The 71,705-nt window shown below is 47.6% G+C and overlaps 3 protein-coding genes across 3 annotated transcripts; all 3 read left to right on the top strand.

Annotated features, from left to right (window-relative positions):
- Nucleotides 1-2,212: 2,212 nt before the first annotated feature.
- LOC125944312 (CRISP/Allergen/PR-1-like) lies at nt 2,213-12,792 on the top strand. The gene is made up of 2 exons (XM_049664677.1): nt 2,213-2,971; nt 12,778-12,792. The coding sequence occupies exons 1-2, from the start codon at nt 2,213-2,215 to the stop codon at nt 12,790-12,792; spliced, it is 774 nt and encodes a 257-aa protein (XP_049520634.1).
- Nucleotides 12,793-25,620: 12,828 nt separating this feature from the next.
- On the top strand, nt 25,621-29,165 carry LOC125944313 (uncharacterized). Its single transcript, XM_049664678.1, has 3 exons — nt 25,621-25,818; nt 27,722-27,889; nt 28,890-29,165. Exons 1-3 carry the CDS (start codon nt 25,621-25,623, stop codon nt 29,163-29,165), a joined length of 642 nt encoding a protein of 213 aa, XP_049520635.1.
- A 7,502-nt stretch (nt 29,166-36,667) lies between these two features.
- Nucleotides 36,668-59,313, top strand: LOC119444635 (polycystic kidney disease protein 1-like 2). The gene is made up of 10 exons (XM_049664679.1): nt 36,668-36,795; nt 39,248-39,307; nt 39,369-39,534; nt 42,069-42,434; nt 44,306-44,527; nt 51,251-51,394; nt 52,109-52,314; nt 55,575-55,806; nt 57,499-57,681; nt 58,903-59,313. Exons 1-10 carry the CDS (start codon nt 36,668-36,670, stop codon nt 59,224-59,226), a joined length of 2,031 nt encoding a protein of 676 aa, XP_049520636.1. The 3' UTR covers nt 59,227-59,313.
- The last annotated feature ends 12,392 nt before the right edge of the window (nt 59,314-71,705 follow it).

The raw sequence follows: 71,705 nt of genomic DNA on the forward strand, positions 1-71,705 counted from the left end.
AAACATGTCTTGCACAGTGTTTTTTTTTGTTTCAATTCTTTTTTTCGGTGAACAGCTTGGCTAAAGTTAGCTGGGACAACCTGTATAGGGATTGCTTGCTGGGACGTATTGCCTCTAGTCCATCGCGGCATGAGCGTTTCTTCTGCAGCCACATAAACCCACTGGAGGGCAACAACTACGAGTGAGTAGCTTCACGTACAGTCAACAACAAAATTTTATGGAACGCGATATCTGAGAAAAAGCTGAATATCTGCGCAGCTTCACAACGCAGCCTAGTATTCGCATTTACAGCCTCTACCAGAATATGTGAACAACATTGTGATGTTCGGTTTTACTGCCTACTGTTACAGGCTGCTGAGAAATTGAACGTTTTCTGAGGTCCCGTGGTCCGTAAAACTTTTGTGGTTGCCTGTACGTCAGGTGCGATTTCGCAAGGCGATGTCCTAGCGGCAGTTAGAAGCGTTAATGCTGGTGTCTATGTCGATGATAAATGAAGACGGACGTAGGGGGACTTTTTTCTCACGAAAAAAGAAGGTAGGGGTCAGACTGCACCGTAACATTTTGGCAGCTGCTAAACAGAGGAAAAGGGGGAATAAAATGGCAAGGAAAGAAAAGCGGTCATGACATATAGCAGGGAGCAACGAGGTTAAGGCACTGCCACCCGATTTTTGGCATATCCTCAGACTGCGCACCGTGCCTACGGAAACACACGTTTAGCAAACACGAACACTTCCAGGCTTCAAGTTATTTTTTGTGCCAGAACTTGTCGGTGGTCGTAAGAACTTGGCGACCGCATCGATTGGATGGGAGGAGAGCTACTTCCAGTAATCTTCGATTGTTAAAACGTTCTTAAAGGACTAGGCAGTACAAGACACCATAGTTACCTCGCCCCACACGTGCTGTATAGCTTCCGGCAGACTGTACTCCTCGTAGTAATTAAGACGTGCCCGCACACCTGTCAAGGTGCGCATAACGGTCAGTAAATGCTACAACAGTCATAACCAGGGAAGTAAGCATTTAGTGACATCGCTGTATGGCGTGCAGCACTTCGAGGACCGTACCAGTGTCCAACCCGTTAAGTCAGCGATAACGGTCTACTTAGGTGTGTCCACTATGTCACCGTAATTCTTTTCAAAGCACAGTACTCGCGATGTGCTCGACCGAGGGCATAAAACTTTAAGTTATATGGTTGACGGTCCCGAAACTGCACAATAGGTTCTGAAGAACGCCATTCTGGAGAGCTCCGAATTACTTTTTGACTAGCTGGAGTTCTTTAACGTATACCCAAAGCCCGGTACACGAGCGGCTTGCATTCCGCCCCCATCGGAATGTGGCCACCGCGGCTGGGAATCTAACCCTCGACCTGGTGCTCAGCTGCACAACGCCTTAGAGGGCGTAAAACTGAGCTAGTGATGTGAGCTGACAAAATGACTCAATCGATAATTACCGGGTGTAATCGCAAAAGGCACCACTTATCATTCGAAAAAAAAATGTGGTTCAGTTTGAAGTATTTGAAGTGGGCCACGAACGAGAACGGCGATGAAGTTTGCAGCAGCGGCTACAGAAACGTTACGAGACTTTCTAGCAGTTATTGCTAGGTTATTCAGTAGTGTGCTTGGGCTTTGTGCGCGTTGTGATAAGAAATAAGTAGAGAGAGATAACAGGGGGAGCGTGATCACCTATTGCCATTGTACGTAGGCACTAAGGTAATATATTAACATGATACGAGGCATTTGTGGAAGCTCGCGAGTATTATAGAGGAAAACGAAGCTGACGCTCACTCCTGCGTTTCTCTAAGCGTGAAACATTACAATTACCGTCTTAATTTTTCTTCTTTGAATACTTTTTATTTCATTTATTTTTCGAATTCTTTATTGCAGTCGCCCTTTATCTCTCCTTATCTAGACTGTCTTGGATGGTATGGAACTATGGATTCAGTTTGACGTCTCACTTACCCACTACTCTCGCTCTACTGGCATTTTTTTGTTTGCCCTTTTCCTCCTTTGCAATAGTTGCTGGTTTTTTGTTCCATCCTGCCGCTCAATTCTTGGGGTGTGTGTCATATAACTGGTTACGTGCAACATAATTGATGACTATCCTCATCATCAGATACATCAGTGTCATAATCATTATCCCTTACGGTTTTGCGTCCCTCCGTCTTGTGGCAATAATTGCCACTGCTTTCTCCGAGTTAGACGGAGAAGCCGAAGAAATGAAGCAGCGAAGGTTTCTCATCGTAGCATTGTGGATTGCGTCGACTGTTGCAAGAAGCGCCCAGGAGTGCAGGAGTGAGTACAAGAAGCTGCGGCCTACACACACCGCCTGTAAGCCGGCTAACAAGGAGTGCGCATTCAAGAAGAAGGGCGTCAGCGCGGCCGAGCGCCAGCTCATACTGAAGGCTCACAACGACTACAGGAGCATGGTGGCCATGGGCAAGCTCAAGGGCTTCCCTCAAGCCGCAAACATGCGGCAGCTCCACTGGAACGAGGAACTGGCCTCCGTGGCACAGGCCAAGGCCGAACAATGCACCGACGGCCGGGGAACCCTGAAACACGACTCGCCCGAAGACCGGTTCATCGCTCAATTCAATAAGACGGGACAAAACCTGGCTTTCCGGAGGAGCAATATTGCTTTCAACGGCACGGACTGGCCCACTCAGGTCAAGGCCTGGTTCGACGGGTACAGCCACTACTCGCCAAGCAACGTGAACAGATTCTCCCTTTCCTCGGAGAGCTCCGCGGGCCATTTTACCCAAGTCGTATGGGCGACGGTGCACTACGTGGGCTGTGGCTACGTCGACTACACCGTCGCCGGCGTCTCGGTGATGCCGCACATGCAGCTGTATGTCTGTAACTACGCTGGCGCCGGCAACGTCCTCACATTACCCGTGTACCAGGCCGGAGACGTCTGCTCCGCTTGCCCGAACGATACTGCGTGCATGAAGGATACAGGGCTGTGCACACTTAGTACGGTTAGTGGTGCGGCTGACAAAGGACGAGAGACGTCTTTCAAGGGTTCGCATACGCCTCACGAGGTGCCAGGCGCAACCGGAAAGCTTCCGAATAAGCCTAAACACCGTAGTGGCATGAGTGACGGAGGCTTCGCGTTTATTCGTAGAAATGGTGGGCCTAGAACACTTAGCCCGTCATGGCCCCTGGCTCCGTGTGTAATCGCTGCATCTTACGGAGCGTTTCACGGACAGCGCGCGTTGTTCACATAGATGAGAGGAAGTGGGTTATTCTGGCTGGTGTCACTTATCGTGGCACGTACGTGTATGACTTAGTATAGCGTGCATTGTGGTAACATGTATTGCTCCTTGGTGTTTTTATCGTTTTTCATAGTTGTTACGGTACCATATTGCGCAGTTGATACGGCGGCTAGTCACAATACCAAGCGAACAAATTGCCAGTAGGCGACACCGGTGCCATCACAGTGCACTGGCTGATTCTCGCAGTAAGTACAATGCGGATTGCGAAACGTTCAGGATACACACACACACACACACACACACACACACACACACACACACACACACACACACACACACACACACACACGCACACACACACACACACACACACACACACACACACACACACACACACACACACACACACACACACACACACACACACACATATATATATATATATATATATATATATATATATATATATATATATATATATATAATATATATATATACGTTTTACTGTAACGACGGCATATCAGCGAACATAAATATTGAGTACACAATGTTTTCACAATAAAAAAAGCCCCTCCAAGGACAGCCTAGGTTAGCAAGAAAAAGAGAGGACAAGGCCTCTTATACCCATACACTCAGCTGCAGAATGTAAATGTAATTGAAAAATAAGTTTATATCTGGATACACAAACTGAAAGGGTGCTTCGTAAGTATTCAGGGAAATTTTGTCACGCAGTAAAACGCCCTCAAGTATGAGAGTCACCAGAAGCAGTGATGAATAAACACAGAACCAGTCACTATAGGACAGCTGAGCTACTTGATGAAATTAACTTTCGTAGGGCGAAAAGCACCGGAATGAATTAAGTCATATATGATCGATAGAAAAGCAGACATCCGAAGAGTTAGAAGTCCAGTCAAGAGTTGGCAAATCACAACAAAACCTTGATTTTATAGATATTGTGAAGCACCAGTTGCAGCGACAGTGCTTGTAGGAGCGTTATAAAAATTAAGAAAAAGAAAAGAAAGGAACATATTACGCTAGAATTGTTCGTACAAGAAAATTTAAACCAATCCTGATGCTGGACATATCATTAGGGAAGTCGGTTAACGAATGCCAAGGAGCACTTACGAGCGAAAAAATTTGAGAATTCGGCCCCAAATCATATAACAGACTAGCCAAAACACGATGCTGAAGTATTCGGTGTTGTAGTAGTGGAGGGGATCTGAGGATTCAATTTCAATCACTTGGAAGTTTTTTCAACGGATACCTAAATTTAGGTATACGAGCGTTATTGCCTGCCCGTCCTAATTAAGATGCGGCAGCTGATACCGGGAATTGAACCCGTGGCCTCGTGAGGCTTATCAGCCGAAAGCCACAGCTAGTGAGACACCACGGCGGGTACAACAAAGGTTTGAAGACCTAAACCAGCAAAGTGCAGAGGTAGGTTAGTAGATTTTCACGTAGACGACTAAATAATTGTTATTGTTCTATAGTTTGGCAAGGCATTAAGAATATATTGCTAGTCAACCTCTTCAAGCATTGTAAAAGCATATTTATTTGCCTTATGGTACACAGATCATGGAAAGGAAACACTCAAACGAATGAATGGGAGCGCACGCGGCAGACCTTGTCAGTTATTAACGTCAGCTTACCATTAGCACGAAAAGAAATCTAAGTATACAATCAGCACGTTATAGCACTGCTACAACTAGCCTACAGAGTTCGAACTTGGATGATAGCAAGACGTTGAGAGGAAACTAAAGAAAGCTGAACGAGCGATGGGAAGCACACTGGTATATAGGCACACCCGTCATGAGACATGAAGAGGCCAGTAAAGAATAGAGAGAAAAATGGCGTAGCTATCAATATGGTTGAGATTAAGAAGCAGAAGCTGAGTTTGGCCGCTAGTGTAAGCCATAGAGCATATAACCGGCGGTAACAGATTGGGTGCTGAGGGATCTGGGAAGAGTGATGCTGTCAATGAATGCAGAGCGTTAGGCGGTCTGATGAGCTCAGAGAATTTGCAGGAACTGGATGGATTCGGCTGACGCAAGACAGGAGTAATGGGTGATCGCTGGTAGGTGGCCTTCGATCGTTATGCGCTGTACATGAAGTAGGTTTGCGATGGTGAGATGACGCTCCGGTGGTTGTATCGAGGCGAAATTTAAGCGCGTTAGAGGACACCGACGAAGCGAGTGGACGTACAGAAGCGTTTGCATGTGTACTCGCTTCATCCATGTTTTCTAATGCGGTTGAAGGTTCTAGAACATAACTTATCTACAGAGCCCAACTTTTACGCTCGTGTATTTGAATACTGGTATGACAGGCAGACTTGTATGGCTATGAATTCAGCAATATTTCGTTGAATGCTCTTTTAGCTTTTTGAATTGAAGTTTATTTTACCACATAAGTTCACTGATGTACATAAAGGGTGGGGATGGCGGGATAAAAGCTGCATACCGGCAGCTTGACTGGTCCCACCTCCCCGTGAACAATAGGCAGCAACATGCAACATATTCATTGTACATACTTGTGGCAAGATAAAAAAATACATACATACATACATACATACATACAGCAAGATCAGAAATGTATGTATGTATGTATGTATGTATGTATGTATGTATGTATGTATGTATGTATGTATGTATGTATGTATGTATGTATGTATGTATGTATGTATGTATGTATGTATGTATGTATGTATGTATGTATGTATGTATGTATGTATGTATGTATGTATGTATGTATGTATGTATGTATGTATGTACATACAGCAAGAGCAGAAATGTTTCGGCCGCGGCGGTCGCATTTCGATGGAGGCCAAATGCAAGAACGTCCGAGTGCTTGCGTTGTAGTGCACGTTAAAGAACCCCAGGTGGTCAAAATGAATGCGGAGCCCTCCACTACGGTGTGCTTCATAATCAGAACTGGTTTTGGCACGTAAAACCCCAGAAAGAAGAAGCAGAAATGTCACAACTTTAAGAGGGTAAATAATAGTTTTCAAGTGACACACAAAAAAAATTTAACATTCACAAAAGTATTTGCAAGAAGGTGTTTTTGGATACATGACGTATGTTTACATCACTTAGTTCGTACTTGTTAAGCGTTGAGGGAAGACAGTAGTAGGACAGTGTTTGAAGGCCGCAATTTGTGCGTGGGCGCGGAACTGCCCAGTGTTCAGTGTATCGATTCTGGCGAAAAGCTGGATTCTGTTGCATGCGTGCGATGTTTCTGATATGAGTAATACCCTTAATCATATCATGTTTAAAAGAACATATAAGCTGATACTCGTAAAGGTGGTCTCCTCGTAAAAATTTTAACTTCCGGAATACATCACGTGTATGTGCATTGTAAGGCAAGTCTGAAATAGCACGTAAGGCATTCTTTTGGAGTGAAACTAAATTACCTAACGATCTTTTAGTACTATTTGATCAAACGAGGTGACAATAGCGCAGGTGAGGAGCAAATAGGGCGTTATAAGTCATAAGTTTCTGCGGTATTGGTAGTAACCTCCGGCACCTGCACAACATACCTAAAACTTTACTAAGTTTATTTTGTATTCCGATCATGAGTGCTTTCAACTAGAGATAAAAAGTAGACATTAAACTTGTTCGCTAGAGCTTCATCTTTAAGAAATTCGTTTCCCACCTTAAGGTCGTTAATTGTACAGACGGCTTGCCGTGATGTGATAACCGAATTCAGCCTATTCCAAGTCTGCTTTGCATCAACGATGCCATCAAACATGGAGTAGTAATAGTAATGTTTAGCTTGTTTTCGCAGTTTAGTAAGGTTATTTCGGTATTGTTTAAACTTCTTCAACGCATCTGGGTCACGGCTGTTCACAAACGCATGGTACAGTCGATTCTTTTCTTTTATCATCTTGATTAGCTGAGAGGAAATCCATGGCTTGCTTAGGCTTTTTTGCATGCGTGTAGGGAAATTTTTTTGGGGTATATTGAGCACAAGATATTAATGAAGCGGTCGTATGCCTTATCAGGCGATGAACAGGAGAATATGGCATCTCAGCTCAGCGAGCTTATTTTGTCACGAAAGCAAGAAATAGATTGTGAAATTATTTCTCGGAAATAACTGTCTGATTTCTCTGAGCGCATTTGTTTAATTTATACAGTAGTAATTACGCAAATTCGCGAATGATCACTAGTAGTTATACTAATGGGACCATGGTGCAGTAGGTCAGCAGAATTTGTGATAAATAGATCTATCAAGGTTGCTGTGGTAGCTGTGATACGAGTTGGGGTAGTTATAACGTTTGAAAGGCAGTGCAAAAGATGTAGATTGGACAGGTGAGTTTGTTTGTTTGTGGTTGTGAGCATGTCAATATTCAGGTCACCTGCGAGTAGTAATGTGTAATTGTTATCATGAACAAACCAAAGAATTCATCTAAATATTGAAAAAAAATTGTTGATGCTATACTGTGAGGAGGTCTAATAGACAACAGTGAAAAGGAAGCTTTGGAACTTTAAAAACCTAACTTCAAAGTCTTCACAGTATCGATACCATTCATCAATACACTCATAGCTGATACTTGTTTCCACATATATGCATACACCATCACCTCTAGTTTCTCTGTTTATGTCGACCACATTATAACCGTCAATATGCACAATATCGATATCGTTGCGGTACCAAGTTTCAGTTAGCATAATGACTCAAAATTTAAAGTTAAATTCATCCAGAAAATTCCACAATTTGTCTTCTTTAGAACGGGCTGACTGTATGTTCAATTGAAGGAAACTCAGAGTCGATACATGCTGATCCGCGATAATCGTACTTAATTCAGAGGGACTAGTACACTTCGGGACCTTTTTAAAGCAATAATCCTTAGCAAAACAAGAACACTGTAGAAGGGATGAATAAACGAGTGCAACACTGATGCACTACAGACTGTAAAATATACAAGATTGATCAAAAGGGCAAGGTTAATAAATGGAACTCGTGTCTCCAACAGTTGTTTAGGGTGCAGATACATAAAGGCACTATCAGATGCATTGGCTGGGTGCATAACCACAGCGGTTCGGGAAATGTATGTGGCTCTTTGAAAAAACTCACCTTTAACTCTCCTAAAAAATATGGGAAAGACCAAGAATAGCCATCGGTTCTTCGAATGTTCTTCCGCCATTTTATCTGCGGGCACCGTGACATAAGTGGTGTCGAGTATGAACAACCTAATTCACCTTGTCCAAGTCCGCGTCACAGGCAACATGTAGGACAGATGATCTTTCAGACTTGCGCATCAGGATCTTTCGCTGTGACACTCAAACAAGCTTCCATTCTTTTTCACGCCTCAGTTGCCGAGCTTTATCCAGAAGGTGCTTATTTTAAACACAGAGGAGCTCACTGATATATATATATATATATATATCAGGCGCGTAGCCAGGGGGGGGGCTGATGGGGCTTCAGCCCCCCCCGAAATTTTTTCGTGCCGGCATACACCGCCGACCAAAACTACCACCGACGCCGCGAATAATAATAATAATAATAATAATAATAATAATAATAATAATAATAATAATAATAATAATAATAATAATAATTTATTTCCCATGAAAAGAATTACCTGGCGGGGTTCTGGATAAAAAGTTGCACGCAGGCAACTTGACTAGCCCAAAAACTCATCAAAGGCAACAGAAGGCGTCGGGCGCTCACATGTGAGTAAACAGATGGGAAGGTGTCAATTTACAAAAAAAAAATGTGTATACGAGACAGGTAGTAATACACTTTAACAATCAGAAAAACAAGTAGTCTGCATTACTAAGGAAATATTGAATTTATACATGAGCATTATAGATTACACAAAGAAAGTCTTATTATACGAAAACAGGAAGAAAATAGGAAAAAAAAAACCTAACATAGCACTATATTCAGTGCAGCATAGACTAAAGCAAATAAAGGAGGGAGAAGTCATACAGGATTGCATATGAATAAACTCATTAAACAAGAAGGATTAGTTTGACTGAAAGTAGTTGTGCAGGCTGCATAAGGACAGAAGGTCTATTTCTCGTAAGGCGAGGTTATTGAGTAAGGTCGGAAGTGTATGTCGAAGCATTTGTTGGCCATAATTCGTTCATGAGTGCGGAATGTTCCATTGTTCAGGTGTCCTAGTGTCATAGGCTGCGACATGTTCGTGTAGGCGAGCTATGTTCAATCATTCTGCATTCTCTCTACAATGTCTTTTTCACGCTCGAAAGACATTTCGGCACGAACATTGCGAACAAGGGCTGGATTTCGTGGCACCTGGGGTCACGAAACGCAAGGATCCGAGCACAAACTTTCAAGGGCTTTTCGATAGCGAGCGGGCACGTTGCGGCATCTCGCAGCAGCCGCGGAATCTACGGAGCGCATGGATTTCAATTCCGAAACTTTATGGGTGTAAAGTTCTCATAAACTTTTGACGCGAAAGGTGCACTGACATTTCCATAGGCGTGCTTTAAAAGATTTTCAATTCTGGAACTTTATGGGGTTAATGCTGTTATAAACTTGGACGAACATGCGTGCACTGGAGCCCTCGTGTCCAAGCCGTTCCAGAAATGAAAGCTCGCGCTCGCAATCTTCCACAAACACGAAAATCCTAAATATTACCGTGACTGTGAGCTAGCAGCTGATAATTTTCTCGAAACATTTTCAGGACGCGTGCCCAATGTGATCGATCAGCTGGACCAGGGCAGGCAAAGTAAAATTTGAGAAAACAGGAGAAAGGAAATGGCCTATTATTGAGTAAATTCTTTTTGCGGGCTACAAGGTCTGGCTCTCGTTGGCCACAGGGACAGTGGCCCTATGAATTTAAGCATAGGCCCCGCTAAAAGTACAAGTATTTTCAAAGCGCTTCTCCGCATGCGAGCTGATTGTGGAAATACATATCTGAAGAACCATTTGGAAAGTTGCCCCAGTAATGCCTCGTATTTAAGCCCAGATGCACAAAACCAAATTATAGAAGTTTGTGGCGAAATTATCAAAGAAAGCCTAGTTGCAAAAGCAGGCTGCTTGTCCATACTTCCTGTCGAAACGACGGACATCGCCGGAATCGAACAGTCTACTGTTTGTGCAAGGTACCTAAACAGTAAACAAGGATGCCAACGACATCGAGGGAGTGTTTTAGGTTTTATCACCGGAATAGATGCCCTCTACCTTTGCGACTGCAGGTTCTGTGTAAATGTGTACAAACTGTTCCAGATTCTAGTCACCCTTCCAGTGACCACTGCCAGTGCAGAGAGAATATTTTTTAACAAGAGTTTACTAAACAACTACTTGCGCTCTACAGTGTATGTGGAACGCATGGTTAGGCTGGTGCTTCTATACACCCACAGAGACGTCGGCATCAACGTGTCCGAAGTCATTGACCGCTTCGCTCAACTTCCCCGCCGAGAGAAGTTTGTCCTTTAGATAGCGAAGCAGCAAAAATCAATGCAAGTAAAAACTCTGTTCCTTCAGGTCCATAAGCTCGTAATTATGAAAACGTATGACTGTTCGTTAGCTTTTAAAACCGCAGAAATTTTATCCTTTTATTCTAGCAGTTAGCATCATGGTCAAAATTATCATGCCAATACGAAAATTACGAGGACATCAATAACCAATTTTGACCGACCTTGCTCATTGAAAGCCCGGTCCACGCGGCGTTTGCCAAAAACACACTCGGATATTAGGTAGTAACTTGCCGCATCATCTGTGGCTTTCGTTTGTCCTTTTCTGTCCGTTTTACCTACCTGCTTTTATTTCTTTTTTTAAACGAAGCAAAACCCTCCTTTAATTTTGGGTGCAGAATAATTGATGCCGCTGTGCAGGCAGTTAAATTACACATTTTCGTACTGATTTTTGCATTATTACTCTCTTATTCTACCTGTATGGTGCTGTCGCGACCACTGCATGACCCGAGTACATATCACGATTTCTGCGATCATTGTTTTGTTCTTGCCTAGATCATCTGTCTTTCTGTGCGCAAGTTTCTGTGCGTATCTCTGACTCCGCAACGTGCTTATTTGTCTTGTTTGACGCACAATATACAGTGACGTTTGCTTAAATACGCAGATTTATTGGAGACTTAGACGTCTAAGTCTCCAATAAATCTGCGTATTTAAGCAGATACGTACGTATATTTAAATATCTTGTTGCGAGGTGTTGTGTATACAAGCAGTGAACTTTGTTTCCAGCGACTCTTTTTTGCCCTTTAGCGAGTTGTATCTTCGCATTTGTATATTCCATTCTATCTTCGCATTTCTAATGTATATTTTGCAGAACTCCTACTTTTATGCGACTGCCACAGATACGATGATGAGAGGATTGCCCTTCGGACGGCTTTAGGGCACTTAGACGACAGGCCATTTACGGAGGAAAAGATCTTGGGCGCGTGGCCTCGTGCGTCTGCTATGTGCAGGGCTACAAAGGCGCTGCTGTGTTTTTTGAAGTGCACAAACCTGTATGACCGCCTTTGACGAAACTCCGCGATGAACGCTTAACTGTAAATATGCAACGTGTGAACTGTGAACTTCTCTCTTCCTTCTCTTTCAATCCCTTCTCCCCCTTCCCCCGTGCAGGGTAGCCTACCGGGCTCAGCATAGTTAACCTCCCTGCCTTTCCCTTATGACTTCTCTCTCTCTCCTACTTTTTATTTGTATTCACAGTTGCGAGTATAATCTCGGTGTAACTACAATACACGACCGGTAACAGCTGCTCCTGCGCAATCTATTGCAACTGGGGACAGCGTCATTGAGGTTTTTTCCTGGCCGTTGCATATGTGCAAAAATGTAAACAAGGTTCTTGAATGACGAAGATTCATCAAAATATTTGTCCTCAACTTATTCATTTCATGGCCTTTACGTTCTTCATATCAGCTGTATACACTGCTTTGCTGGTTTCGAACTGATATAGTTCTAATGTCCGTGTGATATTTTTTTTTCCTTATTAAATAAAAAAAAAACACGGCCGCATTGATATCAGTTATTTCTGCCAGAATTTTTAGGACATACGAATATATTCTTTTGTGAAAAAATGCATATTTTACTTGACAGTGCGTAGCGTTCAATAATTCATTTGCAGCATCTTATATACTATATGGCATTGGCAATGCAGTTATTATTCATGTATTTGATCCCTCGACAATTTCTATGAGGAGGAGGCCGCGCTGCAACCTGAGCCCCCCCCGAACAAAATTTCTGGCTACGCCACTGATATATATATATATATATATATAGGATTAGTCTCTTCAAAGCCCAGGGTACTAGTAGTTAACTTGGTGTTTCGCGCAGCAGAGAGTACTCTGTCTCGTGCAGACTTAGTCGAAAACTTTATGATAAGATTTGGTTTGTTCTTGTCTTGAGAAGGGAACACGATGTACTACATCAATTTCGTTGTCGGTGACACTTGTGTCTATACATGTGGCAATCTGTCCAACGTTTTTTTTAATTTTTTCAGATATTCAGTTGCGACTAACGGTAGTACTTTAACCTCGAAGTTCACGTTCCTGCTGTTTTGCTGCAGCTCAAATATTTCTTTCCTTGCTTCCTTCAGATCGTTATTTAGTTGCCCATTTTCTCTTTTACATCGCTCATTTTCAGCCTCCACTGCAGTGAGCTCGCGACGGAACGCATCAACTTCTTTGTTGAATTGTTCAAAGCCATCATTCATAAAGCCAAAGGAGTCACGAATGGGTCCAAGTTCACTGCGAACATCTGCACTTGAGTTAGCAACACCACCGACGACATATCTCGTGTCAGTCGCAAACGCCTCAAGCTTAGCTGTCAGGTCTACCAACACTTTAGTGACTTCATTAATAGCACCTGGCTGGCTATCAGCAAGAGACTTCGCGACACCGCGCCGGCTTCCACTGCCTGAAGCTTCCATACCTTAATTAAAGGTTGCACTGATATAGCATATACGACACTCTAATGAACGGTAATCACAAGGTTAAAGCAGTACAACACTCGTGGCAGCAACAGCGACGACAGGAGAGGAGCTATAACTACAGCACAAAATAAGAAATGCCACCAACGTGTAAACATCCAGACAAGTTGATTAAATGACGTGCGTACATCGTTAAGCAGAAGCGCCGATCTGTAGTTATTAATAATGAACCTCGATGCGCGGGCGTTGTAAAATGAGACCTCGCCGAGCATACCGAATAGCGTGGCATTCCGTCTTGACATTTTCTCCCTCTCGGCTTTGATTCTACGTGAATTTATTGCGCACTCACGCTCTCGACGGCGCTGCTACTGCGATCGGATGACTACGCCGGCGAACTGGGCTTTGTATCCCACACATGGACTATGACAGACGCATGACCACGGAGTCACGATGAAGACATTCACGTCGTCGCATTTTGCGCAACCAGTGACACGGAACGTGTGTATTCATGGGCCCTTCAAATCAGACGAAGTTTGACAACGGCGCAAGAATGGCAGTGCGAGAGGGTTCACTGTTCGGCAGGCAAAGGGCCAGGTGCCGAACTCGCCACATGCTGTGGTGACGTGCATGAAGGTGTCATTAGTGACCCAATATAAATGAGAAAGCGCTCGTTAGACGGTGCTCGCAGCAAGGAACGCGCAGGTAGCTGAAGAAACCATCGACTGCCGTACAGCGTACATCGCTCAGCGGTATCATGAATAAGGCTGGGATGCTGGCGTTTCTGGTGGTGTCGGTGCTGCTTACTGCATCATGTTCGCGTGAGTAACTAAAATTATGTGCGGTCATCTGGACTGGCACTGCTTTTTGCAATGGAGATACAATTTTCTGGTGGGCAACGTAACGGATTACGTAATCAGTAAATACTCCGAAAAATTAATTACATTGCATCACAACGTAATCCAACGTGATGCATTACGTTGCATCACAATTTATTCGTTGATTAGTATGACATTTATGTCCACTTCAGGGCGATGATGTCTCTCACAGCGATCTCCAATACACTGTTCTTGCGTCAGTCGGCTCAATTTGAGGTCTTCAAATTTCCTTTTTTTTCTTCACACGACCTAATTTTCTGCCGTCTTCTACTGCGCTTCCTTTCTCTTGGCACCCATCCTGTAATAGACCCCTATTTACCTGCTTTACGCATTACATGGCCAGGCCGACTCCAGTTCTTCCTTTTGGTGTCAACAAGGATATCGGCTACACCCGTTTGCTCTCTAATCCATACCGCCGCGCATCTGTTTCTTGGCTATCATTTTTTATTGCAGTGCTCGCTGCAGGTATCTCAGCTTCGTCTCAAGTTTCTTTGCAAAACCTCCAAATTTCAAGCTCCACATCCACAGGCTACCGTTGGCACAATGCACTGATTGTTGGCTTTTTAAGGAAACAAACAATACATTGTGCCATATGCGCCCCAACCCGTTCTTATTTGTCTGCAAGAAGCGGAGAGAGAGAGAGAGAGAGAAAGAGAGAGAGGAAGCACAGGGAGCTTAGCCAGATGCACGGTTCCAACATCGGCTTGTAGCTGTTTAATAGTACGGATGTGGAGCTGTTCGATGTTCACCTACCAGCTCGCCCAACTTTCTGTTCTGAGGAAGTTTTCAGCATGCTACCTTGCACGTGGGAGAGAGAAAAAAAATGGTTTAGGAAGAATGGCGGAGGAGACACACATACACACGCACAAAGAAAATAACGAGGAAGTATACTATAGGCGTTCGATGAGCCCGGGGTTCGCAAAAGAGCATTATATTGCTTTCGTGACCTTCCTACAGTGTGATCGATCACTTCTATCACACTTACAGAAAGGGGGTTTCTTAAAACTAACTTCGGAGTGCATCTGCGCGTCGCTCATATGATGACCCCCTGAAAGGTCACGAGGCTCTTTTCCCAAGGGGGCAACTACGGCCCTTTTGTGAAACAATTTTTACGGTGTATGCGTTACTTTCAAAGCGAGAGTCGGAATCATATACCTCCAGACGGTCGACTCATCACGACAGAGGCCCGTCGTCCAATTTGATGAGCACAGCGGTGAGTTAGCGTCTGTGCACGCAAAACTGCGGGCACTAAAACAGAATGTGACTGATAGTTTCATTTTCACCGCAGTGGTCACAAGCTGCAGTGTCGGTCAGCCCTATGTCGAAAGCCTAGGTTTCAGTGAACGCTACGCCCAACCATAGTCCGCGTGAAATGGTCGCGTTATTTGTTTGCCAATTTCCTGCTATAGTATACGGATCATTTGTGACTATTTGACCGAAATAAGTTTACCCTTCCACACCTGTGAAAGGGTGACTACTAACTACAAATTCTAGTTATTTTGTCACTCTATTGTATATTACCTACGTGTTCCGAATCCTCCACTCTACCCCAAGACTTTGCCGTTTAAGGGTTCCAATAATATGTCGCAAGTCATATCCAGTATTCCTAAACAGGAAAATGCCACCGGCAAACCATCGGTTGCTCAGGTATTTCTCGTTAGCCCTTCTAATACATGTTGTTGTTGTTGTTGTTGTTGTTGTTGTTGTTGTTGTTGTTGTTGTTGTTGTTGTTGTTGTTGTTGTTGTTGTTGTTGTTGTTGTTGTTGTTGTTGTTGTTGTTGTTGTTGTTGTTGTTCTTCTTCTTGTTGTTGTTGTTGTTGTCAGTAAAAATAAAATAAAGTGCGCAGGAGTGCAACAAAAGCAGAACAAACTTGCGTAAATGAAGCAGTGCTGAACGTGGCATTATTGTTGAACTTCATTATACAAAGGCATACCGTGCTTAGAGCATGCGGTTAAGGGTTAGTATATTTTTGTTCGTGCAACTCATCGCCAGACGCACCCGCCGCGTTGACTCAGTGGCGATGGCGTTCTGTTGCTGAGCTCGAGATCGTGGGTTCGAGCCACAGCTCCACTCTGGTGGAGCCGGAATGCAAAAAAAATAAAAAAAATACCTGTGCACTTAGGTGCAGGATAAAGCGATTAGTCCGAGGCCCCCACTACGCCGTTCCTCGTAGCTACAGATGTGCTTCGCCTTAAACCTCGTTATTTGATTCTGATTGTCAGACGCAAAAGAACGGAGAATCGCATTTGCGTTGCACATGTATTCGTGTAGCGCGCTGCATGAGCACACGTGGTCGGTGCGTGTTTTCTGCTGTTTCAGATGCCAAGTGTACGAGACTCGTGCCCGCAGCGTTGGTGAGTCAAAATTGTAAAACGCCCTTGTTCCAGCTACAAGTGTCGATAATGCATCACTCCATGTCCATCAGTTACACGAGTGCCTTGTATCTTTGAGGCATGGTGGGTAGAACAGGGGGCCCTATAAAGTAAAGCTATTTCAAAATTTTCGATTTCAATTCTGCAATCAGCCCACCACGATTGGTCGAAACATTTTCGGACCACTCCCTACTTCGCCTGTCTGTCACGCGACGTCACGAAAACCGCGCTAGCTACCCATCTGATATAACGTGTACACACTGATTAAACCGCAAAAAAGAAATAAAATTATTCCTGAATCGATGCCTTTTGCACCATTAGCCCTATATGCTATTGGTACAATGTTTTCGGGCTGCGCCCACTTCGCCTGTCTGTCACGCGACCTCGCAAAACCGCGAAAACTCACTGCGTCAAAGTGACGCGTGTACGCGAAAAAACTGCATTAATATGCCGAACAAAACTGCAAAATTTTCTGAATAGCCACAGACTGCCACGTTCTGAAAGGAATAGAAGATGGCTGCCCGCCGATCGCTCAGGCCTTCGCTACTCGCAGCTGCCGGTGAGCATGTATTTATTTGCGCATGATAAACCTTTTTGCGTGGCAGTAAAACGTTATCAAGCCCTTTCGGCATGCATACGACATCGCTCTGCCAACTCTTCCTTGCTGAGGATCCGTTTTAGCGGCATTCTTATCCTACCAGTGCACGCCGCCGCGATTTTCGACCAGCCACTGCAAGTTAAGTAAGGCGAAGCGGACCAATCGGAGAAGCCTTCTTCGTGCAGTTATCTATTTTGACTGTGCTGGCTCGGCCCTATCGAAACCCTCTCCACTGGAGCGTGCTCCTTGCCTCTTGTCAGCCAATTAGATAACAAACACCTCTCTATGCAGGCAATGTTATTGCTTTTGAAAGCGAACAAAGGTGACCTCCTATAAACGAGGAGAGTGTTTGGGTTGTTCAGAACTTCAGACAACACTGCGGGTCACCGCCCGATGCTTTCGTCGGTGGTTAAGTAAATTTGACGTCTGGAGATTGGAATAAAAACAATTTTGGAATAGCTTTACGTTATAGCGCCCCAGACTTCAAATCTTTTCCAATTCCCCCCCCCCCCCCCCCCCCAAAAAAAAAAAAAAAAAAATTAAAGCACCTAACATGAATAGAATACCAGTCCTGATTTCAGCGTGCATTAACTCCTTAGCAGTGGCATGACGACTGCAATAACAAATTCTGCTATCTCGACAGCAGCCATGGAGCCTCTCGTGCATCGGAATTCGAAGGTTGCGTGAAAGACGATGGCAGATGTTGAACAAGAGCAGTACTGAGAGCACAGAAGTCATGGCTTCACTATTTATAAAAAAGAAAGCAAAAAGAAACCCTGATAACTATTGTGCAGGAGTTCACGATATGATAAGATTTCAGATAAACGTCTGCGTTTTGTACAGCAATGATTTCTGTGAACTGACCATTTTCTGTTAAGTGTTTCGTTTGAACGAGCTTGTCTGCGCGGTAACGTTATTGCTTTGTTTGCTGGCTCTTGATGCGCAGACCCGGATTAAAGGTCGCCAGAGGCATTGCGTCTACACCTGCAGGAGCCTACGCCTGAGACAGGAGAGAGAGCCCGACGGAACTCGGTGCTGGGTGAGTAAATTCTCCTTGCGCACACAGGCACACAACTTCATGGAAGTGTGCCTAAGTTCTTACATAGCTTTTGAAGTTGATGAGGCTTTGTGCTTCTGCCCTTTACGATATTCTGCAAAACACGCGCTTTAGTTGTTGCCTAATTGAAATGCCACCCACACTTGTGTACTGGGCTGTTGTTCTCACAGTGTTTGAAAGTCTTATGACCATTTGATTTTAGAATGGAGTTATAGAGGAATGACAAAGGGCACAAAAAATTTACTACTACTTCAGGGAGGTAAGGCAGTCAAGTCCCGCAGTTCAGCCTATCGCTGACGGCGTTCTTCAGCTCTGCTCTGACGAAATCCGCCAGGTACCAGTGCACATGAACATTTCCCGCCTGAGTGACTACACGTGCTTAGTCGTGGATTACAGGGATGTTAACCTGGAGTTAGCCTTGCTGACTAACACGCATGGATGCTGTGGTAAAGGTGGAAATGATAGAAAAGTAGATGAATGTCGAACGCGAAACAAGATGGCATCGCACGTGCACTCGGTGTGCCTACGTTGTGACAGGCAGTTGTTTAAGCAACATCGTTGAAAGAAAATAACAATAGCCCTCTAATGGTTTTGTCAAAATATTTCTTTCGGTATGTCGGAGCACTAAAGGTGCTGTAGCAGAAGTGAACCAAGTAGGGTGCGAGAACATGTTGCCACAAGTGTCAAATCATAGCAGACCATAGAACAAGGACAGTACCAGGCAACAAACTACGGTGCTCGACCGGCTGACTGCTTTTTCGTGTATTGGCCAAATGACAATTTGTCTCTGCAACTTTCTGCATTATTCTGCAAATGAAATATATTAGACTGAAAAAGCACAGAAGCTGGTTGAGCATACCGTGTCTGGTTGTCCAACATAAAAAAATGGTAAGGCTGGCATAGATTGGTGTGGGTGACAGAGAATCACGTAACCTGTATGAAGCGTACTCACACAACTGCGTTCTTTTTTGTTACACGTGAACAGCCTTGAGCTTACCTAGCTCTGTTATCGATTGAATTTCACTGAAGCAACTTGCAAAAAGGCAGGAGTTTGGTATGCAAACAACGTCATCGTGGACCGATACGCCATTTCCTATTGTTACCACATGCACGGAGGCCGCCAGTGTCCCAGTACGCGTTGCACAGAAAGCTCCATACAAAAAAAAAAAAAAAGAAAAGAAATTGGATGACGCTTAAGCTTCGCCTTTAAGAGTAGAACGCGATAGCGTTATGGGGACCCGTTTTCATCGCAACGCGCGGCTGTAGGTCTGGTAGAAATGCTAGAAAAGGGGTTTGTGTTTTAGTTTCCTCGTGGCAGAATTAGGTTTCCTCGTACATTCAAATTACAATCCCACGCCGATTGCTAAACAATCCGACGGCGAATCCGACGCCGAATGGTGAAGTCGTACTTTACCATTTTTTCTGACGGATTTCACTGTGAGAAATTCAATTTTTGTTGACCAAAACCTTGCACTACGTGGAGGGCCTGCGCGGTCGGGGTGGTTGGGGATGATTTTCTCCGCCACCCGCATCGCACGCCGACGCCGGTTGCCGACGCCGGATTTTCTGTGACACGGGGCCGTTGCCCGTGTCAGAAATTGCCCAGAAACCATCGACTAGGATTGTCAATGTAAGCGAATAGCCGACTTCAAGAAAGCTATTCGTGTAGATAAATTTATGATGCCCTTGATGACGCATGTTTGTTGCCGCGATGATATTTATGCAACATTTGCTGTTTCATTGCGTGCGTGATTCCCCAGAGAACAGAGCCGTTAGGCAGCACATCTGTAGCGGTAGTAGAGGAGGTGGCTATACTTATTAGCCGATTCCTCACGCGCGTGTTCTCTCGAACAGCGCGAGCGCCGGCGTGGTAGGCGATTGCCATCCTCCTTACTCATTGCCCTCTCCGGCAGCCGCTGCAGGGGGAGAGGGAGGCGGGAGGGGGCTGCCTTTGCCGAGCGCTCCACCGGAGCAAACAAACTTTCAGACTCCCGGAAGCTCTCTCCCGACAGGATGTGCGTCTATATTAGCGGCGAGAAGTTGGAGTGGCGCCCTCTACGAATTAGCTTTACTTCAAATTACCGCCACTTAAAATTAACCGATGAAGAAAGCCCTAATTATGAGAAGCAGTTAAAGAAACAAGTGGTGCTGGTTGAATCTAAACTGCAGTGTGAGGTCCTCGTGTTACTGCCGAGCGTTTCTGCGAAGAAATGGAAAATTATATATTATACCATGAGCTACTCGTCATAAGCAAACACGTTTTAATGGGTTGAAATCAAGGTAAATGTAGCAGTCATATGTAGGTATGGTATCCTAACTGGATTCTTATGTGCTACGTTTTTGCGTTTATTCTTTTATTAGTCATGTGCTATTTATGCTTTTTTATTAGTCCCTCAATCAGCAAAGCCTTGCAAAGCCATTGCAAACACGAAATGGGCTGGCCTGAGCTCCTTCGGCTGGCACTGCAGCGTTGCCCTTGAGAAATAAACTGTCGTCTAGGAAATAAGCTCTTTGAATAAGTTTGCGCGAATGAAGACGTCGTAAAAATGTATTTGGGATGACCATCATAAATATACAAGCACAGGGAACGACAGCGAACGAACGGAAACACTGCAGAAGACGCCCGGACAGCGCCCCAACTGCAGCAGACGACAGGCGCGAGTCCGTGCCCTGACGTCATGCGAGCGGCGCTCGCAGCGCCTTTGTAGGTCGTTCTCGGGGCTAATAGCGCAATAACGTGGCCGTTTGGGCGTGTTGGTAAGGCATGACAATAACTTCAAGCGCACAACCAGACGAGGACGGTGAAAAGAAGACTGCGACACATGAAAAGTGCTCGTGTGTCGCAGTCTTCTTTCACCGTTACCGTCTGGTTGTGCGCTTGAAGTTATTGTCCTATAGCAGTCGGCTAACGCACACCACAGCTCAGTTGTGCGAGAACACGTGACCCTTGCGTTGGCGCCTTTGCACCGGTAGTGAAAATCCGACCAGCACCAACCGCCACGAAAGCGAGCGAAATAGCTTTAATATTCGCCATTTATTTTTGCTGTGGTAATTTGAATTTCATCGGCCATGTAAACAAATCGTTCCGATCTTCCTCCTTCCCTCTTCCTACTGCGCAGGTGCTGATCCGCCCGGGGATATGCAAAAAGGGCCTATGCGTGTCATGAAGAGTGATGCGGCTAAAAAAGAGGTGTGGCAACACGGCACCTTGACGCAGGCTGCGACGCAATCTTTTACACCCCGTCTGATTTCCAGGTGTGCATCGTGAAACGCCTGGCAGTGTCAGTCAGTTCTGGCCATTTTTACGCAATAAATATGTCCGTCTGTGCTGTATTTTTGCCTGATAACACTAAGTCTGTACACTGTAACACTACTTTCTACGCGATGTTATTCCATTCTTGCCACCTACTCCTTCGGGCTGGCCGATTCTAATGATATATTAGCTAATTGTGTTGCGGCTGTACTCTCCGTACTGCCTTTGCGGCACTGTAGAATATTTACCTGAGCTTTCGCTTCTCAGCTAGCCTCAACTGCGGTTGTTCGAATCGGAGCATGGCTGTGGTGCTCTGGTCATGTGACTTAGTCAGCAGTGATGCCAACTTAGCGGTTTCCCGCTGGATTTGAACGTCTCGTTCCCTTTCTTTCCCTACTTCTCTTTTTCTTCTTCACCGTTTCTTTCTTTCTTTCTTTCTTTCTTTCTTTCTTTCTTTCTTTCTTTCTTTCTTTCTTTCTTTCTTTCTTTCTTCTTTCTTTCTTCTTTCTTTCTTTCTTTCTTTCTTTCTTTCTTTCTTTCCTTTTGCAATGTTTAGTAGGCGCAAATGTTCCCTTGTGAGCAGCGGAATTTTGAAAGTTTTCAGGTCACGTTAGGTTGTTTTTGGCAGTAAAAGAATACACAATATTAAAATACTTACAGGTGTTCCAGATGACATAAACGATGTGTTTATATGTGCCCTTTTCCGAGTAAAAAGTATGTATCACGGTAATCAACAAATCATGCCTTGCTTAATTAAGATTAATTTTAATGTGATCTGAGGCACGGGCCCATTTTATTAATTAAAGCGATTATTCAGAGTCCCAACAGTGAGCTCCTGCCACGGTTCCCGAGATCATCATCATCATGATCGTCATAGTCGAACGATTGCTTTCTTCCTCATTGAAAAGCTCGTTGGACGAAGCTACTTACATCTTTTTAACACGTCAAACGCGGTGAAGTCGCTCACACTACTTCTTGGGCACGCTTGGGATAGGAGTGCTTAGAAAAATACAAAACAAGGATGTATTCAAGTTAGGGGTGCACTATTAAAATAATTTAGTGGGTTTCATCATCGCCTGAGCAGCCTCGCAAGCCGTTTATATTCCGAGCGCTGCGTGAGCCCATCAGACAGAACTGGTGCCTCTCTGCTAAATCGCATCCGCACAGGGTGAGCGCAAACTACAGCTTGGTCGTGCAAGACAGAACTCGGCCCATCATCGCCGTGTGTGAATCGTCAAGCTCTCGGTGACATTGAACATTCTATACTAAAGTGTTCCGAATTTCAAGCAGAACGGAAGAAATTTATAGATGTACTCAAGCTCAAGGCGGCATCACACTCAAATGCAAGTGACATTTTACAGCGAAGCTCTCTGTGGCTATGATCCGGGATTTTATGGCGTCCTCGCGGGAAAACTCTCCCCTAAAAAGTGAGAGTGAAGGAGCCAACAACAAAAGCAAACGCATATTGACGCTCGTGTCGGAACTCAGTCGGAGCTCAGTCTAAAACGAGGCGTCTCTGTGAATGTATGACTTTGTACGTGACGTAGTGGGCGCCTGATATAGCCCAGACCACACGTACGCTTGCAAACGCGCGCAAGCTCGCGTCCGCGCGCCCACGCTTGCGCAGACGGTGCGGCACGGCTCGTACGCGTCGAAGCGCGGCGCGATCTCGGTGATCAGCTCGTCTCAGTTATCGCGCGCCTGGGCTCGCGTAGCTCGCGTAAGCTCGCGTAGACGTGAGCTTACGCGTGTCCGCAAGCGTATGCGTGTGATCTGGGCTTAAGGCGACCAAGGGGAAAGGGTTGGCGCCCCTCCGTGCGACCGCGCCAACGCACTCGTGCCACTGCTCACGCGTTCGTCGTCGTCGTCTTCCACAGAGGGCACCGTTGCCGCTCATCATTTCAGCATAGAATTTCACTTCTCTTCTGTCGTCGTAATGGGGAGGCAGCGTTTACGGGGGTATAAGCCATTGCTTAAGGGGCATGTCCGTCTTACGTGGCGGACAGATTTATTACCAGAGGTGATACGCGAATGTGTCTGCGTACTTCTCGTCACGATGACCACCGATCAGGGCAATAAATATGTTCGTACCTTTGCTCAAAGTTATGTGTCACCTCTGTGTCGCGCATAAACAGCTTCGCTGGTCATCCTCCTTCACAGAGTGGAATGGTTTATGAATTTTTGTTCCCACGAGGACAATGGGTATTTAGGAGGGAAGTGCATCGGCTCCTCCTAAAGTTCCTCGGTGATACAGGGTTGGGAAGGGAATGGTGAGCTCGTGGTTCGGAAAACGCGCAACGTATCGGGCTCCGAGACAACTTGTTTTTGGAACCTGGTATTGTTAGTTGTACTGCAAAGTGTTTCAGACCATATCGCGGTTGATAGGTGGCGTTCAGGCGGAGCAATTGCCAGTAACTTTTGCAAAGCTAGGTCCGCCTGCAGCCAGCAACACCCCTCCTCCTCCTCCCGTTTGACAGACGCCAACGCACACTCTTTGTCGTGAAAATTTATCAGTTGTTTTAAAGGAACAACAGAAATACTGGCTAAGTCTTCCGAAGTATAGATATGTCGGTCTGCGGAAATCCGGTCTCTGAACCAGAAGATCAAGGAATCGGTGCCTGGCGGCGTAGACCGTGCGTCCCGTTTCCTTATGCCCAATAATCAGGCAGTTCTGAGCTCCATCGGTTGTTGCAGCGTTTCCTGTATTAAAGTAATAGACAACAAAACGATGGGATGTGCATTCGGCATGTCCAGCTATTAGCAAAAGACCTGACACGTTAGATGTAATTGAACGCGTCTGCTGCGCCCCTTGACATTATCTACAACACATTGTTGTTGTCGACGATGTTGATTACTTGTCCAGATATAGCACGCACCCACGAGACAGATTGGACGCACAAATGACAAATTGTACCCAAATGCAGCCGGTTTTGTGGCTAAAGAAGCTGCAACGTACAGAAAGAAGATGTCAGCTTCAAAAAACGGGTGTTGCACAGACCACAAGAGATAAAAAACGGCGCAAGAAAACACACATCGTAGAAGAAAAATGGTTTCAACTTTTCATCCGTATTTTGCATCTGTATTATATTTAAGGGTAAGGCTAACTTATTACTTTTCGGGGGCATCGCTGGGCATGTACCATGCTTCCAACAAACGCGACAGCGCGCTGTTTGCACGCGGTGGTCTGATTTGGAATGAGAAGGAAGAGGAAGAAGAACGAAGTCTGCGAACGGACGCGGTGGCACGCTGTACCCGGAGCACAACGAATTCTCGCCTTCGGGGTACGACTGGTCACGTCTTCTTCGAAAGAGCTGTGTTATCACATCCAACACAAAAGCTATTAGGTGCAACGGTGAGTGCTTGCCTTCTTGTCTTTTTTTTTGTCTTTTTGCGATCATCAGCTGACGACCACCGTTCTGTATATTGCCCATGCGATGTATACATAATGATGACTACAGGAAATTGCACGGTGCCGGGTCGGGTGGCGCGGAAACAAGGCGGTCGGATAGCGGGGAGAACACCACGTTTATCGACGAGGCTTAACAAAAATTATGCAAGAATGGCCGCTAGGGGAGCTTACTACAGCACGGAAGGACAGTCCGGTGTTTGTGTGAAAAGGAGCAGGAGGAATAACTGAACACATGCCCGTAAAAGAAAAGCAACGGCGGAGCTGCAGACTTATGTGTCAAAGCCACAACGGCTCTATGATATTTTAATCAAAGCGGTCGTGACATAGAGTTGCAGGAAAGGAAGTACGCCACAGCGACTACCACCGTCTCCCTTAGGGAGAAGTTGAAATTTAAGCAGGAAATTCACCAGGAAAGCAATAGCGGCAGTTGTAGTACGGACAGTCGTGGATTGTAATCAACTTGCGGCTATTCTTCAGCCTCGTTGTCAATGTAGACTTTAATCAGTGGCCTGGAACACCTCTCCCGCACTTATTTTCATTAAACACAATCGCACAATACAGGTAGAGTTGAAGTGGTTCAAGTCCGCTTGTGATGAAATGCGAACTAGCCCACTCTCAAGCCCCACGATCTCTCAAGTCTTACGCAGTATCAGAAAGGCTAGATGCCCTTCATCAATACTTCTTTTTGGGCGAGTTGGTACATCTTGAAAGTTTGGGTGACAGCGCAAACAGACGACCACAAGAAGGGAGACACGGATGCGCCTGTGTGTCCGTGTCTTCCTTCTTGTGGTCGTCTGTTTGCGCTGTCACCCAAACTTTCTAGATGACCTATCGGCATGACAGCAGTGATGACTGTCGTAGGCAAATGCGAAGCGATAACTCGAGTATTTTCGATGTCCATGCGCCACAGCTCGTGGAAGCCCCGTCTCGTCATTTCGGCCACCCGCCTGGTGCCTATACAGCTGCAGTCATACTGACGCCAAGGAAGGAGCATGCGACGGGCGACGTCCTTCCTGCTGCTCTCAGCCCTGGTTTCGACCGCTCGCGCAGCCGAGCCCATGCGCTGCATCGTGCAGCCCGCTCACGGCTCGGTGCTGGAGACGAGCTTCCTCGTGGGCTGCACGGGAGGAGAAGAGGATGCCCCATTGCGCGTCTACCTGCGTGACGATGGCACTGCTAGTCCCTACCAGGTGCGTAGGTGCAGTCGTATACGTGACAACTGACGGGTCGTTGCAGACAGTAATAGGCTTTACGTAACAAGACGACATACATGCCATGACGCATGTCGCATTGGAGGCCTTCGGATCAATTTCAACCACCCTCGGTTGAAGAAAGCGATGCTGAACAGTCAATCATTTAGAATACTGACGTTTGCCACATTTTCATTTATGAGGCACAAGAAGGTTGATTACTAGCGGAGAGGAGGATTTTTTTTAACACGAAGGTGTTTTATGTCGGGGTCCACCAAGACTTCACTGACGTATTTCCGTCACGGAAATACGTCACACGAACATACACGAACATAATACAAAGAAAGAAACCAGAAGAAAAAGTTCCACAAACATGCAAAATTTGGAAATCGAACCCACGACCTCTCGGTCCGCGACGATAGATCGCCGAGCGTTTAACCCATTGCGCCACAAACGCATTTGCAGAGAGCTACACAGACGCGCCTTATATATCTAACACTCCTCCGTGTACCCGCGCTCTTGCTCGGGGCGGTGCCGCCGCCTACGAGCAGAAAAGAGAAGTACTGCATTATGACACTAACGCGCACCGACAGTGAACGCTTCGGTGGTCTCAGCACTACGACGCCTCGATGCCAGCATTCGAAGGGACGCTGGCATCAAGAAGCACTACCAACGCCACCTAGGTGGCGTTCACCGTACTCAGCACAGCGGAGCGTGGCCTCCGCAATTAGCTCTGAAAATGTTTCTGAAGTTGATCGCGGAGGCTGCAATTACGACGCGCTGTACGCGCTGATTTGACTCGGTGACGATTCAGTTACGTGCTTTGTCTTGCGCGTTGTATTAGTGTGTCAGTTACGTGCTTCGTCTTTCGCGTTGTGCTAGCGTGTGCAGCGTAGTGCAGCTTCCATATGCACGACGGTTGCTCATGGTCATCGACGTTGGTAGTCGTGATGGAGGAGACGTGCCACCAGGCGTCAGCGTGGGTGCATCAACGCCTAAGGGCGCTTTAGCCACAAAACACCAATAGACATTATATATCAATGTGCAATAAACATTACACTACTTCTGTGAAGACACGTTTCACTTTCGTGTTCTATACCGATTCCTATATAAGAGGGATCAACCACATTTTTTTTCTTTTGCTTTTGCGCCAAAACGTCCACGCCGACACGCCAGAACGGACATATTAAATAAGAGGGGCGTTAAAGGGGTTTAGAGACGGATCACCCTGACCTGCGGGCAAAAGGAACTTTTCGAACACTTATTTCCTCTCACAACAAATAGTACCACTTGTGGCGTTCTACTTCTCCTGTAGCATGTGGCGCTAGGATCATTTTCTAGCACAGACGCTCTCCATAAAGACGAAGACAAGGAACCTCCTTAATCATTATTGCCGCTAAGCGAGTTTCGTGTTCGAGTATGTCAGAGTAGATTAAACAGGCACATTTTGTTTCCGGTAGGTGAATAAATGACCACTTTTATAAACGATCGACTGCAATCTTCACGACGCACGCTAAACACAACTGTCATAAACAAGAGAGCGATTTACAGCAAGATGGAGGCTTGAAGTGATTAAACGTGATCGAACTAGAAATATCACTGAAGCCAAGTTTCCACAAGGGGACGTCTTCGTCAGTGCAGCAGCTGCTGCCCTGACGCAGTTGCTAGGTTGCTGGGCCTGTTTGTTCTTTTTATTCTTTTTTTCAATAAATGTTTTTCCTCCTCCTGGGCATTTGTTACCCTGACGAAGATAAGTCTCATCGACGAAGCGTTGGCTTCAGCGAAACTCCTTGTTATACCACTGTAATCACGCCAAAACAAGAGTAAATCTCATGTATGTTTCTTAAGACAAGAAAATACCCTGTAGGCTAGTATGATCAACAGTTTACACCATGTTACGCAGGGTCGCCTTGTGCACGTACTTCCGGGGCCTGGTGCGTACCGCGTAAAACTGCCGATGGGCGACGCCGATCAGGCTTACGCCATGAGGCTGCACGTGCATGGCGCCGATTCGCCGCCCGCGAACGTCACCGTGACACCGCCGCACCACTGCGAACCACTCGCACAACTGGTAAGTGACAGTGCCACGGGACCATACCCACATATGTGCATGTCTTTTACCCCTGCACTATAGCTAGCCTATTCGCTGCGGTGCTTTGATTGCGCTTATGGGAACCACCCACCAAAAACATTTGCGCGAAAAAAAAATAGTTCATGAAACGTTATGACGAAGTTGTACCCTTGCTTTAGCCTCTGGTGTGCGTAAGGAGGATTATTACGTTAATTTTAACGCGATAGCGTTAAGCGCCCCATGTCGCAGAACATCTGGCGTCGTTGTCGGTTTCGGCGTAAGCATCGGCGTCTGGCGGAAATAATCATGCCGAACCACCCCGACCGGGCGAGCCCTTCGCGTGGCGCAAGGCGTTAGTGAAAAAAAACTGAATTTCTCAAAGTAAACTCCGTCAGAACAATCGTTAAGTACGACTTAACCACAACCTAAAGACGTGATAGCGTCGGATTGTAATTTGAATATGCAAGAAAAAAGCCTGATAAGCAGCCAGGAATCATTGAATGCTATCGCATTCAACTTGTAAAGGCGAAGCTTGAGCGTCCTCCAATTCTGATGGTGTTTCGCTGTACTTTGGCTCTAGGCAACATTAAGGGGAAAGTTGAAAACGGCGCCTTTCTCAATTTTGATCGGGCCCCATGTCGCAGAAAATACGGTGTCGGTGTCGGCTTCAACGGCGTCCAATAACGCTGTCGCGTTCCACTCGGGCGGAGCTTAAGTGTACTCCAAGCTTTAAAGATTGTAAAGCATGGTATTCAGCTTAAGATTCAGCATGGCTCATCTTTCGTTCCTGTAGGACCACAGTGTACTCCTTACAAAGTCGAATTGATCTTCGTGACACTTGCAATGTTTATATAGACTTCTTGTTATTTGACTTCTCACCCGCCTGTAAATACCCGCAGAAGCATGTGCCTATGACAAGACCACTTGCCGATGCTACGGTACCGTTTCTTAATCGCGGTTCCTGTATACTGTTGTGCTCAATCTTATGAAACGCTTCCAGGTGGCGACCCCTAGAGGCGACATGCCCGTTGGCAGTTCCGTGCACCCGACGCTCTCTGTGGTGGCGGTAGCGGCGAGCTACGCGGCCGCCTGCGGACACTCACCGGACTCGACGTCGGCACTGCTTCTGCCGCTGCTCCAGAAGGCGAGGGTGCGCACGCCGCTGCAGCTGGAGCACGGCGCCGAAGCACTGCGCGCTCTGGGATTCGCAATCGCAGGCAAGTTGAAAGCACCGTTTACACGAAACGTGGCAGTGGTGGACCGCAACATCTTTTAGCCCCTTACACTGCCACTCCCGAGACAACTAGGGCACCCACCCACGCACGATATTTGCCACTCCCTATAGTATTCTCGCTTACTGTTTTCAGAGCACTTCCTGTCTCTCCAGAAGTAGCAACTCGTGCGGAAGACATTGCGTACCTGTTGCGCCATGTGTGGAGAATATCTCCAACCACACAAAACATCGAAGGTGAATTGGCAGTATAAGTGGGGCAAATAAATCCTTATTATGCCGTTCTCTAGCATACGGGCACCTAAGGCCATCGAGTGTGGCAGGACCGTCAGCGTTTCGACAGACGAGTGAATTTATGAATTACCTACACTCACTCACTCACTCACTCACTCACTCACTCACTCACTCACTCACTCACTCACTCACTCACTCACTCACTCACTCACTCACTCACTCACTCACTCACTCACTCACTCACTCACTCACTCACTCACTCACTCACTCACTCACTCACTCACTCACTCACTCACTCACTCACTCACTCACTCACTCACTCACTCACTCACTCACTCACTCACTCACTCACTCACTCACTCACTCACTCACTCACTCACTCACTCACTCACTAATCTACCACACTTTGCGCTTGCAACCCTAGGATTGTCTTCTTCCGGCGGGCAGCTGGGCGTGACCCGGCTGGCGTCCCGCTGGGCGGACGCCCTGCGCTCGCGGAGTCTGCTGTCGGCGCCGCAGGAGCCCAGGCTAGCCTCGTCCGTGGCACTGCTGCGCGCCGTCGCCACGCTGCACAGCAACGCGGTGCGAGATCCCTCGTCGTGCCGCCACGGTCCGTCCAGGACTGTGCCCAGGTGAGGGGCAACAAGCCACGGCGGCATGTGATGACACGCGATGAAAGTACTCGAGTGAAGATTACAACGACGGGAGATTGGGCAAGTCAAGGGATTCACGGGCAAGGAATCGGCCAGGCTTGAAAACGCGGACAAAAAAGTAGAGGGGTGTTTGTGGTCTTCTTTTATTTTGGTCTGCATGCCTGACCTTTCTGTGCCGTGAATCCCGGCGTGAAAGCCCGGTCTAACCAAGCACTTAAAAAAAAAAAAAATGCGAAAGAAAGGCCAACCGGCCGTTTCGGCAGCTGTATTTGACGCTATGATAGGTGCCATGGCGTGTTGATTTCGTATACTTTGATAAGATGAGATACAGTTCCTGCAGCATCTTAATTTGTTTGAGCTTAACTTCGGAGGCGGCTTGCGGTTTGCACGAAGCATTTTATTTGTGACTGTATAATCCGTTTAATCCTGCGCAACGCTGCTAAAGTTGTGGTAACAAGGCTAGCGATTGTTTGCCCACTGTCAGTCAGGATTCGCATCCATAAAAAAAAAAAAAATATTACACCACAACTATTCGCAAGAGTTCGAGATGACAGGCATTCGTGATGTTGGACATATTATAAGTGAAGATGACCGGCCAGTGGGATAAACCACTTACAAAAGAAAAGCTTTGTGAATTCGGCCCCACAGTTCAGCATTCACTCGCACCTTCTGCTTCATGGTGATTGAATTGAGTTCAGTACGGCTAGTCTCCTTTAGTTGCAATGCTCTACTGGAAATATCTTTCAGGCCTTTGTACTCACTGAACTACAAAATTATCCAAGTTTTGTGTCTGTGTAACCTTAAGAAATAGCGAGTATTTGCAGATTGTTCTAGGTATCATGCATCGCGTTTAAAAAAAAAAAAGACGGGTCATTCTACGGGAAAATAACCAAGAGCTTATTGTCCAGAGTCGAGTAGAGTAGCCGCGAGTAATATTTTTCTTGATGCCATTCAATTTAATATTTAACTGCAATTACCTAATTTTTAATTAATGCTCTGAATGGCGTGCTGTGAGTGAACAATTTGTAGAAAATTGAAAGAAACCGGGAACTGGCATGTTTTCAGTCAGGTGATTTTTACCCGCTTATTTTTTGGGCTCATAAAGACAGCCCGCAAATAATGAAAAAAAAATATTACGTGACTAACCGTCCACACGCATCAAAAAGGAGCGCCCTCAAACAAGCACAGGAGTTAGTGGTCGATCTGTCACGCCCCGGCCGCGACAGCGCAAAGCATTGATGTTGCTACGGGCTGAGGGCCGGCACCTCTGCTAACTGCTATGTTAATTGTGTGAAAGCGCTGCTTCTTGATGCAGGCTGACTGTTAGTCACGCGGGCTTTCCTTATCACCCACAAAAAACAAACGGGCAAATAGTACCTGGCTGAAAACATGCCAGCTTCAAGTTTCTTTCAATCTACAAATTCTTGAATTACAGCATATTATTCATATCAGTAATAAACAAAATTGCTAATTGCAATTATTAATATTGTGAGCATTATATTAGCCCTTCATCTTCTTCATCTGTATATACTCATCATCATGGCCAGCGTCATTCGCTTCAGCGCGTGGCCGGCATAATAAACCGTCGAGATTGAACAGCTGTCTCGCAAGTGGTGGAGAGTGCTCTCGATCCCTTGGTCCTCTACGACTTCGAGTTTCCCTGGAGCTTCGTTCCGGTCGCCGCTTGCCCCGCCTTTCCGCCACCATGCCCCAAGAAGATCCACCAGGAGCCCCCAGCGTCACCGTCTCTGCCCCACCAGCCGTTCCTTCATGGACCGTCAGCGCGCGGCAGCGCGATCCCACCATGTTCGCTGGCCTTCCTAGTGAGGACGTTGACGACTGGTTAGACAATTATGACCGCGTGAGTGAGTCTAACCGGTGGGATGATTCTCACAAGCTTCGGAGCGTCGCATTCTACCTCACTGACGTTGCCAGGACTTGGTTTCTTAACCATGAGCGCTCCTTCCCTGACTGGGCGGCTTTCAGACACCAGCTTCGGCAAATTTTCGGCGCCCCCAACGTCCGCTCTGAGGTAGCCAAGAAAAAGCTTGATGCACGCATGCAACTTCCCGGGGAAACATACACCTCTTATATCGAGGACGTCCTCGCCCTTTGTCGCCGGGTTGACGCAGCCATGACTGAATCAGATCGTGTTCGTCATATCCTCAAGGGCATTGCCCACGTCGCGTTCAACGCACTGGCCATCAAGAATCCAAATACCGTTAACGATGTTATCGCGACTTGCCAGCATCTGGACGCCCTGCAGGCCATCCGTTTACAACCTGTCGCCTGTGACACGCCTCCTTCCTCCGATACGGACCTGCGTGTCCTGATTAGGACTCTCATACGCGAGGAGCTCCAAGTGTACGGCCTGCGCAGTCCTCCCGTTCTTCAGCCGCAACCTTCGGTTCCTGGCCTGCGCGACATCATCAAAGAGGAGCTGTCCTCCATGACCTGCACTGTGGGCTGTGTCCCTCCTTCGCCGGCGCCCTCGTATGCTCAGGTTGCGGCTATGCAACCAGCGTTCGTTCAGACAACGCCTCCTGCTCCTGTTACTCCCAACCACCTGGCGACTCTGGCACCTCGTGCACCTGCCACAGCATATATGTATCGACTTGTATGGTCCACTACCCTTATCGGCTGGCGGTAAACGATGGATTGTCACAGCTGTAGACCACTTGACACGGTACGCTGAAACAGCCGCACTACCTTCCGGTTCCGCAGCGGAGGTTGCATCCTTTTTCTTGGAAACGATCTTTTTACGACACGGAGCCCCACGTATTCTTTTGAGTGACCGCGGCAGGACCTTTCTGTCTAAACTTCTCGACGATGTTCTCGGTGCGTCCAATACCATCCATAAAACGACTTCCAGCTACCACCCTCAAACTAATGGCCTCACAGAGCGCTTTCATCGTACGCTGTCCGACATGATTTCAATGTACATCAACCCTGATCACACCAATTGGGATGTTATTCTCCCATTCGTCACCTTCGCTTACAACACGGCCGTCCAACGCACAACGGGGTACTCGCCCTTTTTCCTTGTGTATGGTCGTCAACCAATCACTGTCCTCGACGTCTCTTTCTTTGACGTCCCCGTGCCATCGTCCACATCAACGTGTGAGCAATTTGTTTCGCGAATTACCCAGTGTCGCCAACACGCCCGCCTCAACACCGACGCCAGTCAACAAGACCGCAAAACTCGCTATGATGCATCCCACCGTGTCGTTTCCTTCCAGCCTGGAGACGAAGTGTTGCTGTGGACTCCAGTTCGCGTTCCTGGTTTATGCGAGAAATTTCAGTCCCGTTTTCTCGGGCCTTACACAGTTCAGGAACAGACTTCGCCAGTTAACTATCGTGTCGCGCCCGTTGTTACGCCTTTGGACGGCCGCTGCCGTACCACAGAGATTGTGCATGTTTCACGTTTGAAGCCTTTCATACGGCGTTCGCCGCTATAGCCAGCGGCCAGGTTGGCCGCTTCCATGCGCGGGGGTAATTGTGTGAGCATTATATTAGCCCTTCATCTTCTTCATCTGTATATACTCATCATCATGGCCAGCGCCATTCGCTTCAGCGCGTGGCCGGCATAATAAACCGTCGAGATTGAACAGCTGTCTCGCAATATATTTAATGGCATCAGCAAAAAAGGTTACTGGCGGCAACTCTACTCGACTGCAAACAATATGCACTTGGTTATCTTCGCGTAAATGGCCAGTCTTTTTTTAAGAATGCGAAGCATGACAGCTGGTACATCCTGTATAGTGCATGTACTGTTGCTGTTTGCCCGCATGCCCATATCGTTGTTGAGTTTTTTGAGTATGTTGAGACTCGCTAGTCGCTGGAAAGTCTTTTATTCGTAGGCGGCCCCCCGTGATTGAAATGCCACAGAAACATATTAGTGTGTTCTTGCGTGAGAAACTTTCAAGCTTCCTGATTTATCTCGACGCCCATGTATGTGTATGCGCTAGTCGGCAGGTTTTCGTTACGCTTCATCGTTCTTGGGATTTTCTACAGGAGTTGGTATTCGTAGTTCCCACGCAATATTGCTTAGCACACGCTACACGCGCGGTGAGTTCAAGTCATTCGAAGACAAAAATTTGGTTAGTGACGACTTGCGCTCACGTTTTCGCAACATGTACATCAAAATCTCGATGCGCATGAGAGTGCGTTGTCTACAACGTCTGCATATCCCAATGAAAGCAGCTTACACTGCACTAGAGACGAAACTCGAGTTCCTTCGCTGACAAGAATTCCTGCACAGCTCTGTGAGTCTCGTATCGAGTTGAAGCTCCATACGATAGCGACGTTTAAGAACATTGGCATATTCTCGACTGTTAGTTTCCGATGCAGCCCAGACAAAACGGCCCGCAGCGCTGTCGCAATTTTGACGCCGTATATTGTGTCCTGAGCTTTGAGAGTATCCCGTGCTAGGATGAGCCATAATTGACGACACAGAAAGCCGTTTTGAGAATATGAAAATGTCGTCGGCCCCCAATCGCGCTTCACTTTATGACACTGCTTCATGCCCACCGCACCTCTATTTCCAAAGGGTCGACCTTCAACTCGGTACGCGGCTCATAAAGCTGGGCTGCACTTCTTTTCAGCTACGGAACTCGACTTTCGTCTGTAGTGCTCATACTCTTTGCGTAATGCGTTGTGTCGCGGTGTGCCTTTTTCTTCTTTCAATTTTTTTTCTCTTCTTTTCAAGCGAGTGGGCGTGGTGTTTCTTTCTGTATGTATATGTGTGTTGTTTATATATAATTAATAACTGCAGTCAACAGTCACGTATCCGTTATTTAGAAGAATAATCCGCCAATCGAGCGTGACGCCTTCGTTTTGTGAACGTTCAATGACCTTCACATTGCAACCTGACGATAAGAGATACGATTATAAAAATATCAATTTTTAAGTTCAATTCTTTTTACAGGCCAGAAAATATTCTAGCTAATTTCCTGATATAATGTGAAGGAAAATTGGCAATGCTCAGACGAAGGATAAACTGTGAAGCTAATTGGTATCGCATAAGTGTTGAGGGAAATTAGTGCTAAAGAACACAAGCGCTCTGTTTCTCTCCTCTTCCTGATGCATCTTTTTGGCTCCAATTTCCCTGAACAGGCTGTAGCGGCAGCAGCAGTGGCGTCACATGAATAAAATACCAGGCGCTCGCATTCTCACGTGCGCGGATGCTGCGCTCGGCACGCGCCAGCACTGACTAGGGTTCGGTAGATTAAAAGCTAGTCTGAGGCATCACTGACGTGTCCTGTCCGCTCTCCTCGGAGGTCTGTCGAGACCAACGGGTTCGCACGGTCGCTCGTCGCCACAAGGTATTCTTAGGAGGCCAGCACAAGCGGGGTCAGACCTGAACCTCGTCAGGAGGCTGTAAGCTTGCCGAAGTGTAACCTTGCACAGTAAACAACGTGAAATTCTCGCGTTTTACACCTCGCGCAGAGCGCTGCTGTCGACGCTGGACGAAGTGCAGCGTACCCTGGCATCGTCGGTGCAGGACTCACTGTCGCTGCATCTGTCCGGCTACGGGGTGTGCGTGCGCGGTGTGCAACCACGTCAGCGCGTCACCACACTGGGGCTGCCCAATGGAAGCGTTGTCAACTTGGAGCCAGCCTCAGCTGCCAGGCGGGTTGTCCCGTAACTCCTTCTATCATGAATTTTGACAGTGTTCTTAAGGCCCCAAATTTGTATTTTTCTGGATGGAAACACGGTGCTAACCTTGCAGAAAAATGTGGACCTGTAGCATGAATGTTCATCTCACATCAGCCCAGTCGGCCTAATTAAAAATATCGGCGGATCCCGAGCATAGGTGTGAATGGATGATAAGCGAAGCTTTCTTCGATGGTTACTGAAATGGCACTTCTTCACTTTTGTGTAGCTCAGCGCTCCTTGCTCGATGCACGCTCTAGTGACATTTGGTTGTCTATACTCAGTTCCTTCTGTTGCCGACTTCTTCACTTCTTGCCACTTGTTCTGCTTGTCTATTCGGTCACCTACATACCAAGTGGCATACGCCCAATTTGAGCGATTGGTCATTAATGTCCCCATACCCAGTGCCACATGCCCAATTGAACATACCCAGTGTCCCAAGTTGTCTATTCGGGCGTATATTCAGCGGCACATCCCCTTTGACCAAAGATGTTGCATGCTCGGCAGGACAGCAGCCAGTAGTCAGCACAAGCAAAGTGAGGGGAAGAGGCAAAGGAAGCTTCGCTTTAAAATTGTTAACGCTAAGCTTCCTTTGCCTCTTCTGCCGACTTTCCGGGCGGTGCTGCTGTTGTGGCCTTGCTCGCGCGCGCCCCTGGGTTTCTTGCAACAGCCCCAGATGGCGCTCGCCTCCGCGCATCCCGGCCGGCGCCGCTGCAGCAGCGTTTCACAGTTTGTGCGTGTGGCAACACCCCCAGATGGCGCTCGCCTCCGCGCATCTCGGAAGGCGCCTCCGCGGCAGCGTTTCGCAGTTTGTGCGTAAGCACGTGCTGGGCTTACATTTCTATGCGACAAATAGGCAGTTGCTGGGCTGGGCAGGTCGCGTACTTAGCTGTGATAGTGTAAACATTACAATCGTCCGTCGCCCGAAGAGAGCGCTTGCAGCTGGCGTCTCAACAGCGTGATGGCCACGTATGGCGAAGGAGAACGTAAACACGCGGCAGCAAAATGGCTCCAAAGCGTGCACTCAGCGTCGAGGCCCGAAAGAAGCACCGCGCGGAACAGGAGCGTCTTCGCTACGCAGCGAAATGTGGTGCAAACCGCGACTGTATGCTGGCTCGAAGACGTGAGGCAAGGCAACTATGCGTGGCGGCTATAAAAGACGACGAGCGTCGTGCGCACCACGACCAGAATCGACAAGCAGAACAATAATTATCTTCAATCAAAGCAAACAACATAGAAAGCTTCTCTTACATCGATTCCCACACTGCGTGGCATCCGGACATCTTTTGAGTTGTTTATAGATGATGCATTATATAAGGAAAACTAACCACACCTGGATTTGGTGAATACAGATCTGGACTTATTCAGGCTCTCTTGTACAGCCGTCGTCGCTGCTTAATTTCCTCTGCAAGTTTCGTCAATATTGTTACATGGACGTCTCAGAAAAACATAGGACGTATAAAAAGCAGCTTGAAAGTGACTACTAATGCTATTTATATCTAATGTGTGGTTCATGTTGATTACGCAGCGTGTCCACCACGGATATGATGTCAGATGCATGCGAAACGGAAGAAAGTAATTTGCTCACATTTTGCAGCGAAGCTATATATGCCTAGGCTGAAACACTCCTGGTCCGACCACAGCAACCCTCCGGCGGCAATAAACCTGTCGAAAACCTATCGAAAACTCGCGTCTAGTTCACTTGGTATATACCAAAATTGGCATGGAAGGGTACGAATGTATGAATAACATGACTGATAGGCCATGACATCGATAACGTCACATGCTCGTCAGTTACAACACGATTAAGAATAATAAAATCACGTGTGGCGCATACCCGCATTGGATATGCGGGTATGAGCCATGGACAAGAAAGAAGGAAGGAAAGAGAAAGAAAGAAAGAAAGAAAGAAAGAATGAAAGAAAGAAAGAAAGAAAGAAAGAAGAAAGAAAGAAAGAAAGAAATTACGTGTGGCTCATACCGGGGCCGCACATTTCAGCTTCGCTGGTTTACCATCAGTACGGGGTGCACTGAGCGGTGAATCTTTCCACTAGCGTTCAAGGAAATTGACGCTAATCTGACACAGGCCGTTGTCTCGTTACAAAGGACTAAAAGCAATCATGAAGTGCGTTTCGAATATGGCAGAATGACTATAATATCCAGGACGCACCGTAAACATAACTCACCACACGATGTCGCATCTTCGTCTCTGTGTTCATGCAAACGAAAGCAGTTGTTACCATTTCGAACTTGACGAGATGGCTTTCTTGTTCACGTACGTGCGAAGTCATACTTCTGGCATCTAACAATCCCACATAAACAAAATCAAAGTAGTTTTCACATTCGTAGCATACCAGCTGAATATGAGCACATTTCAAAAGCGATTAGGTCACTGAGCTTCCATCGGGTCTTAGGACGCTACGTCTATTGCCATGTCACTGAGGCGGGAGCTGACTCTTGGATGCAATCATTTTCGGCTCGATGATGATATGTAGCAGTCGTGATAAAGAAAACTTATGCTGCAGTTAAATTAAATTTCACGAAGAGTTTCTTCGCTTCCCACTGATATAGCGGTGGGATAACGCTGCTAGAAGGCGCTTCCAAACGCATCTCAATTATTCCCCACCCAAGGCAAAATGCTGCAGAGAATACACTGGCATAATTACGTACAATAAGCGTGAAAGATTGGGTTGTGATTTCAGTGACTGAAAACTGCGCTTTCAATCTTGCATCAATCTACTCAGATGAAATCATCATGTGTTTTGTCACACTCATGCACTCTTTTTTGTTAAACTAGCTTAAGAACGCAGCAGCCTTTATGTAGAATAGGTGTGACAGATTCGGGTGGGATTTCAGTGACTGAAGACTGCGCTGTCAATTTTGCATCAGTCTACTTAGATGAAACCATCACGTGTTTTGTCACACTCATGCACTCTTTTTTGTTAAACTATAGCTTACCATTTCGAACTTGGCGAGATGGCTTTTTTGTTCACGTACGTGAACATTCAGCCTGCTGCTTTCTTAAGCTATATACGTATAGCTTAAGAAAGCAGCAGGCTGCTCCTCACTCCCACCGGTAGCATTTGCAAATCATTTTTCTTTTATTGCGATTACCTTCCTTTGGATACTTCAGGCAATTTTAGGTCTCCCGGTGTCTAACCTCGTTCACGGAGCTTTTCAATCGTTGCGAGAGCATTCCACAGGTGCATGTCCGATTGATAAAAGTGAGACCGCCCGCTCTTGTAGCTGACAAAGAATAAATGTTATGCCTGAAATAGACGCCTATGCAATCGTGCCGTAGTTGACTTGAAGTCAGATACATGACGAGCCCTAATTCTACAGTGCCAGCGGAACAAGACTGGCAGCGTTCGCGAGGCCGCTTTTAGTGAATATTTATTTGTGGCATCCAAAGATGTACAGCCTATGGTCTGTGTTGGAGCAGTGGCGCGTACGGGTGCTAATGGCGATAACGTTCTTCGCCTACTTCCCCCACAAGAGATTGTAGATTAATCTACAATCTACAATCTTCGTGCGACAACTTAACGAACGCGCATCTAATACACGTATATCTGTCTCCGCATGCAGGTGCCTTGTGATGGACGTGAGCCCGTTTCCGTGCGCGGACGACTCGCTGCTAAACACGCAGTTCGTGATGGTCAAGCGGGCTGACAGCCACTCGGCGGATCAGGCATCGATAATGGTCGAGCTTTTCCTGCGGAAGTTGCGGCCCGACACGCAGCTTGCCACAAATAACCGCGCGTACTGCCAGTCGCGGCCTTGTCACGCTGCACAAGTTGGACGTGCCGGCAGCCGCTGCTGGATTCGACCTGCTTGTCCATTTGGAGCCGGAGAGGCCCATAGATCTGCTGCAGGTGCGATGGAATGAAGGGAATATGCGAACTGCATTTGAAATTTCGCTGCGTTATGTCGCAGTTTTGTATTTAACGCGGGAAGCTCGGCATTTCGAACTTAGATACCCGAGACATTTCCATGTGCTTAGGCGAAAAAAGAAACACCTTCGACAGAAGACAGAAAATACCGCACTGCAGGAATTACGCTGTTCTAGAACTGATTTTACTGCCCTGAAAAAAAAATTAACACTGAGACAGTCGCACAGCGACAGACTGAATCGCTCAAAACATGGCATACACGTCACAGACTCCGTTTCTGTCTTCTTCTATACTGCGCTGTCCTGCAAGCACCTTGGATGCCAAATGTCTTCCGTATGTGTCTATTTTGTAGCGAGGTTTATGTGTTTATGTGTACACAAGCGTAGCTGTTTGGGGAGGTCGGTAATGCGTGATTTGGTGTATGTATTGCACAAAAAAAAAGGCAAAACGGTAGCTTGGGGTCACACGTAGCGCTAGTTTCAACTGCATTTAAGGGAGAGAGCTAGGCTATAGCAGGGGACAACTAGTCCAACGATCACGCTCTACATTTTTTCTCGTCCTTTTTTATCTCTGCACCTCTTTTGATTTTTCGTACGCGCTGGAATATGCAGCGCCAAAACAAACTGCTGATCTCAATAATAACGACAAAAACAACTTAATGGTTTGCCCTCAGCGTGAAATGAGACTAAGCGATAATGCACTTTACTATTCATTTCTTGCTGTCAAGTCGAAGGTCCAGTAACAAGCGCGAATTCGGAACGAAGCGATTAGTCTGAGATGCATGGGCGCTGCCATGTAATAGCTGTTAATGGGGCTATTACATTTACTGGCGGTAGCCGTCGTAATAATTCGCGGTATACAACCTGCATGCGCGAAAGGACTAGCATGTCGCGTATCGCTGTAACGTACCATGTACCAAGCAAAAAATAAAAATAAAATCCAATCTTGTCAAATCACATAGTTACGCCCGGCACTATATACATATATTCGCTGTGCAAAGACTTTGCCTGCGTACACCTCCTACCTTAGGCAGTGCTGCAAGTTACTTGCGCGATATGATGTAGCTATCACTTCCGCTTCAGTAATCTTTCTGATTAGCAGGTTACGGCTTTTCCCGACAATACAAAGCTTTATCCAAATGCGGTCGACACCTGCGAAAAGGCAAGAGCCTTCGATTAAGCTGAAGCAGGCTCTTTCGTTGAAGCGGATAAAAGGCGCTGAAGCAGGACGGCAAGCGGTTCGGACCATCGCCTTCTTGCTTTTAATTCTTTATTACCCACGGCCTCGACCATAGTGCATCGTCTCTCGATCCTTCACGACTACCTCATTCTGCTTCTTACCATGCTCTGGTAGTAATTGCAGGCTATGCACTAATAGCTGTCGACAGCCAATCTACTGGAGTCACCAACCCGCATGCTCTGCAGTGCAGTATTGCAACCAACCAGTAGGCAACACCCTCGCATCGCGATCCCCCTGTGCTTTGCCGGCTGTCCCAAGAAACTTCAGGTCTGGCATCCTTGTAGTTGGCTTTGCCGAGAAATAAGTGCGTCTTTTTCATGCTCCCAATATGCAGGACGCCCGTTATGTTTACAAATAAAACAAATGCACAACACGCCTCAAGCATATGTATCAATAATTTATCCTGTATTTTGCCGCAAAATTGATTTCAGAAGTTTGATTAGCTACAAACAAAGTGTGTTGAAAATACGCGCGGGCAGGTTTATATGACGCTCCACTGCGACTTGCGGCTCCGTTTCTTGCCCCCTAAACTTGGCGGGCTATTTCGGTGCGGAAAACCGCTAGCATTGCAGGGCTAATTATCTTCAAAGATTGCAAATAGCAGTTCCAAAACTACATATGGAATTGCAGGGGTGCTTCTGATATCAATTTTCTATGTTAATTGACTGACGCGCCATCAGTGCATGAGCGGAAATATGACACTTCCCTTGTATGTCTCGTCGCCTGTCGACACCTAAATGGTGTTTAAATTGGCAAGGCCTACTAAAAATGATATGTAAATTCTGCTTCTTCGGTATTGCTTAAAGCGCTTTATGAATCTACTCGGTCTCTTGTTTTTTAACCTTCTTCTTTTCCATGTCCTAGCTCTCGGGAACGTGGCGTTCTATAGTTATACTTATTGACATAGGTGACCGAGACAGTGAGCTTGTCGTTGTTGCTGTTCGCGAATTCACCATGTCCGGATTTTGAAAGATCGGGGCCCTTATTCACAAAACGTTCTTACGCTGGAACTACCAGTATAGAACAGACCGATGCTAGCCAATCGCGACATTATATATATTAAAGAAGGCCTCTGGCCAACAGCAAAGAACACTTACGAAAGAACAGCTTTGTGAATTCGGCCCAGGTATTTGGGGATATTCTCAGCCGGCAAGATTGAACAGTTCTGGGGTACCATGCAGGATGCCTCGAGTTTGTCGCTCGCCTGAATTAGCTCGACGTGAAGTCCGTGAACAAGATAAAGCTTGCGACAGGGACTGAGCGTCACTCATTCGCAGGTGACGTTCAGCGCTGGTCGCGAGCCGACGGAGGCCGAGCTCCTGCGCAGCCCTGGTCCCGAGTGGCGCTCCAACCGCACGCTGGTGCCGCGGGTGGCTCTTGGTGGTCGCCCGCTGTTCGTGGCTGTTCGTCTGAAGCTGGAGTGGGGCGTAGGCGCCTTGCGCCCCGCGGACCCGCGTCGCGTCCGCTATCGGCTGTGGACCGCATTGGTGGCTTGCCGCAGCTGGCGACGACCTACGTGGTCGGGCCGGGGCTGCGCCGCGGTTCTCGACTCGTCGTTGGAGACGCTGCACTGCCGCTGCTCGCACCTGTCGTGGTTCTCCGGCGCCCACTGGGTGGCACCAAACGAGATATCCTGGCGAAAGGTGGGCGGACCCTTCCTTTTGACTGATGTGTTCCATCGTATCGCATGCAGTCCTCTGAAATCGCGAGATTTTGGTTCAGAACACCGTTTCATCTGGGCTCGAAGAGCACAGGACCTAATCAAGCAGGAGGCATCGCCAACGCAGCTATAGATGGCCAAGTTGAGTATAGTGAAAGCAAGATGCGCCTAACCGACGCAGACAACAGAATAGAAGGAGAAGACACAATTCGCTCGTCCTTCTATTATGTTTTCCACGTCCATTGACACCCGTGTAGTTAGATTTAGGTGCACGTCAAAGAACCCCAGGTGGGCCAAATTTCCGGAGTCCCCCACTACGGCGTGCCTCATAATCAGATCGTGGTTTTGGCACGTAATACCCCATAATTTAATTTTTTAACGTGTCTTATGTTCAAGAAGAATTAGTGACATGTCTACCCAGTTGGAATAAGTCTGTATGGCAAGAAAGTGATAAGTGGTATAAATTATCTCTAAGTAAAATTGAGCCTGACTGAATGAAATTTTGGGCGTAATAGTATGTTGTAGGATTGACATAAACAGAGGCTGCAGACATGTCTAACGGGGCTTAGCACTAGACTAATTGTGGTATGAATGGCATGGAACACTCCACACTTTCTTATCGGAAGATTAATCAGAGGCGTCTTAACATTGATGCATCTCAACGAAGCAAACCAGGCAAAATTGACGGGAATAGTTATAGTCGCAAATTTCCCTAACGTAGCTAGCACGCACCACTGTTTCGGATTTGAAAATAATTCTGTGTTATTTCATTGAAACCCAAATAACTCTGGTCGAGTTGAAATGATTGACTTAAAACAATGTACGCATTTTTTCCGTGAGAACTGTTCATCTAAACGGCACGCTGAATACTTGTATGAACAGAGAACCGGGGTGCAAAAGGAAAGTCTCAAAAAATAGCAATACGTCGAAATATAGATCAGACAGCAGATACAGTTTTTCGGCTTCTTGTGTCAATAGCACAATGTTTATTATAGTTAGAAAAGGGCGACAAAGCTTTCGATTTAGAAATATGTTAAGTCACAGGCACGGAAATGATTGGCAGAAGAAAGTTGTTGATTATAGACGTATTACGCTTTCCGCCCTATGAAGGCTAACGTTCAATGTGAAAGAAATATTAGAAAATCCTTAGGCTTTTTTTGGCTAAACAAAAAATGTTTGACTTCACAAAGAATCCGGTGGTATAGGGGACAACACGCAATCGTCTGCGCTGCCGCCGATCAGGCAAGACGGTAGCGAAGAAGCGAAACTCGACGTTTATACACGGCCTTCTGCATTAGAACCTCATTTTGCGGAAGAGATGTCAAGGAACTCGTCAAATAATGTGTGCTGGCCTAGGCTAATAGTTGCTTAGCTGTGTCTAAGGCCACACAAGAGATCTTCGAGTGCACCTGACCGTTGCCACGAAAACAAATGATTTCCTTAAGGTATGCTCTCATGACTAAATCGTCTAGCCTTTTGAAATTGGTGCAGTGAAAGGCTTAGCAGGCACCGGTGCCTTGTGTATGGGGGCCTTTCTTTATATACATATAACATTTTCGCATGCGATTATAGGGAGCGCGCAAGAGCATTGACACAATCCATCACAAACTGTCCAACTAGCTCGAGGTATACACGTACAAAACTTTGTATATATGTGTGCGTCATTTGTGCTTGGGTGTGTACGTGCAGAGCGCTGTCGGGTTGCTAAATATACTCTCTTCCTTACAGTAGTAATTTCTCTTCTCATTCCGTTCGCACAGTGTAAAACAAAAGGCGTGACAACGTTTCGATTGGCGTAAATTTGTGGTGCAATGATCGCACCACTCGCCGGTGCTGGTGTTCACTCATGCGCAGGTGTCGCGTGGTGTGCGCGAGCGCCACCTGCTGGTCAGTAGCTGCGTGTTGGCTCTGTGGCTTCTATACGGCGCTGTGCTGCTGTGGGCTCGCCGAGCAGACCAGCGGGACGAAGTCTACAACACGGTGACCGACCTGCAACAGAACCTGCCCACCGACCAGCAGCCCTACATCGTCACCATCATCACCGGCTTCCGTCGCAACGCCGGCACCACCAGCAAGGCGCGTGCTTGTGCTCGTCCTGGCTCTTGTTTTGCGTCACGCTAAGCTACGTACTGTATACACGCTCCCTAGTATATATTTAAGGTAATGCGCAATGACTGCACTCTTAAGGTGCGTGCATAGCCATCTTATACGGCAAGGCGACGTTGCGACTTTACCTCACCCGATGTCACAATGGCTCCTTTTCGTTTTTTTTATCGTAGATGACTCCCGCCCCAGCTTGGATGATGCAAAATATTCGTTATCTTTAATCTAGTAAAGTTGCAATGGAATGAGGTTTTAAATTATTTTTTTAGGAAACACAGGTATGAATTGTGAGCGCTACAGGTGTGTCCCTTCGCACGCGCTGCCCACGGGCAGCGCTTCTCATCAACACCACCGTTTCACACGCGCCTTCTCGTGGTCATCGAGTCTCTCTCCATGTCGGTCTACTTACGCCGCAGCACACCTGCTTACTTAATCAGCTCATGTTTACTACAATTCATATTTCTACCAAAGCCGCTCACCTTACTTCGTATGACATTGCTGTGTTGCTATCGCATTCATTGCTTCGCCCTTAGGGCGAAACTGTGACATTTTTTTAGGAAACACATGTATGAATTGTGACCTACAATTTATGTCGTTATAGAGAATGATTCTCTTAAGGATGAACATAATCCATCCCAGACTATCAAACTAACTCGAGGTATACACTTACAAATTAACTGTTTTCATTTCGGTGTCAAGAAACTTCTATGCCGAATACATGACATCACTAATAATTACTGAAAAGTTAATTATGGCTCTGTTAAAAAGATGTCCATTTAGCTTTTCAAAAAGCATATCTCTCCATATGAAAATGAATATTATAGTATGAGCCCATCTTGCTTCGTGGATTAAGCGCACGGGCATCACCATTTACCGACTTGGTTCCCATTCTTGCAGCAAACAGACAAAGCGCATAGCACATTGCACGTAGTTCTGCTATGCGCTTTCCGAATATCAATGCATGTGATGCGCCTCGCTTCTATTGAAATCAGGTGACAGAAAGTTGGAAGGCGTTATCAGGAGCACGGCAATGCAGGGCGCATAAAGCTGACGAGTCACCTTCAATGTTACAAATGCGCAGTTACGTCTTCAGTGTATTATTGGACATTATTGTGACCCGGGGTCCACGACAAGAGACGGAGTCTTGAAGCAGGCGAAGATGACACGAAAGCTTTATACAATATGTACAAATATGTACAGATATAGCAGGTAATAGCTGGTAATAGCTGCCATTAGCTGGCGATAGCTGGTCAAAGCAGTAAGAGCGCACCAGACCGACGGGGCGGCCGGTGGCGACTCTCGTCAACAGGACCCAGACGGGGCGGTTGCTGACGTCACCCGCGTCATGTTGTTCTTTCCACGGGGGGAAGACCTGGTGCCGCTTGAAATGACACGCGTCTAATTGCTTCGCCGCAGCAAAGATGGGTGCTTTTTGAAGTCTCCCCGCGCGTTGAATTCTTGATTTGTGGCGCAGAGGTGGGAGCTCCCGTCGCCTCGATCATAGGCACGTAGCACGGCACAACATCACCCCCACCGCCAGACAATGCATCCAGAGGTCGAGCTTGCAGGTGTCCTGCCTTCTCGTCGCAACGACGTAGCTCCTGGCGGCAAAACCACGCTAGGCTCGTGGTCGTCGCTAGATGTCTGTGCCTCTGATAAGACATGACTGCATCCGACGCCATCTGAGCTAGTCGGTTCGCCCTGCGGTCTCTCATCGACAGGCATCGCCTTGTCGCTACTAGCTAAATCAAAAGAGCCACTGTCGGCCACTTTTCCCAAAGCGGCCTCTCTAGATGGCGAAACAACATCGTGTTTGCGCTCGTCACATAGCGTGTGCACCAATGGCATCACATCATTTACTACGCATCCTGAGCTTGTAGCCATCATAATAGGCGGCCTGTCCTCGACAAGCTCGGCCTTGTCGCTATAGCCTTGGCCTTCGCAGTCGGCCTGACTTATAGCTTCAAAATGCCTCAACAGAGCCATCTTTGCCTCATCGTAGGCCCGCTTCTCCTCACCAAGCAGGGGTTCCAACACGCACGCGAGATTACAAGGGAGCAGCAGGATAAACCGCTCTGACCAGAGGTTCCGGTTGACAGCCTCTTTTTCGCAAACTTCTTCAAAGTCCGCAAGAAAAGTAGCAATGCTCTCGCCTATCTTGAAATTGTGGAGATGGTATCGAGCTGTGCGCCATGCCCATGTTTGAATTTCTCGACGGCGCTCTCGCCTTGGCTTTTCCTCAGGGCCTTCATGCTCCTTGCCTTCTAGCTCGCGCCTCTCACGTGTCTCGCGTTCCTTTGTCTCAGGCTTTCGCTCCACAATCATTTCCCAAGTCTCGTCGGCTTCCTCGATCGTCACGTCCTCTGCTCGCATCACGTCGAGAATCGCTTTCCTTGCTTTTTCGGAGCCGGCAGAAATGCCCAACTGCTCGCAAATTTGAATCAGGTCCTGAACTTGGAATTCCTCCATCGCGATCTCGTTCCTCGTGTTGTTGGCCCCCTAAATTTACCTTACTTTAAACTAGAATCCACTGTGTAAGAAGGTAAATGCATAAATCATAGTCTGCCAAAAAACAAAACACTCTCCTAACATCTGCCTGTGCTAGAGAGGTCTGGCGACATGAAAAGCAAACATCGGGCACTCACCCAGCCAAAGTGGTTGATGCCCGTCGGTCTGGTAGCTGCCATCGAGCGGCGTCTTCGGTCCTCGTATCTCGCAGCTTGCCATCCGCTGTTTGAGATACTGGTTCTTCAATCCCACAGCTCTCATCCACTATTGTGACCCGGGGTCCACGACAGGAGTCTTGAAGCAGGCGATGATGAGACGAAAGCTTTATACAATATGTACAAATATGTACAGATATAGCAGGTAATAGCTGGTAATAGCTGCCATTAGCTGGCGATAGCTGGTGAAAGCAGTAAGAGCGCACCAGACCGACGGGGCGGCTGGTGGTGACTCTCGTCGACAGGACCCAGACGGGGCGGTTGCTGACGTCACCCGCGTCGTATTGTTCTTTCCACGGGGGGAAGACCTGGTGCAGCTTGAAATGACACGCGTCTAATAGCTTCGCCGCGGCAAAGATGAGTGCTTTTCGAAGTCTCCCCGCGCGTTGAATTCTTGATTTGTCGCGCAGAGGTGGGAGCTCCCGTCGCCTCGATCATAGGCACGTAGCACGGCACAACAACATGCACATCGTCGAACCAGTTGTCCTCCATTAAGTGGTGCTTTAGAAACTCATTGATCTGGCCTCTCGACGCTGTAAGGCCGCTCTTAGGGTTCGAAGCACAAGGTCTCTCGTGGCAGCCCATCCACGTGATCCGACATGGTCACGCCCATGCCACAGGTCTGCAAAGCGTCTATACTTGCTGTAGAAAGAAGCAGTTGGTGAGAAAAGTGGTTAACATATAACCAAACAGGGTGAATGCCGGGCACACCAGCCTTAACTGCATGCAAACGGATGTACAGGTGCCCACAAAATAACTCGGAACGCCAGACCGGTGGCCGCTCGTCGGCAGAGCACGCCCGCGGAAAAATACAGCCTTGGTCTGCGCGTGCGCGGCATCCCTAGCAAGCAAACCTTGCTCCCTAGTGCATCTAGATAGGCGTTGCCTTGCGTCAAAAAACTTGCGGTCTGTCCCTCTGCTGCGACAACACATCTGGGGGGATCGGGGCCTGTAGACTGGGCTCGCGCGCTATGCAGCGTAATCTCTAAACGCACTCGTAATCCGTGTGGCGTATTCTCGTCGAAATCTGCATTCAATCTAAGAGATAGTCATGCTTTCTGGATAGCTTTCGTGGGTGGAATCCATGAGCGTTTATAACTGAGTGGTGACCAGTACGTGAGTTCACCAAGCTCTACTTTCAATTATATGTATTGCATATCTGAGTTAATTATTTCGCCTAAAGAAACTATGAATTTATGGCTTATCCTTCATGTGGGCCAGTGCCACGGCTCGCCTATAATAGCATTGGAGCGCACTTTTCAACCGGCTTATCGTGTAGCGCGATGTATTTTAGTCATTGTGCAATTATATTCCGAGCCGCATTTACCACTTGGGAATGAGATCAGAACTTTGACTGTAACACAACGGCTCCATTAAAAACGATGAATGCGTGCAGTAATAAAAGTTTTCAAAATGGCATCAGACGGCGTATTCCAACGCGCCAATTTCATGCACAGGAGCTATTCTTATGCATGCGGCAGTATAATTCAATCCTTCGCAGTCACAGTGAACATCGCATAGTGCGCTACTTATTTATGAAATCTGGCCGCTTCGTTGCAGCTTTAGTAGGGAGTATACTCTAACATTTGATCACGTGTCTGCCTTGGTTGGCTCAAACATTCAATTTTTCGTTCAGTGTGGTGATACGTTGCTAATCAAGGGGGTTTTCAGCTGTGCGAGTTAAATGTGCAGGAAAAAAAAACGTTCAGTGGGGTCCCATATCGATTAATAAGACGACTTTGACGACGAAAGCTTTAATGCGTTGACGTCATGTCATTTGCGATTGCAAATTAATTAATGAATTAATAATTAGTCGTAATTCGGTTTAATTGTTTTCTTACTTGCTGCCACGGAGTCTTCAATTGATCCTTATTAGTACGTACTGCTCTTTGGAACATCCTAATTAGTCTTAATTTGGCCTGACCAGTCTTATCACGGAGTCTGAAATTGATGTCAAGTAGTCTCTATTACTGTTGGCAACCCTTAATTACTTTTAATTAATTGTTATTTTAGTTACTTGGTTGTTCACTTTAGCTCGCTTTAATAAAGGTGTCGTATGATGTCTGTGTATTGGTCTTGTTATTTACTCTAATTAATCTTATTTAGTCTTTGGGACTCTTGAATTACGCTTAATTATTTTTAGCTACTTGGTGCTAAATTCACTTTTACATGCTTTATTGAACGGTAGAGGTGTAGTATGGCGTTTTCTGATTTTTGCTACTGCAAATGTTGTCAGCGATGGTCACATTCCGCGACTAATGAAAAGCTTTCAAAGGCGCCGATGTCCATTAACGCGCACGCTCGAGCGCTTAGCTGTGCTACAGTGCACTAGAAGGGGGTACACTGTAGCTGTGCTCGACCGCATAGCCCCCCTGTGACAACGCTAAAAGGCACCCAACGCAATTATTTTGCAGCAAGGCAACACCTATCTAGACGCACTGGGGAACGAGGCGAGCTTGCTAGGGAGACCGCGCATGCGCAGATTCTGGCACTACTTTTTCACCGGCGCGCTCCGCCGGCGAAAGTCCATCGGTCCGGCGTTCCGAGTTATTTTGTGGGCACCTGTACGTTGATGAATGCACGTGTTTTCGCAGAATAAAATAGCAATTATTTTAATATTTGTCTCCAAAATGGTAGCTATACATGACTGTTCCGTTAAGTTTCTGAATACGGGCATAACTAACGCGTGCCAGTCGTTTGGAGAAAAGAAGAGTATTGAAGGCTTGCTATAAAAGTAACAGCGCTTGCTTGATATACTAGCTACCACGTGGTATTATTTATTTATTTATTTATTTATTTATTTATTTATTTATTTATTTATTTATTTATTTATTTATTTATTTATTTATTTATTTATTTTTATACAATACTGCAGGCCTTGGCGTGGGCCAAGCAGGAGCGGCATACAAATGATAATAAGATATAATAACATTAGCAGACGTAAATTAACAATGCGCAGAATACCAATCCAGTCCATCAGCTGCGAGGACAAAGTACGGAAAAGAACACTTGCTCATGTAATGAAGGAATTCCCAAAACAAATAAAGGAAAGAAAATAAGTAGAAATGAATCATGAATACAGTTTAAGCGAAGTAAAAGAATAATAATGCAAAAATCAACTTGAGCAATCAATGCACAAGACGGCAACATGTCAATAATTGAGATTGTAAACCTCGCCTTATATGCTAGGGATGTCCACTCGAGATTTCATTAATACTTGTTAGTAGCGACTGAGGTAAATTGTTGCAATCCGTAATGGTGCGTGGGAAAAAAATATTTAAAGGCGTTAGTTCTGGCATAATAGGGAGTTATAGAGTCAGCGTGGCGATGCCATGTTCGGCGTGCCACCATTGGCGTTACATAAAGCTCTGGGGTGAGGGAAAGAAGGTTATTTTTAAGAAGAAAAAGAAATTTTAACCCCTGGATTTTTCTTGACTGACTTTCTTATAGCGAGTCTTTGCGCGAAAAACGGCAGTCTTTGCACAATATGTCCCAGATTGGTCATGCAACCAAGCATGATTGAGTGGAGGAAGGAAATGACGAGGTGGACTTCCTAACGTAACGCGGCGGAAATAAGGAAGCTGCGAGTGGTAGTCTGTCATTCGAGCCGCGATCCAGAACAAATGATTCATCCAGAACAATTCCGCCCCTTCTATCACTGCGATGGCTATCCTTAGACAAAGTGCTTCCTATGCAGGTTCCCGCATTCACATCTTTTTTGTACACACGCCGCTACTTTATATTCTGGCCCAGTTTCGTCCCTGTGAGGAGGGCGTGTGGTGCAGTCAGTTAGCTGCTCTTTCATCCCTTGCTGTCTTCTGAAAGAGCAGCTAACTCACTGCACCACACGCCCCGCCGCACCGCATCTCCCCCTAACGTCGTTTTATGTGCCGCAATCGGCGGCCCCCACCCCCTATAGCGATTGCGAACTGAGACGCCAGATATGGTGAATACAAAGACGATTTCTGCGCAGGTGTGGCTGCAACTGGTGGGCTCGGAGGGCTCGTCGCGCACCTTCTTGCTGAAAGACGAGAACGTGAACCCGGGCACGCTGCAGCGCAAGTCCGAGGACTACTTCCTGGCCACCACCGAGCGTGCTCTGGGAGAAATAACCGAGGCAAGCGAGAGTGGAGTTGCGCATGCTTGCGCTGTCGTGCTTGAAATAACGCTCCGCTACTTCCATGTCTGTTGTTCGAATCAGTGCGACGCGTATACTTCAGGATGGTTTGGGATTCAGACAGAATTAATCGCTGTTCCATTCCGCCTGTCGTGTGGCTTAGCTCAACGGCATCCGCCTGCGAACCGCACTGTAGGCCGTTAAAGTTACGGTGACGTAGCGGAAGAAACGCGTGCCTGCCGCGCAGATGGGTTAGGGATCCTTTTTTTTTTTTTGCAGCAGCAGCAGCCATGATATGAATTGTCAAACAGAAGCGAAGGGTGTGATGTTCTGGCACAGTGCCTATTGTTTCGGGCCATAACGTTAGAGCAAGGCAAGACACACTATATCGTCGTTTCTCGCGCGGGATGTGAACGCGTGTGTGTGTCGCGCTGTCACGTGACCTCAAGGCCGGAAAGAAACCCGCCATTGTAGCCTTCGCAGCATGTACCCGACACGCGTGAACTCGACGCGCTCGTCTTTGCCGGTAGCGTGGCTGTTTACAGGGCGTCTCGGCAAACTTTAGCCAAGCTGTTCAACGGGGGGGAGGGGGGGAGGGAGTGGCAGGTTCTAGGCCAGCTTGGAAATAACTCGGTACTGCTATCATCTCTTTCGGGCTGGCGAATATAGTTATCTCGTTGAGTGCGAGCTGGTCGTCCTTGTGCACGGTCGCAGGTGGTGTTCACCCTCGAGGCCCGCGGTACTCGCGCTCCGTGGTTCCTGCACACGGTGGTGGTGCAGGACATGCTCGAGGACCTGGTCTGGGTGTTCTTTGTCGAGCAGTGGCTGCAGCCCGAAGGCGGAGACCAGGATCCACCCAAGAGTTTCCGCTTCCGGCCAGCCGACGGACAGCAGCAGGCAGACTTCTGGACGCTCTTCCGGTGACCGCCGTCTCTCTCACTGCCTTGTGGTTGATGTGGCTGGAATCACACGTAATCATTTCGTGCAGATAAGGCAACGCTCGTGAAAGAATTATCAATGTCACGCTGCACAGAGCCTAGGTCAAATGAAACAGTAATTGTAAGGATACAAAATCACCGTAGTGGCTTCGTGGTCGAGGCGTTCGAATAGTTAGCATAAATTTGCGTGAACGTTTCCTGGCCGCAAGGTTCATATATGCGGGATGTATTGGTGTCCGCGTGTACTGAAATATTACTTCTTGTGAAAAATATGTGGTGTCAGCATGTTAATTCCAAGGAGGTTGAAAAAAAATTTTCTGGAGTGGCAATGCTGCTTTGAAAGTGAAGCCAGGCCGCCGCCATCTTACTGAGACTACGAAGAGACATCAGGGAATAGTGCTTTATAGGAAACGCCTGCTTTTCGCCTCCTTCATGTTTTAGATGGCTAATTTAGATGTAAAGATCCCATTAAATGTACACCTTTGTTTCACAGGCTTTAGGAGCAAACCTGAATGGCGTGGCGCATTTTTTAGAGTTCTTGATACCAACACTTAGCCAAATATAATATTTTAGCTAGAAACCTTTTATTTTGCAGTTACCCTAGCGTTTACATTCGGACAACAAAACGACTTAAAGTGCGCGCGGACTGCAGCCTGCGCGGCACTCTTTCGGAGGTGAAGTCAGGGCAAGCGCTGGCTTCACCCCTGCTGGTAAACATTAGCGGGCGCCGCCACTCCAGAAGTTTCTTTTTACAACCTCCTTGGTTAATTCACAGCCATCCACATACTACGTTGAGTTAAGACAAGAAATGGCGTAACTGTTTATTTTATTAAAATACCTTTTTTTTTCTGCGTGAGAAAAAATACGTGTTTTGTTAAGCTGTTGAGACCGTAAAAATATGTGAAATTCTTCACATCACAATCCTGCTCTAACTTCTTTTAAATGGCCCCTTAGCAGGCCTCATAGCAAATTTTGGTTATGCGCTGAAAGTTACTTGCCCTCTAAGGAGTGCTCTACTGCAACAATTTGTCAAATTAGTGCGTTAATAGCAAACATAGAAATATTTGAAGCGCCGCGAACCCATGATCTTTAGGAGGCGAGCGTCACCGCCAACATATACACTCTTTCCACTTGCCCCGTCTATGCCTCCGCAAGCGAAATTCCTTCCCTGCGTTCTCCCATACCGGAGCCGGAGGATCGCGTGGCGAATACGTCACGGGCCCCGCCGTCTTCTTTTTTCCCCCTCTCTCTCGCGTGTTTTGCTCAGTGGCGCACTTCCGGTGATGGTCTTGCGCGCGAGCTGTGGAGTTTGTCTGGTTTCGCGCAGCAGATGAATTTGCGCGCTCTACACGAGGACATCTGATTAGCGGTACAAATCAGTGCCACAGTCACGAACACTGAGGCTGATGCAAGAGCATGAAAGAGGTTGATCGCGGCCCTCGAACACGGTAGAAAACGACATAGTTTCGTTCTTTGCACGCAAGCGTGGGAAGAAGCGGACGACACAGAAGTACATCTCTCTTGCTACAGTACAAAGTAAAACAAAGGCACGCAGACATTCGGCTTGCATGTTTGATTATTTCTCTAAATTTTAATCGTCTGTTGAAGCAACGCATTAAACGAATAAATGATGTTGCCTTGAAGAATTCTCTGTCACATGGCGCTGTAAGTGACGTAACAGCACTGCTATGTACACCCATGAGCAAAAGTATACGGACTAGGAATAGCGCGATAAAGCCGATTTTTTCAACTGCCTGCGAATGCAGCTTGAAATTGAGGAGTATACAGTCCCAACTTGGCATTGCGAACTTTACAGTGTACTCGTAAATTTCAGTTTATGCCTGTTAATTACGAAGTAATTAAGTTTTTTCGACGACCCTGTGGTCCGTGTACTTTTGCTCACGGGTGTACCTAGACGCAGTTGTATGAATACGTTGACTCCGACTGGGGGGAACGCGGCGCCCGCGAGGAGGAGGGCAAGCGGCGTTTGGTTATAAATTTAAGCAAATATTTACGCGGTGCGTAGGGGTGTAATACTGAGCAGACACGATCGTTAGCGCACATTGTATGCATGCACTGCGCTTGTATTGTGCCACACCGCGTACCTTCATCGACGTGACGGGCGCTCCCCCCACTGCGTTCCTCTGAGCCCCACGACTGACCACCGCGACGAATCAAGAATTAGACGCGGGTGACTTCAAGCTGCACCAGACCTTCCCCGCGACGAGGAAAGAATGCTACGCAGGGGACGTCAGCATCCGCCCCGCCTCGCTCCTGCCGACGAGGGACCAAAAAGGGATTTAAGGCAGAACCGGCCCTTTGTGAAGAGAGAGTCGCCACCAGCCGCCCCGTCGGTCTGGTGCGCTCTTAGTGCTATTACCAGCTATCACCTGATATTACGTGCTATATCTATACATATTGTATAAAGCTTTCGTCTTCTCTTCATCTGCTCCAAGAGTCCGTCTCTCGTCCTCGACCCCGGTTAACAGTAGTTTGTCAGCTCAAAATAGTCAGATCTCGTGAGGGGCCCTTTAAAGCCATCATTGTTACTTCTTCTTTCTGGGGTTTTACGTGCCAAAACCAGTTCTGATTATGAGGCGCGCCGTAGTGGAGCGCTGCGGAATAATTTTGACCACCTGGAGTTCTTTAACGTGCACTTCAACGCAAGCGCACGGGCGTATTTTTTTCATTTCTCCTCCATGGAAATGCGGCCGCCGAGGCCGGGATACGATACCGCGGTCTAGTGCTCAGCAGCGCAACGCCTTAGCTGACTGAGCCACCGCGGCGGGTAGCCATCACTGTTACTGTCTTCGGTGAAGAAATCTGAGGAAACAAATATAAGGCGCGGCGCCGTACACTTAATCTGTATAGTTGCACTGAGAGGCAAACACAAAAATAATTTAATTTTGGAGGTTTGCATGCATCATATACTCAACGGCGGAATGCAAAAAAAAAAAAGTATTAACTATGGGTAGTGTGGTTTTAACGGCCGCAGATATCAGCAATGCCTATTAGCAATATAAACAGTTTTATTCCTCGGTGAATCGAGTGAAATACCAGCGGGTCTTCTGAACATTTGTGTTCGTGGTTCCCATCAAGAAGTTAATGCGGTAAATGTTCTTTAGAAACTTGCGAGCAGCTGAAATAGAGCACCTCAATGACAGGTGCTGCACCTACCCGTATGTGTAATATATAGAGTCTTTCATCTGGACTAACACTGCTGTGTCCTTTAATATCCTCAGGCGCCGTCTACAGCGACACTTCTTCACGGGCCACACGTGGTTCAACGTGATCGCGCGCTACCGCAGCTCCAAGTTCACGCGCGCCCAGCGCGTCACCTGCGCGCTATTCGTCATCTTGTCGGCCATGATGTTCAACGTCATGTACCACGACGTCGACACGAGCTCGGACGGCGAGCACCTTAGCTTCTTCGAGGTGCCTGTGCACCTTAACGACTTCCTGCTTGGACTCCAGGTGAGCCAGCCCGAGACCAACTTACACGCAGCGCATTTTGAGTTTCCGGTGTTCACGCAAACTCGCGAAGCGAGGGTATAGCTGATGGCGAACAATGAATCGGACACTCACCTAATCAAAAGGTTTAGAGAGATCGGCAGCAGCCCGTTAGGCTTCTTGTGTTTGTTAGGTATCCCATGTATGAGGATCAGACAACAGGCTCGTTCGACTGTTCACTGTTTTTTCACTGTTTGGGTAAACCTCGTTTCATTCTTCAACAAAATGACCGTGCATAAGCAAAGGTGCTGGCAGGCAAAAAGCGCCAATAGGTTGTGTATAGCAGCCCAAGTAGTTGTTATTTGGAATCCTTTTACAAATAGGAAGGGATTAAATTGCTGCGAGCAGCCATGTAACTGCGTAGCTTTTTCTGCTGATAATGGAGCGGTGACCAGCAGAAAAAGATGGAGTAGGGTAGTGAAGTACTAGAGTAGAGTATATCAGAGAGTGACTGTATGAGCGTAAACCAAAGTAAGCTTGCAGTGTCGCTTTAGCGGATGTTTGTTTTTACGGCCTCGCACCGTCAATGCTCGCTACAGCTGTAGCAGCCGGGTGGCGAGGCCGAACTAAATACAGTTTTTGTCGGTAGTGCGAAGGCCACATCGCGTTGCTGGGTTGTCCAGTGGTAATGCCATGTGTACCCAAGGACATCTGTGGCAGGACACCTAAAACAGAACAGCATTCAACTCAAATAAGTGATAAGTCGGGACGTGATAATCACAGGTAGTAAGTTGATGTCGATGATATTAGACTTGAGCCCTCCACTACGGCGTGCCTCATAATCAGAACTGGTTTTGGCGCGTAAAACCCCAGAAAGAAGAAGAAAGAAGACTTGTGCAGCCCACCCGCGCTAGCGCATTGACTCGTGTAAGGGCCACACCCCCAACTTGGCAGTCCGAAATTCGGAAAAACAACCTTTCAAACTCAAAAGCAATCGCGTTTGGTGCCCGATGCCGCGCGCACGTATAGGCAAATTTTCGCACGCTGCATACTTCCGCATGCAGCTAGATGGCATCTAGTATCTAGAGCCATCTAGTAGCGGCCCTCACGTGGGACCGAACCGAAAGGTTTAGTCCCGTGTAAGGGCCGCACTTGCCATAATTGTGAAAAAAAAATGTGGTTGATCCCTCTTATATAGGAATCGGTATAGAACACGAAAGTGAAACGTGTCTTCACAGAAGTAGTGTAATGTTTATTGCACATTGATATATAATATCTATTGGTGTTTTGTGGCTAAAGCGCCCTTAGGCGTTGATGCACCCATGCTGACGCCTGGTGGCACGTCTCCTCCATCACGACTACCAACGTCGATGACCATGAGCAACCGTCGTGCATATGGAAGCTGCACTACGCTGCACACGCTAGCACAACGCGAAAGACGAAGCACGTAACTGACACACTAATACAACGCGCAAGACAAAGCACGTAACTGAATCGTCACCGAGTCAAATCAGCGCGTACAGCGCGTCGTAATTGCAGCCTCCGCGATCAACTTCAGAAACATTTTAAGAGCTAATTGCGGAGGCCACGCTCCGCTGTGCTGAGTACGGTGAACGCCACCTAGGTGGCGTTGGTAGTAAAAAGAAAGTGCGGCCCTTACACAAGTCTGCTGGGTATTTCTCTTCCTCATTTCCAACGGCGCTTGCGCGCACGCAGGTGAGCCTGGTGACGGTGCCGCTGGGCGTGTTCGTCATCTTCGTGTTCAGCAACTGCCGTCCGCGGCCCCTGAGCGCCGCGCCCGAGCGCCGCCGGCCGCGCATATCGCTGTTCAGCTACCTGGACAACCTGTCGCATAACTACTCCGAGTCGCGCAGCGAGCACCGCACTCAGATGCTGCAGGTGCATATGCATGCTCGTAAACTATGCGAAACATTGTCTTGGCCGCGCTAGCGTACCAGCACTAGCCACAGCATCCCTGAAAGGTACAGCCCACATTCGCCTTTTTTTTTCTCGTGATTTTTCTACTTCAATAAGTGACCATTTTACCATTCAGTTTGCCATAAAATACACGAGAACTGTGCAGGCTATAGAGAAATGAGATGAGTTTTCAGCATTCGAAAAAAAGAAAGAAACTCTAACAATGAAGCACCGGACACAACAAACTTCGCTGTGTTGCTAAAATATGCTACCTGGAGTTTATTGTGGCTGCTTAAAGTCTGCTGTCGCAGAAAGAGCGAGAAACAGAGAAAATGGAGGGATATTAACCATAAGGCAAGTCTCCGGTTTTACCAGAGTTGGGCCAGAAATAATGGAGCCCGGAACATGCTAAAATGTCTGTAAAGACCTTGGCGGTTCTTTCTTTCGCACTTGCTTTCATGGCGTGCAGGCCTATTTCTAGACTGCCGAATACCAATCTCTGCACGTCTGGCAATAAAATAATCATTATCTCCTAGGGTGCAGAAGTAACAGAAAAGGTATTTGGACAAAAGCCATCACTAGTTCACACCTGTTAGGTGAAAAGTTCAGCGAAAACAAGCGATTGGTTTAGAGGGGAAAGCGCCGGGTGCACGTAGTGGTGCCGCCACTGAGCTGTCATGCGCGAGGAAAACCAGGCGATACCACAACAAAGACCTCGAGTGGCCAGACTCTCCAGTATAGCGCGGTAGGTCCCTCGACCGCGACAAAAAAAAAAAAAAATAAGCTCGACGAACCGGACAGCCGAATATTTTGACAAGCAGCCCAACAATTTGACAAGCAGTTCAAACAAGCAGCCCCGGATGCCTTAAACATAGCCTATAGTTATATATATCATCGGAAAACGTGTGCAGATGAAAATGAGTGGCTTCTTTCACTATCTTTTGAAGTTCAATAAAGGTTTTATTTTTCAAACGCGCTAAGCCTGCTTAGCCTGTCCTATTGTGCGCGATATTTACAACGAAGTGATCTGCATAGTCAAGGATGCTGAAAGTATATAATGTGACCTCTAGGATCCAATGACATTTGTCGGCTATGGCACAGGGCTACGGCGTGACGCGAAAATGATCTACATATTTTTCTCGCAACTTGGAATTATATGAACGTGTCATCTCGCGTTACCCAAACCTATTGTCGCCCACGCAGGAGTATGCACGGCTTGTGCGCGAAGGTCGACGGGGCCTGCTGCCCTGGTGGTTCCAGCTGGTTGGCTGGGTGGTCGCGCTCGCCGGCTCCCTCGTGTGCTCGGTGGTGATCTGCCTGTACGGCTTCTCGTACGGCGACAAGCGCTCCAAGGAGTGGCTCTTCCGATCGCTCACGGGCCTGCTCCACAACGAGATCATCTTGGAGCCGCTCAAGGTGATCCTCATCTCGGCCTGCCTCGCCCGGCTCATCCCGAGGCCGCCGGAAGTGGACGACTACAGCATCCGCAACACGCTCACCGAGCTGCCGGAGGATCTGAGACCGTGATGCGCCTGTCGTGTCACGGTCAAGGAAGCGGAGGGCTCGACGAATGGTTGCGCAGATTGCTGCCCTTGTTATCGAGAAATTGAAAAGACATTTCGGTTCATTTTCTAATTTAGAATAAGTAATAAATGATTAACGCAGCTATCACGGTTGTAGAGATGGCTTGACCGCCTGGACGGTGTTCTGGCGAGTTGGGTTTCACATTTCTGTGTTGCTTAAAAGATAACGTATCTTGCGGTCTCTGCAAATAAAAAGAGTTCTTACGGACTCTTAGAATGAGTATATTAGAATGGGTGCCAAAACTTGTTATGAGTCTTTTTCGCTTGGCGTCTTACACGTTTAATACGCCTTCAAGGTGTATCAATACTTGCGCGAAGCTCAATCTACAGTTGCAGATGACGTAAAGCGCACGTAACTCGAGCGTCGCAAAGGGTTAGCAGTTTAAAGTTGTCACGGGATAGTTGCGGTGCAGATAGAGATAAGTAGGTTTTCGTCGCTTTAATATTTAATTTCCAATGTCCTTGTTTTTTTTTCATCTTCCTTTATTCTTTTTACCGCTAGTTTCTCGGGTTATCTCCAAGTGGGTGTGATTTAGTGTTAATAGTGAGAGCGCGACCCATGACTGACTCTTCTTCATCTATACACATCATCATCACTTGTACAATTTCCTCATCTGTATTTATCATCAGGCGCGCAGCTTGTTGTTGTTCATCGTCGCTCGAGCTCGGCTCGAATAAACGCTTCCTTATAAGTGGTGGAGGTGCGGGGTAGGTGGTATCCGAGATGACCTGCCCTCGGATCATCATGAAAGGCTTCAAGCACCTCGCGTTTCAGAGAACGTGGTATGATGGGTATCCATTTGTTGCCGTCGACGTGATAAATATAGCGATGCAAAGCCCCATAATGAAGCTTGTATTGTTTAAGTTGTCGACGGACTCGGGCGTTCGGAGGTGAAGCAGGACCTTGCATGCGGTAGAGAATAGTTCGGCAGTATGGTTCGGCACGTTGGTGGAAAACAAGGACAGATTGGTGATTAGGTTTCAGCCAGTCGAGCGCTGAGACGGACTAGGGTGATGAAGTGGGCTTGGGCTGTACATCAGTACTATTAGGCGATGCTGAGTCATTATATCTCCGCAAAGGGCAACGAGATAGAGCATCTGCGTCTTGGTGACGCTTTCCAGACCTGTAGGTAACATCGAAATCATACTCCTGTAAATAGATCACCCAGCGACCAAGGCAACCCGATAGGTTCTTTAGCGACCATAGCCAGCACAGTGCGTTATGGTCGGTGAGGACTGTAATGTGGCGGCCGTGGAGGTATTGCCGAAACTTTTGCACTGCCCAAAGAACAGCAAGGCACTCTTGTTCGGTGATGGTGGAATTTTTCTCGGTAGCAGTCAGCGTCCGACTAGCGTAAGCAACGAATCGTTCACGCAAGGTGGTGCCACGTTGCACGAGATTAGTACCGAGACCATGACTGCTGGCGTCAGTGTCAATGATAGTAGCTGCACTTTGGTCAAAGTGGCACAGTGCCGGGTGCGTCAGGGCCATGAATTGGGCCTCGTTTGGGCCTCGTTTGGGATTCGTTTGGGACATGAATTGGGCCTCGTTTAAAGTCAGAGAAGCTCAGAGCAAGATTAGTTTTGAACTAACTCAGGAACATGGATCACAGTAAATGGGCAGCTAAAGTGCACAAGTATCTATCTGTACCTGAAAAGCGTGGACACAGAATGGAGGAAGAGGTCAAGAAAGCTGGCAACCAAGTACAGGGTAATTGAAAGTACAAATAGACGACCAGGAGTCATGAGAAAGAAAGTGACAGAAACAAATACAGTGCATTGGATTCTACGAATGGAAACAAATAAGAGTATGGAGATTTACAAGAATGAGAGAGAGAGAGAGACAAAACTTTATTTTGAATAAGCACGGAGAAGCGTCGATCTCCGTGGTGGGTGGAGCCTTCAGTCCAGGGCCCCAGCGGTGGTGGCAGCACTTTCGGCTCTGGCGATAAGCTTTCGCTGATCCTCCAGTGCCGAGCTGGTCAGCACCATCTCCCACTGCTCGTGCGTTGCGTTTCGATTTGGGGAGTTATTGGGGATATTTTGGCATGCCCATGTGGTGTGGTAGAGGGTAGCTCGCTCTGTACAAAAAGGACAAAGGGGCTGATAAAAGGTGGGGTACATCGCGTGAAGCAGCGTGAGGTGAGGATACGTGTTGGTCTGGAGTTGCCTCCAGGTCGTGGCTTCAGCTCTGGTGAGGGATGGGTGGGGTGGCGGCATCGTTCTTCTCGAAAGGCGGTAGTGCTGCAGTATATCTTAGTAAGTTTGTAGTGTGTCTGGACTTGGGTCTTTTGGCGTCTCTTGCAGTGCCCGGTTGCAGTGACCTCGGGCTATCGTGTGTGCACGATGGTTTCCGCTGACGCCTTCATGTCCCGGTGTCCAAATTATAGTGGTGCGGGGTATTTCGTTGAGGCGATGTAGAATATCGCATGCGATTTTATGTAGATGGCCGTTCGCGTAGGCTCGACATGCTGACTGACAGTCTGTAAGAATATATAGTTCTTCGTTTTCTCTCGATGCCGAGATGGCGAGGGCAATAGCGGCCTCTTCGGCTGCGGCGACGTTCTGCGTACGAACGGAGGCGGATACCAGTTCTTGCTGTCTGTGTCCAGCCACGCCACAAGAATGAGAAGAAAGAAATTAGAAGGGAAAATCTGCGCGATAACAGAAAGGGCAGTGCCTTGCTATTTGAGACTCGAGCTGGTTGCCTAAGGACAAAAACATACCAAAGCAAATATTCCCATCTAGATGAGGGATGTGCATGTTGCAGCAAAAATACGGAGATCATTCAGCACATCCTAATGGAATGCGAAGTGAGACCCGTAGGTAACGCACAACTTCAAGAAGCGCTTGAATTTAAAGTGGACAGAAGCATCAACCGGTCAGCAGTCGAGATAAGCAAGATACGTTTAGATTAGGGGTAAAAAAAAACGGGGAAGAGGTTGATACGACTGGATCCGTTACAGGCATAGGTAGTGGTACAAGGTTGGTAGAGAAGTCTTGAAAAAGAGAATAAAGACTAAAGAGATTTATACAAAAATTCGCAGTTTCGCCCGAAAGGCGAAGCATCGCTTGCGATAGCAAATTAGCAGAGAACCATACGAAGTAAGGATAGTACTCTCATCGGCCGTATCAACTTGTGAACCTTCGCTTGCTAACTAAATTAACAAGCATGGTGTGAGTGCGCACAGCAAACATGAACACATCACACTCGATGACCGCAGACACTGCCTGTCAAAACGCTGGCGTGAGGAAACGCGGCAGTCGCGTTAGAAGTGACGTTCAGGCGGTCTATCGCTTCAACGCAAACTGAGCGCCGAGAACACACAGCACGCACAAAGTTACGAGGCGCCGACGCACCTAGACTGTGCCCCCAAAGCAGATCGCTCGCAAGATACGGCCGCGCGACCGCGCGCAGCCGCCACATGCAGTTGCAACCGGAGTAAGACGCCGCCCCCCTCCCCCTCCCTCCTCTCCCCATGATGCCTCGCAACATTGGGTGCCTCGCGCGCGACGGAAGAGGTAGAAGTGGTAAGAAGGGTAACGTTGGCGCTATCTTCTGCAGCCCTTGAGGGAGCACAGCTCAGCGGAAGACGGCGCACTTCCTGCCCGCTTTCTTCCCTTTCTCGCGGGCGAGATTGAGCCGCGATCGCCGGCTCACCCTCGCACGCTTTCACTGGCACATACAGCATACGGCGCACGGCGATCATTTTTTCGCCCTTGGACTTTATACGGAGCCTCACGGCGACGACGACGGTGACGGCGACGTCGACAGTGATGGCAGAAATGCGCCTGGAGTGTCATCATATGGACCTCAGTAACTATATACCTCAGTAACTCAAGCAGGCTAGGTGACGATTTGTTACCGCCCCGTTTCAAAGGAGATGCCAATAAATCATCATCGTCATCATCATCATCAAAGCGTGAGAGAGAAGCCCAGCTGCATACGTGGCTGCCACATGACGCGTTTAGACGGAGGCAGTACGGTGTGTCGCTACATTTCTTCAGTGTTATTCGCATTATCGTAGACGTTCATCGTGAATACCGTTAGCATTCCAGAACTTATCACAGTTTGCGGTATGTCTCTAGGTATCTATCGAAGCATCTCATCTACGCCTAACCTGTTTCCCGACAACTTGCGTCACAGGTAGTCCATGGTCAAGCGGGTAGAGCACCCGGCTGCTATGGTGGGGGAACCGGGTTCTCTCCGAGTTGCTCTTCAATGACCCTCTTTTCGCGCTCACTTGGGCCACTGGGTATTTGCCGCTGGGCCTTGTGCCGCTCTTCAATAAACATTTTTGATGCCAAGGTGGGTCACTGGGTATATTTCACTGGGTATGTGGCGTCTTTCAAATTAATCATTGTAGAAAACATATCAACATTTACCCACGAACCATAAGATAGATTGCTAATATCCCATTAAAATCACCAACCATTTCTAAAGGATGGCTACGTCATTTGTAATCGGCTACCAATTCAGGCTACGTTATTGATCTTTTTTTGCATCTGTCTCACTGAATATATAGGTTTTCGCCAATTTACAAGTGAGACCTAGTAATAAACAGGACCCTGTATAGTCATTAATGCTTATCCACCCGAATCTTGGCTCAGGTGAATAATAAGCCGCCTCAGGAGCCGCACGTTCAGAGGACAAGGAGAAGAAGCAGAAGAAGAAGAAGAAGATCTCATCGTGTGGCGTCATCCTTTCCAGGTGTTGTCGCACAAACAAGCCGCCCAAGCGGCAATGCGAGCTTCTCGGGCCAGCAGCCTCTCGAACGAAGGTCTTTCACGTACGGCGAGCGCCGCAGCGCAGGTGAGCGGCCGGTGGCCAAAACGAACCACGTCTTTTGACAAGCCTGCCTCGCAGGGCTCGCGTAGCCCTTCGCCTCCGACAGCGTCACCGAGCAGGCGCCGAGTGCACACCGCCACAAAAGGTCGTCGACACAAACTGTCCCCGCAAGAAGCCGCGTCGCAGGAGGAAGAACCGGAACTGTTCTGCCGCCTCCCTTCGGACCAGCCCGAGCGTCAGAGCACCTTCATGGACGCTGTCCGTTTCCGGGGCCAGGGATCGCTCCTGCGCAGGAACGCTTCGCTCGAAGGCGTCGGGTGGCTGAAGGTTCTCGCCGCTGACATCAAGGGGCGTTTCCAAGACAGATGCAGCTCCCCGTGTGGGTCGGGACGGCACCACCACCGCGTGAGGTGTCGCCCGCCGCCGAGGAGGGAACGTCGGCCGGGCTTCGGGCGCTTTTGGCTTCCGGCAAGGCATGTCCGAAACCGTGAACTCCGCCGATTCGCGCCTAGACGTACATCGCAGTCCAGCCACAGGCCCGTAAGTTTCCGGTGGACACAAAATAGGAACACTTGATCAGCTTAAGCTGATTTAGTATTTCACCAAAACTTTATTTTCGTAAATTTCGCTGAGAAGGTCGACAGAGAAAAATTTAAGTTAGAACTTGGTGACGTCATATATTTCAAAGTATTGCTTCTTTATTATTTTGGCCGTTGTGGCGCCGATATAATAGTTCTCACAAGTCAAAGTCAATCTTTGGCTCCTTCAGGATATAATCTTCAGTATATTATCTAGTATCTGAACTCTAGTGTAATCATCAGGATATAATGGAGGGCCTAGCACATGCCCTGAACATCCAGTGACGTCACGGTGAACTAGTGCGGGAACTTTAAGGAGAAGTTGCCATCCATCTTTAGTTTGTTGCGTCTTTTCTAGCTGGCTTATCACAAACGACCTCTCATGGTAAGAGCGCGCGCGCGCGTGTGTGTGTGTGTGTGCGTGTGTGTGTGTGTGTGCGTGTGTGTGTGTGTGCGTGCGTGCGTGCGTGTGTGTGTGTGTGTGTGTGTGTGTGTGTGTGTGCGTGCGTGCGTGTGTGTGTGTGTGTGTGTGCGTGCGTGCGTGCGTGTGTGTGCGTGCGTGTGTGTGCGTGCGTGTGTGCGCGTGTGTGTGTGTGTGTGTGCGTGCGTGCGTGCGTGTGTGTGTGTGTGTATGTGTGTCTGTGTGTGTGTGCGTGCGTGCGTGCGTGCGTGTGTGTGTGTGTATGTATGTGTGTGTGTGTGTGTGTGTGTGTGTGTGTGTGTGCGTGCGTGCGTGCGTGCGTGCGCGTGCGTGCGTGTGTGTGTGTGTGTGTGTGTGTGTGTGTGTGTGTGTGTGTGTGCGTGCGTGCGTGCGTGCGTGCGTGCGTGCGTGTGTGTGTGTGTGTGTGTGTGTGTGTTCTTTTCTTTAGTGTCCTTTCAAGCAAGTTCGGTATTGTAAAAAATCGCTATTTGCAGTCTTTGTAAAGCCTTGTCAGATTCCAGAAAAATCAATTTACTACCCACTGCTCCCATGCTGCATGGTTGACAGCCTGCAACGTTGCATTTCGCCCTCTCTATAACAGGAAGCTTTAAGGACGTCTGCTTTACTGTGTCTGCGGGTGTCGCCTTCCAGGCTCATCCCATACGTTATTACCGTGGGAACGGTGGGTAGTACATGAATCTTTCGGGATCTGACAAGGTTTTGCGAAGAATGGAAATAGCTATTTTTCACTGGTCTTCGTGGTTAATTTTTCATCTCTTGAGAACAGTTATTTTACATTCACAATTGGTTCATTCCATTGCATAGTTTTCACGGCATAAATCAATTTCGACACGTACACTCTATCTGGCCAGAAACCACCCATGCGCTGACCTCACTGGCATGACTCAAGACTGGTTACTTTATTGTCGCTATTTTTAGGTAATGAGTACTTTATTTCAAATGCAAGTTGTCATGTTAACGCCCTTTCTTTCGCCTACCCTCTAAATTGCTGTCATCCTGGCCTTATCCATTCGTTAACTGCTCCTACGAATGTGCCTACAATTATCAGCTGAATTCGTAACCCTCCTGAGGCCGTGTGTTGCAGATAGATCTCTTTGCACGGCGCTTTTATTTTCCGCTCACGCACAGTGCGTCGCGCCAAAGCACACGCAGCGAAGATAAATATTGCACATCGTGGAGTTTCACCTTAACGCAATCGATAACGACAAGACTTGAAAATAACGCCGATGGCAAATCATCACCTCAGCTCCTACTCATTTATTAAAGTCTTCATACGCCTGCTTAACGTCAGAAAGTATGAAATTAGCCTGGAAATTGACACCAGCACACGCTAAAGCAGAGTTCCTTCAAGTTTTATGTTACAGGATTACCAGAGAGAAATGTAACGTTGCAGCCTTTCAACCACCATGGGAACGATGGGTAGTACATTGATTTTTCTGGAATCTGACAAGGTTTGCAAAGAGTGAAAATTGCTATTTTTTTACTGGTCTTCGGGATTCATGTTTCATTTCTTGAGAACAGTTATTTTGCATTTACAACTGCTTCACTACATTACATAATTTTCATGGCATAAATCAATTTCGAAACCTTTAAGTATGCGCGCTCAGCAAAATTTAGATTATATTTTGGCGGTAGTTAACACTCACGCTTGGCTGTTATCTTCGACATTCCGAGCAAGTTTTTTTTTTTTGCTTCTAGTGTTCCAATTACAGTCGGAACAGTCCCGGGGAATACTGAGGGTAATATAGCAGTAAAACGAATTTTCGCGCTGACAAATTAGGACGATGTTCAGGCAAATCCATCTTTGCGGCACATCATTCCCATGTTTTCTTGAGTGCCATATGCTCAACGTGCGCAGACGCTAATTATAAAGCTTTATGCTGACGCCCCACATGTCTTACACTCCATACCAGTAGCAAGTCGAATTGATCTTGAACTCTCGTTTGAACCGTCTTTTCGTCAGCATACGCATGATAGAAGGGACCGCCGTTGCCTATACACGATCGCTCGTGCGGCAACTGTTCCGCCGTACCCGCGTAATATAAAAGAAGCTACGTAGTGCATATTTACATGTCAGGGTCCAATCCAAATTTCACGGATGATCGTTGCATGGAAACAAATTCGGTGCTGCTTCAGGCACTGCTCGCCCATGTAACGTCTCTTCGTGTTTTGCCTTTCTCTCGTGCAAAGTTCTATCCCCGACTGGCCGATGTTAAAGGGCAGGCCTGCCGCTTCCGCCAGTTCTATATCTAAACAAAGTGGTGACGTAGCTGGGTAGATCGCTAGGAGCAACGTCTTGTAATAAGACACGAACGCTAGCGCTTGTGACGTCCTGCGAATGGGCCGTTATTTCCATTTCAAGGAACACAGTGATGAAAACATATATTTACAAAGCATGGAGAGTGACGCCGATAAGCGTTTCGTTCGTTTTGCCTTCGTTCCTCTTCGAATGTACGAAGGCGTCACTAGACTCTATAGCTTGAGGTCGAGCGTCTACGATCTTTTAAGCCTCGTGCGATATACTACGAGGTGTTGTCCAGAAGCCTTTCGTCTCACTTTTTTTTGTTAGTGGGAGAATGCGGTCTTGATTTCACTCCGCGTCAATGGCGAGCAGGCGTCCTCTCCGAGCATCTTGTCGTGGGAGCCGACGGCGATATGCGCGGAGAAGCGCTCTGTGCCCAAGGTGACGCTGTGCTCGGCCGTTTTCCTGCGCCTGGTCGTGGTCGCGGCCTTCGTGCTGGTGTTGGCGCGCAAGGTAACAGCGTTCGCTGCTCGCAAGGAGCGCGTCTGCTCAGCGGGAGACAGCCTCGAGCACGCGCGCCGGCTGCCGAGCAAGCTTAACATATCGGCCGACCCGTGCCATGATTTCCACGCATACATCGGCGGCGGCGCCGACGACGACGCTGCCAGCACCACCGACGCGCTGGACTGCTTCAACGGCTCGAAGGTCAGAGTCAATGCAGCGATCCGCAGTGTGGTTTCTGCGCCGCGGTATACGCTGCAGTTATTGGCCCACTGCGGCGCATACAGCGGTTTTGGCTCGTGTAACGAAGTTTTGGCCCGTGTAAAAAAAAAAGTATATTTTAAGTTAGTATAGATATATAGGAGCATCCAGTGGGGGAAAATTGGACGTTTGCGATACGAGCGGAAGCCACATGAGAAGTTCGCAGAAACAGCTGTTTCTGGTTACCTAAACTGAAAAAAAAAAATGTCACAGCTTCGCCCTAAGGGCGAAGCAATGAATGCGATAGCAACACAGCAATTTCATACGAAGTAAGGTGAGCGGCTTTGGTAGCAATGTGAATTGTAGTAAACATGAGCTGAAAAAGTAAGCAGGTGTGCTGCGCCGTAAGTAGACCGACGTGAAGAGAGACTGGATGACCACGAGAAGGCGCTTGTGAAACGGTGGTGTTGATGAGAAGCGCTTCTCGTGGGCAGCGCGTGCGAAGGGACACACCTGTAGCGCTGCACTGCCGATCCGGGCAGCATTGCATGTGTAGCGTGCGTTGGAAAATGTGGCCCGACTATTACTAACTGAATGAACAAGCGTGGTGTGAGCGCGCACAAACAAACACGAATAGATCACACTGAATGACTGCAGACAACGACTGTCAAAACGCTGGGAGCAAGCATACGCCGCAGCGGGCGAAGGTACGTGCGGTCTATCGCTTCAACGGAAACTGAGCGGCGAATGCACGGCGCATAAAGGTGAGAGCCGTGTGGAGATAAGAGACGGTGCGGACGAGCGACGAGCGCGGTTGTTGGCAGAGTAGAAGTGCGCCCCCTCCCCCGCCCCCCCGCTCCCTCCGGCGCTGGCTTCCTGCTTCCTTCCTTGCTGGCGCGTGAGAGATGAGTGCGTTCGCTCTCCGTGATAGCGCGCGTCCTCGCACGCTTCCGCTCGGGCATACGGCGCGCGGTGAAGATTTTATCTATAGGGAACCTGACGGCGACGCCGACGGCAGAAATCCGGTTGAAGTTTCCATATAATTCCTATCGCAATAAAAAAACGCCGCCATTACCGCTCGACGCTCGGAGGCAGCGTGCGTTAGAGTTACTATACATGGCTCCCGCAGGGAGCCATATATGTAGGGAGCATATGGAGTAACTCTAGCGTGCATCATTGCGAAAACTACCATATGCGCGGGTCGTCAGCTTAGGGGCTGTTTAAAGGCTGCTCACAAGAAAACTCTGCAATAACCATGTCCGCGGCTTTGCCAAGGTTCCTTTAGTGGCATATAATACTCATTTATCAAATTTAGCTTAAGTGAAATTTTGTTGCAGTGGGCTTTTAATGGGGGCCACACGCCACAATGTGCCACTCCTCTTTCTTTCACCGTGTTTTTCTTGCATCAAATCATGACTCTGCAAAATATCAGTGAACTTCATGTTCTCAATATTTGTGGGCAATTGTTTTTTTAAGCTCACTCATCTTGGTCTTTACATAGTCTGACAACTCTCGTGCATTCGCAGCTATTGAATATATAATTAACCTGCGACACCACATTTCACCTCGTCTGCTGTAGTGGCTGCTCACATTTGTTTACTAATAGCATCACTACAAAAGCCACCGCTTTTCTTTTTTCTTTCTTTTTTTGTTTTTGCTTAACGTGAAACAAAAAAAAAAAAGCTCCTCGCCAAAATTGGAATAACGTGTTAACACAAGAGCATCTACAAATCTTGTCGCCTGTTTGACCGGCCGAATTCGACAACGGCGACAGAACGCGCCTGACGTTAGCTTACACCCACTGATACTGTGGATGCTTCGATCTCTGCGTGTGCAGAAAATAGTTTACTTGAAACCAACAATATCACCCCTAAAGATAAAAAGCCTTGCGGTCCGTTAGAATTGCCTAATATTCTTTTTCAGTGTCCTTGACTCCCATATATACATCCACCCTCCTCTAGCGCTGGCCGCTCTGTTTAGGTCTGAGTTACTGCATATTCAGCAGCAATTTTCTTTTTTCCACGTTTCGCTATTACACTAATTAACCTTTATTTTGTTGAAATCTGAAACTCCAATATACCTGTCAAGGTTGAATGTGTACCTGTCAAGCATGTCATGGCCCCTTTAGAGAGCCACCAAAGCGGTATCGCCTGCTGGAAAGATGCCAGGCGAGTTATGTATTGGCAAGGGTCACCACTTGTAAGAACGCAGAGCCAAAAAATACTTCCGTATCGCCAGTTGCTCCATACCGTTGTGTCAGCCACGACTTGCTCAGCCACCACAGCGCCGCTCACGCGCATGCCGCGCGCCCGGCAATATTAATTTTCATCGCATTTCCAACCATTTTCGTTAATGGATTACAGAAAAAAGGCGCCGTATGTTTCCAACCACTGCATAAAGCACGACAAAGTTAACGTCAAATTCAAATTATATTTTCCCGTTCACTTATTATTATCACCTTTAAATAGGTGTACCTCGTGTATATCAGGACGCTTCGATCTCTGTGTGTGTTGGTTTGAAATATGCACGGTACAGGCAGCCTCAGATGGTCAAAAAAAATGTCACAGTTTCGCCCTAAGGGCGAAGCAATGAATGCGATAGCAACACAGCAATGTCATACGAAGTAAGGTGAGCGGCTTTGGTAGCAATATGAATTGTAGTAAACATGAGCTGATTAAGTAAGCAGGTGTGCTGCGGCGTAAGTAGACCGACATGAAGAGAGACTCGATGACCACGAGAAGGCGCATGTGAAACGGTGGTGTTGATGAGAAGCGCTTCCCGTGGGCAGCGCGTGCGAAGGGACACACCTGTAGCGCTGCACTGCCGATCCGGGCAGCATTGCGTGTGTAGCGTGCGTTGGAAAATGTGGCCCGACTATTACGAACTGAATGAACAAGCGTGGTGTGAGCGCGCACAAACACGAAGAGATCACACTGAATGACAGCAGACAACGACTGTCAAAACGCTGGCAGCAAGCATACGCCGCAACGGGCGAAGGTACGTGCGGTCTATCGCTTCAACGGAAACTGAGCGGCGAATGCACTTAAAGGTCAGAGCCGTGTGGAGGTAAGAGACGGTGCGAGCGAGCGACGAGCGCGGTTGTTGGCAGAGAAGTGCGCCCCCCCCCCCCCCCCCCTTGCTCCCTCCGGCGCTGGCTTCCTGCTTCCTTGCTTGCGCGTGGGAGATTGAGTGCGTTCGCTCTCCGTGATAGCGCGCGTCTCCGCACGCTTCCTCTCGGTCATACGGCGCGCGGCGAAGATTTTATCTATAGGGAACGTCACGGCGACGGCGACGGCGACGGCGACGACGACGGCGACGGCGACGACGACGGCGACGGCGACGACGACGGCGACGACGACGCCGACGGCAGAAATCCGGTTCAAGTGTCCATATAATTGCTATCGCAATAAAATGATCTACAATTCACCATTATGGGGTCCCCCAATGTCCGGCCTGTGGGACGTAATATTGTGCCAGAGATCTTTGCTCACGCGCTCGTATAGCCCATACCTCCAAATTTTACTCTCTAATGCCGATAACTACGCATGTTGCAGGTGCTACACGCGCAGCTCCGGCCAGGGCTTGAGGGGAACTACACACAGAGAACCACTTTGGAAGCAGCCATCGCCCTCGACAGATGTACCGACAGGCCCGGTGGCTGTGAAGCCAT

The sequence above is a fragment of the Dermacentor silvarum genome, chromosome 3, assembly GCF_013339745.2.
Source record: "Dermacentor silvarum isolate Dsil-2018 chromosome 3, BIME_Dsil_1.4, whole genome shotgun sequence".
Taxonomy (NCBI): Eukaryota; Metazoa; Arthropoda; class Arachnida; order Ixodida; family Ixodidae; genus Dermacentor; species Dermacentor silvarum.

Bases quoted from the DNA above. Each gene is read 5' to 3' on its own strand.
- LOC125944313 (XM_049664678.1), top strand. From the start codon at position 25,621: ATGCGACGGGCGACGTCCTTCCTGCTGCTCTCAGCCCTGGTTTCGACC. The intron at 25,819-27,721 runs GTGCGTAGGTGC...CATGTTACGCAG, and splicing joins GCACTGCTAGTCCCTACCAG to GGTCGCCTTGTGCACGTACT. The intron at 27,890-28,889 runs GTAAGTGACAGT...AAACGCTTCCAG, and splicing joins GCGAACCACTCGCACAACTG to GTGGCGACCCCTAGAGGCGA.
- LOC125944312 (XM_049664677.1), top strand. From the start codon at position 2,213: ATGAAGCAGCGAAGGTTTCTCATCGTAGCATTGTGGATTGCGTCGACT.
- LOC119444635 (XM_049664679.1), top strand. From the start codon at position 36,668: ATGGCTCCAAAGCGTGCACTCAGCGTCGAGGCCCGAAAGAAGCACCGC. The intron at 44,528-51,250 runs GCGCGTGCTTGT...ATTTCTGCGCAG, and splicing joins ACGCCGGCACCACCAGCAAG to GTGTGGCTGCAACTGGTGGG. The intron at 55,807-57,498 runs GTGAGCCAGCCC...GCGCGCACGCAG, and splicing joins ACTTCCTGCTTGGACTCCAG to GTGAGCCTGGTGACGGTGCC.